This window comes from Diabrotica virgifera, chromosome 6, assembly GCF_917563875.1.
Source record: "Diabrotica virgifera virgifera chromosome 6, PGI_DIABVI_V3a".
Taxonomy (NCBI): domain Eukaryota; kingdom Metazoa; phylum Arthropoda; class Insecta; order Coleoptera; family Chrysomelidae; genus Diabrotica; species Diabrotica virgifera.
In genome coordinates, this window is record NC_065448.1 from 102702330 (window position 1) to 102774418 (window position 72089).

The 72089-nt window shown below is 33.2% G+C and overlaps 2 protein-coding genes and 1 long non-coding RNA gene across 3 annotated transcripts; all 3 read right to left on the reverse strand.

Annotated features, from left to right (window-relative positions):
* Positions 1-17651: 17651 nt before the first annotated feature.
* LOC126886139 (UNC93-like protein MFSD11) lies at positions 17652-18914 on the reverse strand. The gene has a single exon (XM_050652986.1). It carries the CDS (start codon positions 18912-18914, stop codon positions 17652-17654), a length of 1263 nt encoding a protein of 420 aa, XP_050508943.1.
* Positions 18915-42280: 23366 nt separating this feature from the next.
* Positions 42281-43543, reverse strand: LOC126886140 (UNC93-like protein MFSD11). Its single transcript, XM_050652987.1, has one exon. The coding sequence runs from the start codon at positions 43541-43543 to the stop codon at positions 42281-42283; it is 1263 nt and encodes a 420-aa protein (XP_050508944.1).
* A 20527-nt stretch (positions 43544-64070) lies between these two features.
* On the reverse strand, positions 64071-66058 carry LOC126885903 (uncharacterized). Its single transcript, XR_007698487.1, has 2 exons — positions 65495-66058; positions 64071-64251 (listed from the first exon to the last, which is right to left on the reverse strand). It is a non-coding gene; the product is annotated as an uncharacterized LOC126885903 (long non-coding RNA).
* Between the last annotated feature and the right edge of the window lie 6031 nt (positions 66059-72089).

The window sequence follows — 72089 nt, forward strand, 5'->3', positions numbered from 1 at the left end:
TATTACTTCTCTACCATGACACACACAACTACCTAATTATTTAATTATTCCGTAAAAAATTACATAGAAAGTACAATAATTAATTCACGGTCCGTCTCATTCAACATGTGCTGAAATAAATAAACAAATTGTCAGTATTCACAAACCTTCTTCTTCTTGTAGTTTCATGGCCTCCACCTCTTAGGTACTTGGCCAGTCCTCGTATTTAGACTAACTGGAAGGGAATCCTCTTTTCAAAGGGTCTGGATTTTTCCATATTCCCTTCTTTAAATTCATTGTGATATGATTTTCAAATAACTATTTTTATTTTATATTTTAATTTGAAATATTGTTAAAAATTGATTGATCTTTCTTAAGGTTTGGTCATTAATATTATGTAAGAGATTTTGTATTGAAATAGGGGTTGGACTTCCTATATTAACTAGTTCCTGATACAGGTCAAATTGATTTGTTTTGTTAATTGGGCATTCAAGTAACATATGAGTTATACTTCCTATCTGTCCACATTCACAAAAAGGAGTATCACTACAATTAATTTTAAACAAATGGTCTGGTGTGTGACAATGGCCCGTTCGCATTCTAATAATAGATGTTAAGTGCCTTCGATCCACAAATGTGAATTTGTGGAACCAAGGGTTTATAGAAAAATCACTTTGGCATTGTTGATACCATTTCCCTTTAGTTTTAAACTGCTTTGTCCATTCAACTTTAAACTCGTTTACAATTTTTTGTTTAATAAAAGGCAAAAAGTCAAATTTATCTATTTTAATGTCTGCAGGAACATTTAAAGTCTTGCCTATATTTGCCAATTTATCAGCCTCTGTATTCCCCTTTACTCCAGTATGGCCTGGAATCCAAGCTAAGATTATATTAAATCCTGCTTCCATTGACTCAATAATAAGTCTTTTAGTTAGGTTTACAATATGGTTGTTTGTCCCCCAGGTGGTGTTATGTAATTTTTGGATAGCACTTTTAGCATCTGAAAAAATTATTGCTTCTTTAATATTTTTTTCAATACAAACAGATACTGCCTTGTTAATTGCAATAATTTCTGCAGTGCATATTTGAGTGTGCTCATGTAATCTGGATGCATAGTTATAATTGATTGAAGGTATGTGTACCCCAAAACCTACTGTCCTCGACTCGGGATCTAAAGAACCATCTGTAAATACCCATGTATAATTTCCATATGAAGCTGAAAATTCATTAAGAAATTCCTGATGAGTATAGATTTCCATTTTTTTGTGGGTTGAGAAAATTGTCTGAAATGTTCCCGTAAGATAATTCAGTTCGATCTGAAAGCAGGATTTAATATTCTCTTTATATAGATTAATGAGGTATTTGTCAAAATTATTTTTGATTTCAATCAAATATGGTGGCTCTTGTGATTTCCAAAATCCTATTTTATAATTTACTTTGGTTCCCAACTCTGACAGGATTTCGTTCAGTGGATTTTTCAGATCAGCTAGGATTTTCAGATAGAACTTAGCGCACAGTATTTTCCTTCTTGCATCTAATGAAATTTCTCCACTTTCTGCTAGCAAAGCATTAGTGGGGGTAGATCTCATACAGCCCGTGATGATTCGTAAAGCTTTAAACTGAATTTTATCTAATATTAAGAGTGGGGACTTACTACAGGGTTTTAATATTGCACATGAATAATCCAAATGGGGTCTTACGATTCCTTTATAAATTAATGAGACTGTATGGGGGTTTGCTCCCCACCAGGTTCCACATATTGCCCTCATTATATTCAAACCTTTTTGAGCTTGTGTTTCGATACGTTTAATATTTTCAATCCAGTTAAGTCGATTATTGAATATTGTCCCTAAATATTTAATTGATTCTCTAATAGGAATTATCTCTCCCTCTATTTTTAACGGAATATTATTGGTGATGTTTTTCTTTTTGTTAAAGATTACTGCAGAGGATTTACCATGGGACAAGGGTAGTTTATTTTCTGTTAACCATTGAGTTATGTGGGTAAGACATATATTAGTTAATCTTATAAGATTATTTATATCTTCACCAACTGTTATGAGGGCTAGATCATCTGCATATTGAATTAGCCTGAAATTAGATGGAATAATGTCATGTAGCGCTTTGGTATATATGTTGAATAGTAGTGGGCTCAGGGGCGATCCCTGAGCCAGCCCTTTATCAGTGATGTTGGGTCCAATTATTTGGTATTCCCTATCTCGGATATAAATATTTCTGTTATTTAAGAATTCAAAAATTAGGTTATTATATGTATATGGTATTTTTAAATCCGCCATTTTTCTATATAAAAGGTAGATATCTATATTATCATAAGCAGCTTTTAGATCAAGGAAGACCGTTAAAACCGCTTTTCTCTCAGTAAAAGCATTAAGTACTATGTGGGAAAGCGCTACATGCGCATTACTACATCCACTTTCTTTGCGAAAGCCCAGCTGATAGCTGGGCAAAATACTATTATGCTCTACGAACCATTCTATTCTATTTTTAATTATGTTTTCTAGAATTTTACCTACACATGACGTTAAGGCGATTGGTCGGTAACTTTCTGGACTGTTTGGACATTTAGTAGGTTCACAAACCTATTTATTTATTCACAAACCTATTTATTTAACTATAATATCACAGTAGTTGTTTGAATATACAAACAAAAATATTTACATCACAATAATATTACATATCTTTGTTTATATTATAAATACACAATTTTGAGTCCGAACCTGAATGGTAAATTCCCATGAACTCATACCATGTAATTTCGTATTCAGATGTTTATTGGTAAATACGTATGGGTATTTATACACAATCACAATCATAATGTGATGCTGCCAGTTTAATCTCACTTTAAAAAAGATAATGGTTTGTTATAGTTCAATGGCAATGATCAACAAAACGCCTACATATATTTACTATTTTGTATTAGAAGTGTCAAATAGTTATAGGTATTTTTAATTTATTGGAAACAGAATTAAATTTTTACCTACCTATTCAAATTTTCATGTCAGATATTATTATAATACCGAAAGAAAACACATTTCGAAAATGAATGATAGGAAGAAGCAGAAAAATACATCACAGAAAGTGATGGAATAAAATAAAGCTAGGCAAAAATTAAGGTTAATATCTTAGAATTAAGAGGCTACATCAGCGCGCGGAAAACACGTTCCAAGATTGCAGATTTAATTTTGAATATTGTGTCGAGATATTTGGCCGACAAATACGTCATATAGTAAAGAATGGCGGCACAGAGCCCAATTTGAGCAATATGTGAGTATTTGGAAATTACTCTATAATGAAATAAAATATGTATTACAAAAACGAGTCTGTACCGCCATTAAGAACAAAAAAATACACTTTCTTCAAATAAACTTTTTTATCACATGCCTAGATTTTCTGTCACATTGGAATTACTAAAATCGATTATCTATCTTGACAGACGTAACAACATTGAGCGCGCCTATGGGTATATTACTATCACAATATTGTGCTTCGTTTTTGTTAGTATAGTGTCACGTACTGCCGACGCACTGTTGCCGCATTGTTGAAAGTTTGTAGAAATTTCGAAAAAAAAAATACTGATTAAGCGATGTTGTAGCCTCTTAACTAAGGAGGTTCTTGTAAATTCTGGGAAACCTAAATCGTTCGAAAGGTGAAAAACTCCATAGTTTTGTACAGAAGTGGAGAAAAAATGTGTCAAAAAAGAAAAAACTTTATCTGAAGTACATGACAAATATGATACAAACGCATGCGAAACGATAATAGGAAACGAAACAATTGCACTTATAAGAAGGCTAAAAAATAATCACTAGAAACGTTTTTCTAAAGAAATAGATCACAAAGTACCTAATAGACCCAAAACAGACATAGAAAAGGGTACATCAAATGACTATCTAAAATAGCGCTATGCGGAAGAAGAACAATTTACACTAGAAATGGAACCACGAAAAATTACCACAGATGAATAAGTTAATATAAATACAGAGGTAGTCCTGAAAAACACTTGAAAGTCTGAAGAACAGGAAAGCTGCTGATGAAGACGGAATACCAAACCATTTACTGAAATATTGTGAAGCAGCAATGACAGACCAATGAACAATATTAATTAACAAAATTATAAAACACGGTGGAAAACCGAAATAATGAAGAACTAGCGAATAAATTCTACTATTTAAAAAAGGAGATGAAACATCCAGAAAACTTCACAGGTATAAACTTATTAAATACCAGCTTAAACTTAACACAAGAACAACTAAATTTTTACACAAGAACTCATGAATCAGAGGATAAGTTTAGCAAATGAACAACAGGATGTTCGTACCGAAAGAATGCATAAAGATACAATATTCTATATAAAACACACTATTGAGAAATTACTAAAGTATATAGTTGACCTGCATTTCTATTGGTGTTGCCCAAAATCAGTCTTGGTCTTGCAGTCTTGGTCTTGTTCTTGAGTTTTCGCAAGACCAAGACCAAGACCAAGACCGACTAATTTGAGCAAGACCAAGACCAAGACTTATCGTGCAAAATTTGAGCAAGAACAAGACTAAGCCTGCAAGACTCTTGCGTCTTGCAATTAGAACTGAGGGTTCTTTTTTGAAGTATATTAGTTTGGGTATATTCTTAGGTAGGTACTCTATGAGAAGCACAAAAATTGTTAAAATTGGACTTATGCGTCTTACGAACAATACCATAAAGAAACATACATTCTTCGCTCTGAAATGAATTGTCCAGGTTTTGAGAATAGCCGATCTCCATTCATAAATTAATAGGTCTGGATCCCGCGTATGAAAAAAAGTTGATTAATAGCAAGCTGATAATTTGTTAATAGCTTAAGGGTGTCTAGTCGGACAAACTTTGATATATGGGAACACTGGAGCAGGGAAAGTTTTAATTGTGGAACAGGTTAAAAATTTGGAACGGTCAGACCACGAAAACAGCACATGTATTTTATCCGACAGGACAGACTTAAACTCTCCGAATAGAGATTAAACTCTCATGCAAAAATCAGACTGCTATTTATCACCAAATGGGCGTTTTAATGAGTAGAACATGTAGAATATGTCAAATGACAGGAATTATGACAGATGATAGATAGCAGTCTGATTTTTGCATGAGAGTTTAATCTCTGTTCGGAGAGTTTAAGTCTATTCTGTCGGACAAAATAATTGTGCCGTTTTCGTGGTCTGACCTTTCCAAATTTTTAACGTGTTCCACAATTAAAACTGCCCCTGTTCCAATGTACCCATATATCAAAGTTTATCCGACTAGACACCCTTAAGCTATTAACAAATTTTCAGCTTGCTATTAATCAACTTTTTTTTCATACGCGGGATCCAGACCTATAATGTATCGAAACTTTTTAAAAACATGTCATATGCTGATGAAAAATATACCTTCCTAATAAGTAGTTCATTTTTTTCCTTAATTAGTTTTCTAGGAATTTAAACACGACAAATCATATCGATATATAGAATAGTAAGACTATTATGTATATTTTTCTGCTGAGTGTGATTACGATAACCAGAACCAGACAGACTATAACAGATAATGCCGTGCCGGCTATACCGTGTAACCAAATACCCAAATATTTAGTCTACGAGGCATTCAACAAAGAAATATTTACAGTGAAATACATGGAAAACCAAAGGATATTTATAGCTGTTTTTTCTGTAGGTAGTTTAATTAAATTGGTCATTTGTTTTATCAATCGACTGTTCTTTTGGATCTACTGATAATAATATAGCCTTATTCTGTATAAATATCGCTGTAATAATATTGTTTCTAGACAGGTAAATTTGTCATTGTACACCGGGTGTACCAATCACACTGTATTTTTTTTCTCAAAGTTCGCATCACCCTGTGGAATATTCTAGCATTTATAAAATATTGAAATTAAAACCCAACTATTATAGCCTCATATTTTCTTATCATTTTGTTTTTTGATTCATTCGCTTATGTTGGATAATAAAAAGTTAGGTACTTTCATAACTAGCCACGTTTTTCATCAATTCAGAGGGCGTTCTTAAATAAGTCGGGCAAACTTTAAAGGGTAATTATGCACGAAAAATAATTTGACAGTTTGCTGTATAAGTGTATGTTCGCAAATGCTTCGTTTCCGAAATAGGGTGTGTTAAAATTTTTCTTACACACTGACGATTTATTTATTGCTCTAAAACCAGTTGAGATATGCAAATGAAATTTGGTGGGTCTTAAGAGGTAGTTATTACCCGTTTGTTTAGAATTACCCCTTAAAATTTGCCATACTTATTTAGAAACACCCTGTATTGATGAAAAACATGGCTAGTTGTTAAATTACCCAACTTTACTGTTATCCAACATAAGCGAATGAAAAAACAAAATGTTAAAAAAAATATCAGACTGGGGGTTTTAATTTCAGTATTTTATAAATGCTAGAATATTCCACAGGGTGATGCTAACTTTGAGAAAAAACACAGTTTGATTGGTACACTCATTAGTACCGATAAGTTATCGGGTACCTATACAACGACAATTTAACTTCTAGCAACAATATTATCACAGCGATATTGTTAACGAATAAGGCTATATAATATTAAAAAATCACTTAAATCAGACAACTGGTTTAGGAAATTCGAGATATCAAAAATGACCCATTTTTAAGGAGGTACCTTAATTTCTTAGAGAAGTGTATAATTCTCGGTTTGGTATTCGGTACCAAAATGAGAACTGGCGTTAACATATGAAGGGCCAGGGGAAAGAACGATGAATGTCTATCTGCAAGTATTTTCGGTAAAATGAAACACAAAGTTACATATTCATTGTATTTACCCCTTGCGTCCAATCTTGTGACGTGATTTTAAGACGATTATCATATTTATTTCCCCTTGTCCATTCACAGGTTGATAGTACTCTTTCTAAGCTAACAGATTGCACAACAATCTCAAAATGACCAAAAACTGACATTCATCCTTTTTCCCTCTGACTCTTCATATTGTGCACATCTGTCACTGAATTGAATTCTTTTCAAATCACACATTTTCAATGGCAAATACTCGAAAAAATACGTAAGTTCCTAATAAACTTTGGTTAGTTGGAATATAGACACGGATCGCTTAGGTCGTAGGTTCAAACCCCACCCGGTGTCAGTTGTTTAGATATTTATTAATTTGGTTGGTCTTTATTATGGCTGTGATATTAAAGCTTAAAATTGACCTACTCTGTTACGTTGTTCTAAGATATGTAATAGGCTAATGGGCAACTGCGAGATTTGCAAGACCCTTGACCAAGACCAAGACCAAGACCTGGAGCGCAATACCAAGACCAAGTGTACTGTCGCAAGACCAAGACCAAGACTCTCCAAGTCTCGTCTTGGTCTTGCATTTGGGCAACACTAATTTCTATGTATAATTGACTTGACGAAAGCATCTCACAGAGTAAGATTAAAAGATATATTCCTCTGTATAATGAAGAAGGTTCCCTAGAGGTCGTAAAAACTATCGCAAATATATATAACAAAAGACCAGTATTAGACAGACACTACAGAACTTAAGCTATGAACATAGGCAGCGAAATAAAATAGTATGACTCATTGAACCCTATGCTCTTCAATTAATCATGGGTGAAATCATCCTAAGTGTCAACAAAGGAAAGGAATACATAATGGGAAATAAAGATTAGTCGCAGGTTTAACATAAGTGTAAAATAAGGTAAATAAGGTGTAAATAAGGTTTTATAATAACTCAGAAAATAAAAACACTAGTAATCAGCTAAGAACCAATCAGATGTTAAATAGAAATCGATGGTATCAGTATTGAACAACTAATCGAAATAAAATATATGTCCAACTGGGTATATAGAGCTGGACAAAAAAGGGAGAGATCAAGTACAAAATGCAGGTAGACTTGCAGTATGTCTTATTAACACTATATTACAGCGAACCAGACACATTATCACTGAAATAAAGTATTGATATAGCCAATATAAGGCCAATGAACACGTATGCATTAGAAACAAGACCAGGCACAGCCACAACACAAATATTACTGGGGACAACAGAGATGAGAGTACTGAGTAGAATTATAAGAAAAATGCTGAGGGATCAAAATAGGAGTGAATATATCAGAAGAAAATGTAACGTACATTAATAAACGAATAAACACTAAAAAAAAAGAATGGAATAACCGCATAAGCAGAATGGAGAAGACCCTTGTGCTCAATATATATATATATATATATATATATATATATATATATATATATATATATATATATATATATATATATATATATATATATATATATATAAATAGATGAAATAGAGAATGTGGAAAAATCCCCTTACGAACAATTCACACATCCACCATTTCGGGCTGGGAAAAATTTATATATATATATATATATATTTATATATATATATATATATATATATATATATATATATATAAATTTATAAAAATATATATATATATATATATATATATATATATATATATATATATATATATATATATATATATATATATATTTATATATATATATATATATATATATATATATATATATATATATATATATATAAAGAAGTTTGGTATTATTGACTGACAATATGTAGACTTTAGTTTTTTATTGAGGTTGCGTATTATTTTATTATGTCGTCAGCGTACCTTAGGTGATTTAAATATTGGCCGTTAATAATGATTCCATATTCTTCCCATTGTAATCTCTTAAAAATGTTCTTCTAGTGCTTGGTTAAAGAGTTTCGGCGAAATCGTATCTCCCTATCTAACGCCCCTTTTGATAGATATGAGATGTGTATTCTGTTTTCAAGTTGGATCGTAGTTGTGACCTTACTATATATATTAGAGATTAGTTCTGTATACCTGTAATCTACTCTGCTATTGTGTAGTGATTGTTTCACTGCCCAGTGTTCTGTAGAGTCGAATGCCTTTTCAAAATCTATAAATGCCATATATATGGGTATTTGGTATTCATTCATTCATTTACATATTCATTTGGTATTTAATATATTTTTGGTTATTGGGTATTTGATATTCGATATATATGTGTATATACATCTATAACTTCTAAAATTTTAAAATGCACAAGCAAGTAATAATCAAAAATCTAGTTCTTAACAACTTAAAATCAAATAAACAAATACCTACGAGTGTCTTTTTGACATTATTTAAGTGTCTTTCTGGCATTAGTCAAATTTAGAACTAAATTAATAAATCATATTTTTTATCATGAATTGTAAAAATTGAAACATTGGAACTTGAAAACCATTAGGATAAAGATTTTTTTAGATATTTTATGTTTTGTAGAAACGTCAAATTAAGGAACAAGCCTCACGTTGTAAGTTTTTGTACTAATTTTTATGCAATGTTCTTTCATTTCGTTGTATTTATTTATAACTATATAATAATTTTAGCTAATCCTGACGAAGCAAATAAATTTTGCGAAAGCTTGATTATAACACAGAGTTTCTCTTACCCTGCCCCTTAGAAATAAATGACTACAACCTCAATAAAAAACTAAAGTCTATATATATATATATATATATATATATATATATATATATATATATATATATATATATATATATATATATATATATATATATATAATCGATAACCCTTCTACCCTAAGGTGTTGGACATAAAGTCTAAAATAAAGTCTGTTTTTATGCTTCGTACACAAACTTCCTCCAATCCTTCTTATTTCTTGCCATTTTCTTCGCTTGTTCTTTAGTGACTCCTCTTTTGTCTAGGATGGCAGCGATTTCATCGTCCCAGGTCTTCATGGGCCTGCCCCTCGGTCTTTTCAGGTTTCTTCTCGCTTCCCAAACTTGTTTTACTGGCCTTCCTTTATCCATCCTAACCATGTGGCCGTACCATCTTAACTGGGCTGCTTCGATTTTCTTCTCTATTGGTTGGACTTTAAGGCGTTCTCTTATTTCGTCATTCCGTATCCTGTCCATCCTGGTCACACCTAGTACTCTTCTTAAATACTTCATTTCCATGCTTTGCAGTTTCTTCTTTAGTCTGGTGGTGAGCGTCCAGCTTTCACATCCAAATGTTAGGATAGGTACGAAAACTGTGTTGTAGATTGTTATCTTGGCTTTTTGGGATACTTCTTTTTTCGATAGAAATGTGCTCTTAATTGCATGGTATATGCGGGCTTCGCTTGCTATTCTGTTGTTTATCTCAGTATCGTGTGCACCCCTACTCTCTATTTGAACTCCCAGGTATTTGAAAGTTTCAACTTGTTCTAGGGTGTCGTTATTGATTTTAATTTTTGTACGTTTATCTGTTTTCCCACATATCATGACCTTAGTTTTACTTTCGTTAATCCTCAGATTACGTTTTTCAAGTTTATCCCTCCATATTTGGAGGTTTCTCTGTAGTGCGGCCTCATCTCTTCCAAACACAACGAGATCATCTGCAAATGCACATTCTGCTATCTGTATCATTTCGAGATTTCTATGCCCAACATATATTTTCGATGTTTCTTCTCTGGTTTCCTTCATTACATCATCTAGAACAATATTGAACAAGATGGGGCCTAGTACACCTCCTTGTCTTAAGCCATCATTAACTATAAACTCGTCCGATTCCATATTATCTGTTCTTACTCTATTTCTTGTGTTTTTGTATAGGCTCATAATAGCTTTTCTGAGTTTAGTGTCTACTTCCCTGTTCATTAGGCTTTTGTCGATTTCTATCCTTGGTGTTCTGTCAAATGCTTTTTCTAGATCTATAAAAGCTTGGTGTAGTTCTGTGCTTGTATTTCGCGTATTTTGTATTAGCTGCTTGAGTGTGAAAATATGGTCATGAATGCTTCTTCCCTTCCTGAATCCGCTTTGTGACTGTTCCAGTTTGTGGTCCACTTCTTGTAATAATTTTTTCTCTAGTACTCGTTCGTAGACTTTGGAAGGAATACTCAGGAGGGTTATACCTCTATAATTACTGCAGTCTCGTCTGTCTCCTTTTTTGAAAATGGGTAAAATAATCCCCACTTCCCAGTCTTTTGGGACCTTACTCTCATTCCATGCTTTATTGCAAACTTTTCTGAGCATTTCATTTCCATTTTCTCCCATATTTTTTAGCATTTCCGCGGATATCTTACGATAGCCAGCTGCCTTTCCTCTTTTAAGCTTACATATTATTTCTTTTATTTCATCTGTTGTTATTTCGGTTTGATTTTGGTTTTCAAGTGCATTTTCTTCGGTGTTATCTGATTTATTATTGGAGTCTTCTTGGGTCAAGAGGTTTTCAAAATATTCTCTCCATCTGTTTATGATTCTTTCGTTCTCGCAGAGAATGTGGCCATTTTCATTTTTAATTTGTTTTGGTGTTTGTTGTACCTTCTCTGCTCTTAGACTTCTCAGGGTTTTGTAAAATAATTTTTGATTAGTGTGGTAGTCTTTCTCCATTTTATAGCCAAAGTCCTCCCAGCTCTTCTTTTTCGCTTCCATAACCATGTCTTTTACTTTTGCCCTCTGCTGTTTATATTTTTGATAGCTTTCTGGGCTCTGCTTCCCTAGGTATTTCTTCCACGCTAACTTTTTTAATTTGACCTCTTCTTTTATTTCATTACTCCACCAATTTGTGCACTTCTTGTTTTTATTAATTATAGTCATTCCGCAGACTTGCTTGCCTCCATCTAGGAGTGCTTCTTTAAGTTTTTGCCAAGTTTCTTCTAAGTCATAGTTCTTGTTTAAATGCTTTTAAAGACTATTGTTTACATAGTTTTTGTATTTCTGTGCTATTTTCTTATCTGTTAGCTTATATGACTTAATAGCTGCGTTTGTGAGATTTTTTGGGGTTTTGTCTCTTTTTTTCAGTTTCCTTTGAGTTAGTTTTTGTTCGTTTCCTATACTTGTTCGGGACACTACCAAGTAATGGTCGCTATATATTTCTGCTCCCCTTCGCACTCTGACATCTTTGATATATTGTCTTAGAGATCTGTTCACCAATACATAATCAATAATAGATCTTTCTCCTCTGCTTTTAACTTCTCTGGTGAATTTATGCACATCTTTATGCTGAAAAAACGAATTCATTATTAAAAGGTCATTCTCTCTGCAAAAGTCTATAATACGTTCTCCATTATTATTTCTTGTTAGTTCTCCATATTGCCCTAGTACATCCGAGGAGTCGTTGTCTTTTATGCCTACTCTACCATTAAGATCTCCCATTACTATTGTGTTCCCTTCTGCGCTGTCTATAATCTCTGTCGCCTTTTCCCAAAAAATGTCCTTGGTCTTCGCTCTTTCGGTATCATTTGGTCCGTATATGACAAATATGTTAAGTAGCTTCTTCTCATCGGTTGTCATCCTTATTTTCAGGATCCTTTCGGTGATACATTCCCAATCCTTAATGCTGCTAGTCAAGTTTTTATTAATTAAACAACCAACCCCTTCACTTGCTCTTTCTAATTGCGATACTCCGCTGAGGATTAAAAAATGGCCATTTTCCAGAAACTGTGTGCTCTTGCCTTTTATTTTTGTCTCTGTTATACCTAGTATGATTCGAGCCTTATCAAATTCTTCTGCAAGTTCTGTCTCCTTACCGTTGAGACCTCTTACGTTCCAAGTTCCTATTGTCCATCCTTCGGGTAATTTGGTCTTTTCAGTTGCAGTTGTTTCTATACTTTTGATCTTGTTGTTTGCAGCTGTTCTGTGTATTTGTAAGCATTTCTCATCATTCTTACAGTTTAAGTTTCTATCCTGATCGTTGCATATTGCTTTATTTCTACTCGTGTCCTTGTTCATTGCCTGTTCTATTATCGTTTGTCCATTGGCGCTTTTTATTAGTTTTTTGATTTTTCTATCTTATCTTCTTTATTATTCCATTTCCATTCTTCATTATTTACCCAGAGTTTATTTTTACCAATTTTTACCTCATTACCTTTATCTCTCTCTTCTCGTGCGATCATCCGGATAGTTTTTTGTATTTCTCTTTCTCTCATTGTGGTGTCATTGTTGATATATATTTTTTCTTTCTTGTAATTTTTTAGCTTGGACTTATTCTTCATGACTTTGATTTTGTCTTCCTGGTGCTCAAAATAGCAGAAGATAAATCACCACGGTAGAAGAAGTATTGGAGAATGCACAAAAGATGGAATGACAAATATCATAAAAGTAAAGACCTTTTTATTCTACTTTAAACACTGTGTTACCTACTACTGCAAAAACAAGAATAAATAGGGTAAATGCACCAGTTGTTGGCCATGTGCCTAGTTATTGGCCTACTAATATATTTTGATTAGAATTAGGAAAATATTGGTATTTTGTTAATTCTAACTGCTTTTTCTAAATTTGGCCATATGTATCCTAGAATATGACACATCTAGTTTCAAGGTAACCATTACATTTTAGTCAGTATTCGATGTTGAAAGAGACACTGTTCTGTGCCGCTAGTTTGCAACCGAAATTTTGTTATTTACCTAGAGAAACTTGTGTTGGTCGGTAAGTACTATATACTGCAATTCACTTTCTACTTTATATTTTGTGTTTTTGTGAGAATATAGTATATGTCCTGTTCCTAACTGCATAACGAATATAACTCTATTTATTCAAATAACGTAAATTTTAAGGTGGCCAACTACTAATGCATGAAATTATCAATGTATCAGTTATTGGCCTAGATGGCCAATAACTGACACATTAGTTTTTTGTAAGAATCTAGTGATTGACATATGTTAATAACTAATATTTTATGTGTGGCCAATAACTAATTATTATAAATTGTTTTAGAAAATATGCCAAAACGACCTAAAACTGAGAAGAAATAAAAAAATTATTCCGAAGACGACCTTAAAAAAGCGTTAGAGTTAATTAAAAATGGTATGAGTAAGCGGGAAGCCTCAAGAATTTGAAATATTCCCATAAGTTACCGGAAAAGTGAAAAATTTAATAACAAGATAACGCATGGACCAGATCCATTTCTTTCGAAAGACGAAGAGGAACAACTGAAACGCTTGGATTTTTCATTGTCAAAATAAAGGATTTCCTGTTCGTGTTGACGACATTAAGGACTCCGTTAAATCATTTTTAGAGAGTAACCCTAGAGTTAATCCATGTGTTGAAAAAAATAGACCGGGTAGAAGATGGCTATCAGCATTTTTAAAGCGCAATCCCAACATTTCGTTAAGGACTTCAGAGGGAGTGACATCAGCAAGTTCAAACATTAACCAAAGAGATATTACCAAATGATTCGACAACATAAAATCTTATCTAGATAAAAAAAAATTGCAGACGTTCTTCAAGACCCAACAAGAATCTTCAATGGTGATGAGACATGATTTTATTTATGTCCCAAAAATAAAAAGGTTTTGGCTATGAAGGGTTCCAGAAACGTCTACGAAATTAAACATAACCCAAAGGTTAACTTAACAGTTTTGTTCACATTTTCTGCAATAGGCAACATTTCACCTCCTATGTTATAATTTATCCCCTTAAAATATTGCCTAATGATATTTTAAATGCAGTGCCGAATTCGTGGGGTATTGGTTTAACAGAAAATGGTTGATGGACAATAAAAACTTTTTTTATTTAGATCGAAATAATATAGCACGTCCGGTGATACTTTTTGTTGATGGGCATAAAACCATTTAACTGTACAGACAAGTCAACTTTGTACAGATTTGAAAATTATTTTAGTAGCTTTATATCCTAATGTCACGAGATTAATGCAACCAGCGGATGTGGCTGCATTTAAGCCTCTGAAAACTTTTTGGAACAAAGCTGTGCTTCAGTTTAGGAGAGACAACACCCAAAAATTTTTAGCTAAAGTACAGTTTCACTGAAACAGGGGCACTGTTTTAAAATCTGCTATAGACAGGTTAAATCCAGATGTTATCAGAAGTGGGTTACAGCATGCGGTATATTTCCTTGCAATTCTTCTGCTCTTGACTATTCAAAATGTGTTGGGAAAGAATTTGAAACTGAAGATAATCTGGATGAGCACAATGATTTACCAACACTTATATTGATCCAAATAAAACAATTTCTTATAAAAAATGTTGTGAAATAGTTAGCAATGACAAAATTAAACAGCTATGTCGAAATAATTGTAATAGTAGGGGAGGAAATTATGTTAAATATGCAGTCACTCAAGCGCTTTGGAGACCTATTGGGTTGTGAAGAGTAGGTTCTAAAACCAAAAAAAGTTAAGTAAACTTTTCCATTTTAGTGGGGACTTTCCATTTTTAATTTAATTTTCCATTTCCAACAATCGTTGTTTCCGATTATAGCGCCATTTATCCATAATTCGAAAAAATGTTTCAAATAAAAGTTACTTATTTTTACGTAAGGAATTCGAAACGACGCAGATCAAGTATATGTTTGCGAATCTTGTGAGAATAAAAAATAAAAGTTTACTTTGACATGCTCTTTTTTTGTGTCCACACGCATCACAAAATCCTTGCTTACTCAAATACCTACCTATCTACCTATCTTAACTTACGAATTAATTGGTAAAATATCACTTTAAAAAATGATGGCCAATCACTAACACATATGGTGTCAATAACTGGAACAGGGTGGCCAATAACTGGTTCATTTGCATATTTACAAAAGAACACATGTAAAATATTTTCAGACATGAAAGATTAACATAATAAAATTGCAAAACATGTAGAAATAATAATAAAATTCCATGATGTTAAAAGAAGTTATACTTGGCCAGAGTCACTCCACAGTTATACTTGTCAACACCCTCCCCTTATTTTTAAATAGGGAATAAGGGTCGTGTGCCAGCTCGTTTGAAAGATAATTTAATTCTCTATTCAGTAATATAAACATTAACATAATTAATTATACAGGGCGTCCAAGAAAAAAAAATTTAAATTAAATTAATTGAGACAAAAAGAAGAATGTATGTAATTTATTTAATTCAAAATACATTCTACTGCTGTCACAAAACAGAAATTTTTTTTTATAAATAAACGTTGCTTTTCGCTTAATTTCAATATTCAAGTTGCCACCCATCTGCCTCTTGGTAGGTTGAATATTGAATTTAAGCAACAGTCAATATTTATGTACCAAATAAACAATGTTTATGTTTTTTGTGAGCCGTAGAATATATTTTGAGTTAAATAAATTACATACATTCTTCTTTATGTGTCAATTAATTTAAGTAAATAAAAATAATTTTTCTTGCACACCCTGTATAAAAAATTACGTCAATTTTTATACTACTGAATAAAGAATTGAATAATCTTATTATTTAGAAATAAAAGGTGGGGAAAGTGGAAGGGAGTGGATTGACAAATGACAGATGTATGTACCGTAAAAATGTGTCCCCCTTAGATCAAAAATATAGAGGTGGACTCTTTTCTTTGGCCCACACTGTATTGTTGAGTTCTATATTTTTAATCATCTGATATTGGAATAAACTGTTTAGCAGGCCGAAAGTAATTTAGTAATGTTTTTAGTAGAATAGAATAGAAAAAGGGGGAGATATAGGTACAATTTTTGAGGTAATAATAAAAATACTATAGGTATAAAAAAACTTTAAAAGTTGAGAGGTTTTCCATAATGCTGTGAATGATGAGAACCAATACAAATACAAATTTTGCAAAGTATAATCAAAACATATCCGGTTAACAAAAAATTTACATAATGAAACTCTCGACATAAACAAAAAAATTAATAATTGTAATTATAGTATAGATAATACTGTACAAATTATGTAAAATTCCAATTGTGGATTTAAATAAAAATATAAAAGTACAAAAATTTATACAGTGCGCTGGAATAAGTGTTCCCCCCCCCCCTTATTAGCTTATTTATTTTTAGCACATAAGCAAAACGCTCGGACAGGTCGATTTTTAAAATAAGCGTAGTATATTATGGCATCAATTTTTCGAACTTTACGCGATCCCTTACTTCAGGCGACAGGCATAACTTTGATTTTTTTAAATACATCATGTGTCAACTCATTAAAAAAGTCTTCAAATTCTGATTACAAAAATGTGTAAAACTTTAATCCTTTTTGAGAGCATAGGCACAAAATTTTGATCGACTTATTTTTTGCATTCATTTTTTTTCGAATTCTGAGAAGACTAATAAGTATTTTTGAAAAATTTAAATGCAGAATGAAAGATTACAGTAGATATTACCGAGGGTCTAAACCTATAGAACTTCTACTATAACGTTTATTTTAAAAAGTTACAGGGGTGAAAAAAAAGAGAAAGTTGAGTGTGATTTTTAATTTAAAATATCATTTAAAAGAAACTTTTTGTTTATTCTAAGGAACTTTTTGCCCTTGGTAATGTTATAATCTTTTATTCTGTGCTTAAGTTTTTCAAAAATACATATTAGTTTTCTCAGGATTCGAAAAAAATGAATGCATTTAACAAGAATTCGAACGAAGTTTTGCGCCTACGCTCTCAAAAAGGATTAAAGTATTACCTACACATTTTTGTAATCAGTATTTCAAGAGCTATTGAATGAGGTGTCACATGATGTACTTTACCATATAAAAAAATCAAAGTTATGCCTGTCACCTGAAGAGGCATCGCAAACGTTTTGATTATGTGCTAAAAATAAAGAAGTTAATAGGGAGCACTTATTCCAGCGCACTGTATGTAGTTGCTATTGGTATGAAAAAAACTAGCAAATAAATAGATTAAAAGTATTGTATAAAAGTATACATGAATGAATATTAAGAATATTCTTTACAGTCCCTCATCTTTTTGGAAGTATCTATTTCAAAATTAGCTTTTGTGTAGGATAAATTTACACGAATGTAACATGTAGTACTAGTTAGACCCAAAACAAAAAGTATAGCTAACTGATAATAAAGACCCAACACTGGAGCTGTAACAAAGTTAATAACGATCCCAATTGCTTGAAAAAATTGAAAAATGGCAAATGCGCAGGCACTATTTTCGCTGTACACTGTACCTAATAAAGAGTATATTACATTTATAATAACTGAATCTCCAAGGCCTAATAAAAAAGCACAGAACATAGCAATAAAAACACTACTTTCTATAACAGCTTCTTCGTCCGTATCAGAAAAGGTTGAGGTATTAGGAAGATTAATAAATATTAAAGCAAAGCAAAGAGTGTGTATACAACACCCTACTATGGCTAAATTACTTCTGCCAAATTTTAACAACTTTTGTCCAAATAAACTAAGAACTCCACCTCCGAACACTTCACCAACACCTATAAGGATTCCGGATATTCCTACCAATCGTTTACGATCGTCGAATTTCTTTGTAAATCCAACGCAAGAACTATACACTCCACTAAAAAATCCCATTTCCAGTCCGGCGTAGAGGAAAATGAAACTAAGCAAAAACATCTTTCTAGTTATAAATAACTTAGTGGCACTTACAAAAGCCTCGACAGGCCCTTCTACTTTAACAACTTCTGCATGAGGATCTTTTTGTCGGGCAGGTTGTGAAAGTAAACAAAAAATTATAAGACCTGCACTACAAACACCTGCAAGAGATAGTATCACATAGGTCCTTGTTGCTTCATTGATTACTTCCTTGCCGCTGAACGCAAACATAACTAAAATATTTCCAAAAATCATACTAAAATTTGAGAGAAAGGTAAATATTCCTGAATTCCTGGAGATTGTCTCTTCAGTTGAATTTAGGGTGATGTAGTTCCCTTCACCTATCCACAGTAACGAAGTTCCCAATCCTATTAAGGCTGATATTGTATACAACAGCCATACCTTCGGAATCAGGAACTGTAGTATAAACATAATATTAAAGATGACTCCCAAACACATGGAATATTTAGAACCAATGAGATGTATCACTGAAGGTGTTATCCAATTAAATAAAGCATAAAATGCATTATTTAAAGCAAGGCTATAATATCCATTTTCAGTAAAAGATGAATCCTCTTTTTGTATACTGTCAACTATCGTTTTTTGAATATTAAATAAGGTAAACGTGCCAGTCATTAGTAACAAAAAGCCGAATCCCAATAGGAAAACGTTCCGTAAATTAGTGTCCATTTTGTATGCACTTCAACTTAACACCAATATTCAATGTTGTTAGGTTCACACATAACGCATAACCTTATTTTTGGCAAACTATAACGTTTTGCAACACACGAACATTTCACGAGACTAAACAAAACACAAAACAGCAACATTTAATAATTATCTACCAGCGTCAGCGGTCAGCGGGAATATTCTGTGAAATGTGAAAGAGAGAGTCATCTACAGATGCCAGAGACGGACTACCTACACTGTTTATTGATAAAATATTATTATGATACATCCACTTGAAACAAATCTAGTCAAATGCGCTTCAAATACAAATATATATTATATAAGCAATCATGACTAAATTAAATAAAAATATAGAAGAACGTGGTCATAATAATAGCAAAAAACTACTATAAATTAAAGTCTAGATATAGCCCACTGGCACGTTCAGATGACAAGCGCTTAACGCATGTTTTGATAACGCGCGATTACAACTACATACATATGCATACATATACTAAAGCGCGTTAACATGTGAACGACTTAAAAAAAGTTCCTAAGTAAAATGTATGTACAGTATTTTTACTTCAAAAGCGATATTACGTAGGTCAAAATTTTTGACGTAAGAGAACTGTCAAAACATTAGAATGTGACTTTTCATTATTGCCATGTTTATTATAAACATGTAAGAGAACTGTCAAAACATTAGAATGTGACTTTTCATTATTGCCATGTTTATTAAACATGGCAATAATGAAATGTTTATTAAACATGGCAATAATGAAAAGTCACATTCTAATGTTTTGACAGTTCTCTTATGTCAAAAATTTTGACCTACGTAATATCGCTTTTGTAGTAAAAATACTATACATAGTTGTAATCGCGCGTTAAGCGCTTGTCATGTGAACGTGCCTTAATGAATTGATGTAGTTGTGCCCACTGCCTATCATAAATAATATATGTATATAAAAAAAAATATCAAAACTGGTAAATCTAAGCAAAAAAAATATATTTAAACATGGGAAATAATATACATACAGTGATGAGTGCACTAATAACCGGCAAAATAACGTAAAATATGGAAAACATAATAGGCCATTTCAAGAATTTGACGTTTGAGAGGCAAAACTGTCAAACATTGTGTTTGTCTATATTATTTGCACCACAGTTTTTAAGTTTTTTACCATTAACAGTTTTTTAGTTATATTTTCCGAACATTCTGTTGTACGCCAGTCAATGGGAGCAAGCATAGAATATTACCTCCGAATTCTATCCTACTGCATGGATTTTAATGAAATTTTGGGCTTACTCTCTACTTATCTCCTAATTCAAAGTGCCTATGCCGATGTGTGCTTTTATCTTGGGGGTGGTTCCCACCCGTTCATAGGGGTGGAAAATTTTTTGGTTAAAGTTACCACGGATTTCGCTAGAGAACCTAATTCTAAGCAAAAACTGTTCTATAATTCTTTTTGAAAACTCAATATTTTTTGAGATATTCGTGGTTGAAAATTGGCCATTTTCATTGAAACATAATACCTTTTCGAACGGTTTTTCGCGAATACCTTAAAAACCATGCATCTAACTAAAAAAACTATGTATATTAAACATTTTTGTAGGTTATAAAAAACAAAGAGACACTTGCCTTCATAAATCTTCTAGTTATAATAAAAAAAGAGATAATATGGTAGGTAAAAATAGTTTGTTTTTTGGTACATTCTCAAATTGGTGTATTCAACTTGAAATAACAGAGAAACGGTCATTTTTAGGTGTATAATGCTACTTATACCTTTTGTAGTGCTTGAAAATACCCTTAAAATGAGCTATATCAAAGGTCCATTACATTAAAACTAAGCGAGATATGCTGCAAATAAAATTGATAACTAATGTATTTTAAGAAAAAATGAGAAGTAATTTTAACCCCCATCCATCAAAATGTAAATGCATGGTTTTCCCTCTACAATACCTTTTATTCTTCTTCTTAACATGCCCTATCAAGTCCCCTTGACGTTGGCGATTAACATGGCGAAACTGTCTGTGTCTCGAACTATTCTAAATAGGTGTTCTGCTTTCTTTATTCCTGTCCACTCCCGGATATTCTTCAACCAAGAGGCCTGCTTTCTACCAGTTCCTCTGCGTAGTTCGATTTTACCCATCATAATAAGTTGAAGAATATTATACCGGTCTCCCCTTACTACGTGCCCAAAATAGGCCATCTTTCTATATTTGATGTTATCAAGCAGCTCGCGGGTAGCATTTGCTCTCTTAAGGACTGCCACATTTGTCAGCATAGCCGTCCATGGTATTTTCAGTATACGTCTGTGCAGCCACATTTCAAAGGCCTCCAAACGGTTATTGGTGGATATTTTTAATGTCCATGCTTCGACACCATACAAGAGGACTGACCAAATGTAGCATTTATTCATACGCTTTCGAAGTTGAAGTTGCAAGGTGTCATTACAGAAGAATGACCTCATTTTTAAAAATGTCGTGCGGGCTATCTCGATTCTACATTTTATCTCTTTATCTGGATCTAGTTGATCAGTAATATGGCAACCAAGATATTTAAAACTGGGTACTCTTTGAATTATATGACCATCAACATATAACCGCGAATACCTTTTATTATAGTGTTTTTTCTATGTTCAAAAAGTTGGACGGGATTAAAATGAATGATTTTTAAAAATGCGCTCTATAATTTGATTTTATTTTTTTTTTAAAAACCATTATTTTAATCCAGCCCAACTTTTTGAAAATAGAAATAACACTATAAAAAAAATATTGTAGAAGGAAAACGATGTATTTAAATTCTGATGGATGAGGGGTTAAATATACTTCTCATTTCTTCTTAAAATACATTAGTCGTCAAATATTTTGCAGAATATATCGCTTAGTTTGCATGTAATCGAGAATTAGTATTCACTACACTTCAAAAGTTATTAGTATCATTATACATCTAAAATCGACAGTTTCTCTGTTATTTCAAGTTAAATACACCGATTTGAGCATGCAGCAAAAAAAAAACAAACTAATTTTACCTACCATATCCCTCTTTGTATTTTAACTAGAAGATTTATGAAAGAACGAATCTCTTTGTTTTCGAATAACCTACAGAAATATTTTATACAGTTTTTATGTTAGATGCATAGTTTTTCAGGTATTCGCAAAAATACGTCCGAAAAGGTGTCATTTTTCAATGAAAATGGCCAATTTTCAACCACGAATAACTCAAAAAGTATTGAGTTATCAAAAAATAATCATAGAACAGTTTTTGCTTAAAATCAGGTTCTCTAGCCTTTTCCGTGGCTATTTTAACCAAAACATTTTTCACCCCCGAGAAAGGGTGGCAACCACCTCCAAGATGAAAGGGCACATCGGCATAGGGTAGACTTTGTTTCTTGAGCTCTTCCCTACTTACTGTGAAAATATCAAGTAAATCGATGTAGCAGGATGGAATTCGGAGCCAAATACCCTCATTGACTGCCCTATTGTAGATTTTGTGTAGTTTTTAGTTGTAGAAGTACTTGAACGACTTTCTTTAGTTTTAAGCAGTGAACAAATAAATATCCCTAATAACACAAAACATTCCAGGAATGTTCCTAGAGGGTACACACAGGACATTGAAAACATTCCTGGAATGTCCTCAAAAGCACACGAACGTCCCTGGAAAGTCCCAAGAAAGTGCTGTGTCAGCATTTTAAACATTCCTTGAATGTCTTGTTGGAACATTCCATGAATGTTCTTAGGACATTCAAAGTATATTTTTTAGACATTCTCTGAAATATATCGTCAGTGATGTGACAATACCTCCTATATGTTTTTTCATGAGTTTTGCAGGAGACGAAAAACATTTTTTACGGTCACCTCCTGTTTTCATACGTAAGTTTTGACTTGTTTTGTACTAAATAGATAGTTGAATTTACTACAAAACAAATCAAAAAATATATAAAAACACGAGGTGGCCCAAACAAGTTTTTCATCTCCTACAAAATTCATGAAAAAGCAGATAGGAGGTATTGTCACATCACCGACGATATACCAGAAGTACAGTAGGAAAAATGAAAGAATACCCATGAACGAACATATAAAACACGCTGTATTTTCCTGTCACCGTGTCTCACAAAAAACTGGTCAGAACAAATACATGTAATAATTATTGTTACTTGCACTGGACAATTCTCTTTGTGACACGGTGACAGGAAAATACAGCGTGTTTTATATGTTCATGCATGGGTATTCTTTCATTTTTCCGACTATATATGTAGCCATACCAAATAATACATCCTTGATAAATATAAACATTTTTATTGCACAAAATCTTGTCATATATTTTTTCCATAATCATCACTACGATAACGATTCATTGTATTGAATTGTTCATTAGAATTACAATCTGGTCATGACTCTGACCAATGAGCAATTTTAATTTAACCTAAATTACTACTGTTCCTTAAAATGAAGAGCTTACCCATAGCGTCTCTTATCTAATCTAACAGGCACACAAGCACTATGCTCTGCTTTTCTAACCGCACTATTCTAACATACACATACACACAAGCATTATGCTCTGCTTTTCACGATCACTCAAACTAGTTCAAAAGGCTTTGTTCTCTTCAATCTTCTAGTTTGCCCAGTAGTATCCAGGAGCTGGATTTCCTCAATATTCTTGTAGGTACTTACGAAGTTGTTGCTTGTGACTTCCAACTTTACTCCAACTTTAAAAACAAATCCAGCTGTAAAATATTTATGTGCCTGAAGGCTTTTGTATGCTTTCATCTATAATATCTATAATAGTAATTTGGTGGAATGCACTTTATGGTAAAATCCAATTCTGACTGAATTGTATATGGATCTAAATCCCCAATTATTTTCAGCTTCAATAAATATCTAAAACAATAAAAGAAATAATGTTATTGCTTGCAAAATTCATCAATATTGATAAATATCAGAGAAAAATGAACATTGATAAAAATTGTTTGCCCTCTTTCTCCAAACATCTGGTGTCTCCAATAATAATTTCCTTAAAGAATCACTTTGCAGTGTGGTAAAGTTTATAAAGTTCACAAAATACAGCAAACGAAATCCAAATGAATCCAAAATATGACGATAAACAGTGAAATGATGAAATGAAATGATATTACAAACATAACCTCTGTAACCTGTATGCCATGCCAACCAGAACCAGAAGTCACGTGGTTTGGATTGCCTAAATACATATACACGCGCAGCAAATTTGAAAATGAATGCAAATTGAATAGTAAATGGCCTCTCTTAAAATATAGGACATTGGTAGTATGTTCATAGAATGTCTTGTGGTAACATTCCACGAATAACTTAATCAGATATTCACCGAATGTTCCTTGAATGTCCAGTACATTCAAACATTAATAGAACTTTGATAGTACATTCCTGGAATGTTTTGTGTTGTTAGGGATGAGTGCATATAAAGCTGTTGGTAGACAACACAAATGTTGCTAGTAGGTACCTAGACGCACAGTAGTAGGTACAAGCAAAATATTGGCAAAATAAATATTATAGGTCCACTTTCTCTCAAGGAGTCCGAGTTAACCTACGTTTTAAACGTTTTTCAAGCGTAAGTAACATGGGTAAAGATAGTTATTTTGCGTGTTCTTTAGAACGTTTTATAGCATTTAACCATTGCTTTTGTCTCTCAGATAACAACTTATTTAGTTGTTATAGATTCTTGTCTCTCAGATGAAAACTTATTTAGTTGTTTTACGTTTAAAATGTAGTACCTACCGATGGTCACCAAAAAAACTGAACTTTATCATGAATATCTCGCATTCCACACTTTAAGATACAACAGAAATGAGGCAAATTTTCTGTTTAGACTAATTCTTCTAGTGAAAATATTAGGAGTAATGTAAGGAGTGATTCCTTGTACGAAACAAAATTACAAAGAAATGCAACTAAAACTATATGTAACCAACGAACTCTCAATACTGACGGAATGGCCCTGTCCCATTCAAACAGTGAAGCTAGATTGCGGCCAACATACAAGAGAGAGGTCCTAGAGAGAAACAAAGATGTCAGGGGAAATTTGCTATAACTACCACTGCCACTATTAATTTTTTTGTTTACGAAAGTTGCCGATTATCTTCTATCTTTCCCTGACTATGCTCTCTCATCCTGGCCGCATTAAATTCGCTTCATGCACATTCCATCAGGGCTTTTCATTCACAGTCATTTGTTTCAAGCTTCTGTCATAATATGTCGTATAATACTTGTGTATATTAATATTATACACAGATTATACAATATATTATAATATAACAGAAGCTCGAAACAAATGACAATCGATGAAAAGCCTTATTGACAGTTCGTTGTATAAAACATATTAAGAACTGATAGAATAACAGATTGACTTAACCTGGACAGCATGTTGGAATGGCCTATGGCGTATACGTTATGAATAAAAAGATATATGTAACTATAGTAAAATCACGATAAAGATGCACTAGAAATAAACAAACCAAGACAAGTTGAATGTTACGAGGAGCACTCCCGAATCATGATTTGCAATGTACAGCTGGTTCCTAAAAAAACTGATATACTGAATTCGCTCTACCAAGATTCACTTTGACACATCCGGAATAGGAAACATACAACACAAAAATTCCTACCTCACACTATTAACTGCTAAAATCAACTTAATCTTTCATTAAAAAAAGAAGAATTATTAGAAATAGTGGAAGTGTCTACTAATCTCACAAAATTTTGTGGAGTTTATTTCTACAAAATATTTTTATTTTGCACAATAAATAATTTTGTCATTTGTTATCAATACAATATAATGGTGTAAAAAAATAATTATTGATTGGCGTAAGGTTTATGTTATTTTATGTCTGTTTACTATTAATAATATTGGCTATGAGCAGGTGCGTTGGTTGCCTAGTAATTTTCAGTCACTTCTGACAACTGAACTTCCCAAAAAAGAAATTACTAACGTCAGTATCAAAGTGAATCTCGATAGACCGAATTCAGTATACGACTCTTAGTAAGATTTGATCATTTTGAGCAGTGTATTTGATTGGGTTAACATTATATTATATTTATTATGAATATGACAGACAAATAACAAAATAAACAAACAAACAACAAACAAGTGATTACATAATATGTTAATTCATAAATTGTCATAATTATTAAGGTCTAAATTTTGATATTATTTTGAATTCTTGCAGTTTTCGCATCTTCAAAGGATTCTCTTCTAACCTCTCCAAAAGCGTACTATCTTCATGAGCTGTAGATATCTTTAGTTTTCCAGAACCTTGCTCTCTTTCGAGAGTTTGTTGCTCTCTCCATATTTTATTAATATTAAAAACCGTTGTTCTGCTTACGTTAATATGGTTCTTTACGGCAGATAGTGACCAACCATCTTCTAATTTTGTTACAATTCTTGATTTTAGTTCTTTGCTAGCATGTGGAGCCATTTTTCGAGGTTGAACAGAATAAGTTATCTGAAAAGTTTTAAGATTTGGCAGTGACAGTGACAGTGACATTATGTAAATAATAAGTATTTATCCTTCAAAATACACTATTCAATTTTCTAGAAATACGCTTTAAGAGTCGTATCAGTTTGTTTAGGAACCAGCTGTACAGTTACGGTCATTGAATAGTTTACAGGCTTACGTATCTAGGAGCCGATTTTTTAAATTATTATGGAGTTTTTGTGCACACAAATACGTAAACGTAACGCATCTTTTTGACATGTACGCTTGCGCATTAATGGTTGAACTCCCGTATCTCGATACGTATTACCTAAAGTAACGCTCTGATACGTACGTGAGAACGCATCCCTATCGAGACAAAAGTCACCGAATGCACACGAGGATCTTGCCCGATTACCTACCAAATCAACATTTCATCAGCGTACTACCCGTTTATAAACATTTTAAGGTTATATTGGTTTTTGGTTTAGTCTATTTGAGTAAAATTATTCTGTGTTTGTAATTGGAAATTGGAACTTCATAATAGATTTAAAATTTTATTGTTTTTAAGTTGTCTGTTAATAAAGCAAAACAAACAAATCTTGTATTAATCTAATTTAATTTAAGACATACGGTGATCATCACAATTGATAACTAGTTAAACAAATGACCTAGTCTCACCCATATTAAGCTGCACCCCCCACCATCGCGAATAAAGTTCGGACTAGGCAAAAAATGTAGTGCTATTTATGTGCTAATTAGTTGCTCTAATCCGAATTTTGTTGATCAAACCGTTGACCAAGGAATCGCGTTGAAAGTGGGGGGGGGGGTGCAGGTTAATGGCAAGCTGCACCCACCCACACCGAAAAAAGCTCAAACTTCTTGATCTTTTTGGTGATTAATTTAGTGCTATTTATGTGCTAATTAGTTGCTCTATTCCGAATTTTGTTGCTCAAACCGTTTACCAGGAAATCGCGTTGAAAGTGGGGGGGTGCAGGTTAATGGCAAGCTGCACCCACCCACACCGAAAAAAGCTCAAACTTCTTAATTTTTTTTGGTGATAAATTTAGTGCTATTTATGTGCTAATTAGTTGCTCTATTCCGAATTTTGTTGCTCAAACCGTTTACCAGGAAATCGCGTTGAAAATGGGGGGGGGGGGGTGCAGGTTAATGGCAAGCTGCACCCACCCACACCGAAAAGAGCTCAAACTTCTTGATTATTTTGGTGAAAAATTTAGTGCTATTTATGTGCTAATTAGTTGCTCTATTCAGAATTTTGTTGCTCAAACCGTTTACCAGGAAATCGCGTTGAAAGTGGGGGGTGCAGGTTAATGGCAAGCTGCACCCACCCACACCGAAACTTCTTGATTTTTTTGGTGATAAATTTAGTGCTATTTATGTGCTAATTAGTTGCTCTAATCCGAATTTTGTTGCTCAAACCGTTGACCAAGAAATCGCGTTGAAATGGGAGGGGGGTGCAGGTTAATGGCAAGTTGCACCCACCCCCACCGAAAAAAGCTCAAACATCTTAATTTTTTGGTGCAAAAATTTAGTGCTATTTATGTGCTAATTAGTTGCTCTATTCCGAATTTTGTTGCTCAAACCGTTGACCAGGAAATCGCGTTCAAAGTGGGGGGTCCAGCTTAATGGCAAGCTGCACCCACTCACACCGAAAAAAGTTCAAACATATTGATTTTTTTTTGTGATAAATTTAGTGCTATTTCTTGAGACGAGAGTCTGTACCATTTAGTCTAACCAATTGTTTCCTATCATCCAAGTAAAATTGGAACCAATTCAAATAAATACCTCGAATTCCGTAGAAATTTAGTTTTTTTTATCAAAATGTCGTGATTTACACAATCAAAAGCTTTGGCGTAGTCACAAAAAACGGTGGCAGTGTGAAGATTATTATTGAGTGCTTGGTAAAAGTCATGTAGTACAGAAAACACGGCATCAGTGGTACATTTATTATTTAAAAAACCAAACTGATTTTGTGATAAAATGTTGTTTTCAACTAGAAAGGACATAAGTCGAGCTTTTATGAGTCTCTCAATAATTTTGGAGAGTACCGGTAGCAGTGCAATAGGTCTATAATTTCAAATATTAGATTTTTCACCACCCTTATGAAGAGGAATAATGATGGCTGTCTTTAGGCACTCTGGAAATTTGCCTTTCTCAAAAGAATCATTAATAAGTGAGATGAGGACTTGTAAGACATTTTCTGGGAGATTTGAAAAAATTTTTATCGATAAACCATCAGTACTACAGGAAGATTTGCTTTTGATACTACTGATTGTTTGGATCAGTTCAGCTATATCAACTGGTTTTATAAAGAATGAATTCGAGACCTTTCTTGAACAAGGGAGATAGGAAATGGGATCTTGTTGTGGCAAAATAGTTGATGTAATGTTTTTACTCACATTAACAAAGTATTCATTTAGATTTTCCGGGTCTGGAAGAGAAAATGTTTGAGAAGTGTGGGTTTTATTTCGAAGATCGTTTATTATGGACCAAGTTTCTTTTGCAATATTTTTAGAGCTATCCAGGCGGTTTTGATAGTACACTTTTTTAGCTGATTTTAGAAGTTTAAGATAGGTTGCCCTGTAATTGGTGATATAATCAGTGACAGAGACGTTGGTTGTAAATTTCTTGATGTAGAGTAGTGACCTCATATTTTTGGCTGACATTCGTATACCTTTGGTAGTCCAGGGTTTATGATGTTTAGGCTTAATTTTAATTAGAGGAAATGCTTTATTGAAGATACATACAAGCTTATCAAAAAAATCGCGGAAATTATAATCCACGTCCAAAGAAGGAAATTGCCACTCAGAGGTTAAGCATAAATTTTGGAATTTACGAAAGTTCCGGGTGGAAAAAATCCTGCCTAAACGTCGGGTTTTTAAGGAGGGTGTGCTGAAGATATTAAACTTCGGAGTACGAAGACTGGGTCAAGCGTGACCCGAAATTCACTTATTTCTTAATAAAAAATGAATAACCATTTTCAATGGAACTTTACCGCGCTGAGCAGATGGGACGTGAATTGTAAATTGTAGAATTCCCTCATCTTCCTTAGTCTCAGCATCCGTATGGCTTGCAAATTGTAGAAGCCTCGGAGGTGTAACCAGAGAAGGTTCCCATTGTTTTCATTCTGGTGGGATGTAGAATAGCATTATGTTGTTTTATATGCCATTAGAGTGAAAACTTAGTCTTTTTATTTCTTAATATTTTATGAAATAATTTTTTTACAAATCCGATTGATCGTAAGTTCTCCTTATTTGCTTCAGTCTATTTTTTCGTATATAATTCGTGAACATGCAAATTACAGTTTTTCCTCTACGTAACATCTATGATGCCGGGTCAGTCCTGACCCGGTCTTCGGATTTCGAAAAATATTTTTAATATGTTTGGCGGTACACGTAAATCGCAGCCGTCTCTGTTTACGGGTATACGTATTCAAATATATGGCCGGAGCGAATTTACCTATGCCCGTTTTCTGTAAGGTATTAAAATCTGGCCGCCGCAGCGAACTAGTGTATACCCATGGGAAACCATCTTAAAAAATTTAAATACAATAATTTAGGATTATAATGGTTATGTTTGTTTGTTTTTTGTTGAATTAAAGATACTGTTTATTAGTACTGACTATTTAAAACATCCTTATAAATAAAATGAGAATGGGTCACGCTTGACCCATCTTCGTAATCTAAGTAAGTCAAATAATCTCCGTACTCCGAAGGTTAAACTTCGAATAAACTGCTTCGTGATCAGTTAGACCAGCATTAATAATTGTAGAGCGGACATCAAGGGGTGAGAAATCTGAGACAATATAATCGATTATGGTAGATGAAGTTTTAGTAATCCTTGTAGGAGAATCAACGTGCATTGTTAGACCATACGATTCAAATATATTGACAAATGATATTTGAGCAGCACAAGCAGCAGCATAATCAATATTGAAGTCTCCGCATAAAATTTTTCTGCTTTTATGTGGCAGGTCATCTAACAAATTTAACAGGTTCTGAAAAAATAGTTCCACGGAAGAGCCAGGTGATCTATAAATGCAAATATTATAAAGATTAAGATTCTTATTGTAAACTAAGGAAAACTCAAAGTGGGCTTCATTTAACAGAAAGTCGTAATTTGTTACCAAAGAAAAATCATTATTTCTTGATAAAATCAGGGTGCCCCCGTGCGCTGAGCTTGGACGGTCATACCTAGCAATTGTGATGTATTTTTCTACAAAAAAAGGCTCGTTGACTTGAAGCCAGTGCTCTGTAACCACCACTATCGGGGGAAATCCTAATTCCTCCAGAAACAAAAACAATTCATCCGTTTTGTATCTTATAGAACGAAAATTAATCGGAACCATGCTAAAGTTGTTATTACTAATATTATAATTTGAGGATTCTAGTCCTTCAGAACACGTCGTGATGTTTAAAAATTTCGTTTTGGAGAGAGAGCTGAATAGTAATTTCGTGATTTTTGTAAATGGATAATTTTTCCAGAAGTTAGGAAGGACCTAAAAGTAGCAAGATCAGCTTCCACCTCATCTGGACCAATTCCATAGACTTCGTTAAATTCTAGAAGAATTTTTCGCAGATCTTCGGTCTTGGTGGGAAGCCCTTCGGAAGCCAAAAACAGTTTAACGCTTGTGTTGGTAAATCCTTCATAAAACACTGACGAAGGTTGGTCGTGTAGAAATGCAAGATGAAGTTTAATGGCTTTTAAGATATATGGTTCCCTTAATCTGGCTAGAAGATATCGACTATTAGAGTTATTGGTTAATCTAACTCTTGGTGGAGTCAAAGGATCCAGATTTATAGATGGCTCTAAAGTATCTTTTTTAATAAAATTAATCTGCGAATGGAAAAGATTCGTAGTTTTGCAAATTTCCATTGCCTGCTTGTCTGAACATATGTTTGTGATCTGTACTTTATCTTTGCTGTTGCATAAACTGGTAGTTGGATTTTCCAGGCTAACAGAACTTCTGATATTCTTCTGATTCTTATGTGACTCAGTCGAAAGCGATGGTTCGGAATATGCAGATTCAATGGACCATTTAATATTTACACCAGGTGGCCAAATATCCTTATTTAATAATAAGTTGATAGATGATCTAGATTTTATACCAATTTTAAATGAAGAACCAGCTGCTGTGTCGGCATCTTTAACGAGGGCGTAACATTTTATATATTCTTTGATATCTAGCTCCTCTTTAATATGGTGTACCACTTGTATAGGGGTGTATATTGGGGTTAAGTTACTAATAACCGCAAAGTGACATTTATCTACTGTGTTTTTTGACTTTCGCTCTAGACTTACTTCGCAACGTTGAGGCTCTTCAGTTTGGGTACTTGTGGTGGCATAAAATGTTTTTTTGTTCAATACCTTTTGAACCTTTATAGTCTCATCTGAACCGCCATAAAAAATTGACGATAAATTGAAAATATCATGTTCCATCTGCCTTATAGATTTTAAAACCTTTTCAGAGTTCACCAGGTTATTTATTCTATCTTCTTCTTCTTTAAGTACCGTGCCCAAATTTTTAGGGGTGGATAGCTTCCATAACAATTTGCTGATATCGTTCTCGATCTTGTGCGGCATGTAACAATTGATCTGCTGATAAGCCAGTCCATTGACGAAGGTTTCGGAGCCATGAATATTTCTTTCGACCAATTCCCCTTTTTCCGTCGATCTTTCCATTGAGTATTAACTGCAGCACCCTGTATCTGCTACCTCTCATTATATGCCCCAGATATTCAAGTTTTCTCTTTTTTATCATCTTCATTAAGTCACCTTCGCCTTGACCTACTCTGTTTAAGACTTCTATGGATTTATTCTATGGATCTCGTCAATTTTTTTAATAAGATAGTCCAGTTTGTCGTCATTTTTAGTTAACAAATCGTAAGTCTCAATAAAAACAGAGAGATTATCAGAAAGTTTTTTAGTGACTTGTGTTAAGGCTTCAAAGTTTTCTAGAGGTATTTGATTTTTAGATAGATTAGTTATTTTTTCATTTAAATATTTTAAGCTAGGTGAGTCACATAGTGAACAAAAAAATTTTAGATGAGAAAATTTTTGTTCTAATAAGGCTTTTGTGGTGGATTTATTTAAACCAGTACATCGCATGCAGAAAGAACGATGGCAATCTCCATTACATTTCAGATTATTTAATTTATCCGAATCCGAAAAATGTGAAAGACATTCCTCACAGCTGTAGGTCATGGTCAAACTTATATTGCAACAATAAACAAGGTCGACGTAAGTAAGCAAAAATAACTCTGGGGAATATAGCCTTGGTACGATATGGGCGCACTGCCTTATATATATATAACAGCGCTAACAGGCCTTATAGGCCTACGGCTTCTAAATTCTGGATAATATTTCTCCATTCTGTTCGGTCCTCTGCACTCTTTCTCCAGTCCTTCACCCCGATTTCTTCCAAATCCCTCTCTGCAGCCCCTAACCATCTCTTCCTTGGTCGACCTCGTCTCCTTTTTCCCAATGCTCTGTCATTCAATATTCGTTTGACGTTTCTAGTTTCTGGCATTCGAGTAATATGTCCCAGCCATCTAACTCTTTGGGCTCGTATTTTTGTCGTTATTTTTGGTCTCCCATACATCCTCATTACTTCTTCATTTGTTCGTCTCCTCCAGGTTTTCTCCGCTATCTGTATACCTCCAAAAATTTTTCTCAGGATCTTCCTTTCCCATATCTGTATCTTCTTCTCCTCTTGTTGATTCATTACCCACGTTTCGCTCGCATACAACACTGTGGGCCGTATTATCGTTTCATACATTCTGATTTTCGCGTTTATTGATACATTTTTTGCTTTTAATATCGTGTTTAAGGCACCCACAACTCGACTTCCCTTCAATAATCTTTTATCTATTTCTTTTTCTTCCCTTCCAGTACTGGTTACAGTCACTCCCAGGTATTCGAATTCTGCTACTTCCTTAAATTTATATTCATCTCCTTCTCCTTTCATTTTTATATAGTTATCCTCTTTATTTATATCTCCTTTCATTACCATGTATTGTGTTTTTCCTTGGTTGATTCTTAATCCATACCTTTTTGCTTCCGCTTCGAACTTTTGGAATATTTTTTGGAGATGTTCCTTTGTTCTTGTTAGGATGACTAGATCATCAGCGTAAGCTATAAACTGCTGTCTGTTGTTAAATATGGTACCGCTTGTATTAATTTTTATCCTTCTTACTATGTGTTCTAGTACCAAGTTAAATAAGTCTGTAGATAGAGGGTCACCCTGTTTCAGTCCTTTATTCACTGTGAATTGTTTTGAAAAATTTCCTTCCAGTGTTATCCTGTTTTTTGTATTGTTGAGCGTCATTCTCACTAATTTAACCAGCTTTCCTGAAATACCCAAGGATCTCATTGCTTCATATAGCATATCTCGGTCTACTGAGTCGTAAGCCTGTTTAAAGTCAATGAACAACATGTGTAGTCCCAAATTTTGTTCGTAGCTGTTGTTCTGTATTAGTTTTAATAAACATATTTGATCTGTTGTTGATCTTCCTGGTCTAAAACCTCCTTGGTATTCTCCAATGATCTTATTTACCTCCTTTTGCAATCTATTTCGGATGATTTTTGCAAGTATTTTATAGGCCACTTCTAATAGCGATATTCCTCTATAATTTTCGCAACTTGTTTCATCACCTTTTTTGTAGATTGGACAGATGAGTGCATTGTTCCATTGTTGCGGCATTTCCTCTTTTTGCCAGACTGTTAATATTAGTCGGAAAATTTTTTCTTGCAGCTTTTCTCCTCCTACTTTAAAAATCTCTGCCGGAATTCCGCTTTCTCCTGCGCTTTTGTTATTTTTTTGCTTCAATATTGCTTCTTTTACTTCTTGTAGTGTAGGTTCTTCTTCACGTTGTTGTTCTGTGTTATCCTGTTCATGTTGTTTTATTTCCTGGGGTTCTGCTTGTTTATTTTCATTTAATAGTTCTTCAAAATACTCCGCCCATCTGTTCAATTTTTCTGTTGTTTCTCCTAAAAGCACACCGTCTTTACCTCTACAATAACTTGTTTTACTCTTTGCAGTTCCTCGAGATTTTTTTACTTCTTGGTAGAAATTTCTTATTTCCTTGTTTATGTATGATTCTTCTATTGTTTTCAACTGTTTGTCAAGATGTTCTCTTTTCTTTTTTCTGCAGATTTGTTTTACTTCTCTTCTTGCCATTTTATATTTTTCTGTAGTATCCTGTGTATTATTTTTGTCTTTTTCTATTTTTGCTTTATTTCTACGTATCAATGCTATTTTACAATCCTCGTCAAACCAGTCTCTTCGTTTCTCTGCTTGTACTTTTCCTAGACATAGTTCCGTTGCTTCTGTCATCGCTATCTGTATATTCCTCCATTCTTCATCAATATCTTCTGCGGTGGGGTAACGAAGTCTTTTATTTATCTCTGCCACAAATTTGTTTGCCGTTTTTTCTTCTTTAAGTAATTCTATCTTGTATGTTAATCTTTCTTTTGCTGTTCTTGGGTTTCTTGGCAGCTCTTGTTTAAGTTTGGCTATCGTTAGAATATGATCGCTATTGGTATCTGCCCCTCTGTAGCTTCTGGAATCGGTAATTGCTCTGATATGTTTACTTTCTATTAATACGTGGTCTATCTGGTTTTTTGTCCTTCCATCTGGAGATATCCAAGTTATCTTATGAATATCCTTATGGTCAAATCTTGTGCTTACAATTTTCATTTTATTTTCTGTTGCAAATTCAATTAATTTTTTCCCATTTTCATTTGATTCCTTATGCAAACTTTTTCCACCCGTTATACTTCTGTAAATCTCTTCTCTTCCTATTTTGGCATTCATATCTCCTACGATTATCTTTATGTCATATTTCTGAATTTTATCCATCAAATTACTTAGCTTCTCATAGAACTCTGTCTTGGTTTCTAGGTCTTTTTCTTCAGTGGGGGCATGTGCATTAATGATGCTAATTTTTCTGTACTTTCCTCTTATTCTTAAATAACATATTCTATCTGATATTGCTTGGAAGTCTATAACTAATTTACTTATTTTTTCTGTCACCATAAATCCAACTCCAAAATATCTGTTTGTCCCGCCACTCTTAAAAAAGGTTCTTTTTCCTATTTTGACTATTTCAGTTCCCAACTGTTTTGTTTCTTGTAAGGCCAGGATGTCTACTTTGTAATTCTCCATAATATTATCTAAATTTTTTAAGGCACCCTCTTCGTACGTACTTCGTACATTCCAGGTTCCAATTTTTATTATTTCCTCATGTTTTTCTTTATTTGTATCGTTTTTTCCCTCATTTTCCAAAGTCGTTATTCCTTTTTTTGCCATGTCAATACCATATTTCAGCCGCTGTTCTTCGTTTATTAGTTTTTTGAATTTTCTATCAGCTGTTCTCTCTCCTCGTCCCATATCCAGATTTTGCCATTTACTATTAATTTCTTGTAGCCGATTTTCGTTTGCTTACCTTTGCTTCTTTCTTCCTTTGCTATTTTAGTTATTTCCTTTTGTATTTCTTTTTCTTTCGATGTCAAATCGTTGTTTATATAGATACGGTCTTTATGCTGTTTTAGTTTACTTTTCTTGTTTAGGATTTCCATTTTATCCGTGAAAGTTTCTGTCTCTATTGCGCATACTGTTTCTCCTATTTTTGTTGCACTTCTTAGTTTTATTTGTGTTTGCAACTCTTGGGCTATGAAATTTTCCATTTCTTCTTTTAATTTCTTATCATCATTTGTTTGTACTTTCAACCCAGTTACGATCAAGCTTTTCTTTTTGCTAAATTTCTCCAGTTGCTCCATTCTTTCATGTAGCAATTTTACTTCTTTTTTTAGTTTTTGATTCTCTACTTTTACATCCATTAACTCTTTATTGGTTTGTTGTTGTTCTTTTCTTATTTGTTTTATTTCCTGAAGCATTTCATCATTTTTATTCATGAGCTCTCTCATCATCGTAATCATAACATTTTCCATGTCTTCATTTTTTTCGTTGCCTGCTTTGCTTGGTGACCGTTTTGTAATTTTACTTCTATTAAAACAATCATCCAAGTTTTCTCTTTTGCGTTTCGTTTCGTTATCGGTTTCACTTCCTGTGTCATTATCCTTTCTTTCCATTTTCTAAAAGTGCCCCGCTAAATGTTACAATTAGAAAAATCTGTATAGAATACAATATAAAATATAAGGTTAGTTTAAAAAATAAACCTATATTAGACACAATCTATAAACTTAATTTAGAAATTAACTTTAAGCCAGTTCGTAATCACCGTAAAAATTAAAATTATTGATTTTTAATTCTCGCACTATTTTAGATTTATTTTATAAGTCCGACTCTGCACTGCGAAAATAAATCAAGTCTGTTTGACCCATCAAAACTTGAATTTCTTATCAGTGGTTTTATTTTATTTATATTGTTCGAATAATTATTGGCATCTAAAATACCTGTTTACAGTAAATAATGGAGAGATCTTACTTTTTCGATGCTTTGGACGATTTATTTTCACTCACTAGTGCACTTGTACTTTTATTTACACACTGTGTTAACTTGGCGATTTATCTATTCGTAATTCCAATGGAAATTGGATTATTCACGGAACAGACGTTAATCAACCTCACAATTTGCCTACCAGGACCGTTCTGGGCGCACTGCCTTACTCGACATTTATTTCGACCCTATTCATGGGACCAACCGTGGAACCAACAAGAGACGTAAAACAAGCGGAGAGGGACTCAGAAATAGGCGACCTCGCCAAAGAAACAAGGATGAAAGCTACGAGAGCAGCAGACCATATAGAAGAAGCGGCCATGAGAGCTGTGGAAACACCAGACCATGTCGATGGACAGACATGGAAGCTGCCCAAGTAGAGGAATGCCTCGAGAAAATAAGCCTTGAGACAAAAAGTCTATCTGGGGCTAAAAGAGGAAGACTTAAAAAAGCCGAAAAAATGGCTACTGGGACGAGGGTTAAAGAAAACCAACATAAGAAGACCAAAGGCCAAGAGGTGAAAAGTGGCCAGACCAAGGGAGTCAAAAGGACCCGGACTGACGGCCCGATCCCAACAAAATCCCTAATACCAAAAGACCAACTGGAAATACTATAGACGCAGATATCAACGTGACCACGAGCGGTAATATGCAGACTGGCACAGTCGATAGCGGTCAATAGAGAAAGAGCGGTAAAATGCAGACTGGCATTTATGGCGAAATGGCAGATAAATTAAGGATGACGGTAATTCACAGATCCTGAGGTAAAACTGAACCAGGAACAAGCAGACCTGGTTCGGATAAAGTGGGAAGAGGCAGTGGATGAGGCACTCGGTGGAAGTCAGAATCCACTGCAATTTCTTAGAACTACATTCAGCGCGAGGATTCTGTGGATCCACTTCGCGAATGAGCCTACCAAATCTTGACTGAAGGGGCAGTACGAGAGCTTGAGATCTCTGGAAGTCGGCGGATTTGACGTTGGTCGAATCCAAAGGCTTGAGAAAACCCTGTTCTTGTGCACCAGCAGACCGACATAATCGAAAAAGTGTTCAGCGAGTCGCTTGGGCAAGCAGACTGCAGGGCTCAATACGACAGACTCGACACTGAAAAGCCAGAAGGTAGAGGGGCAGGGAGAAATCCTTACGCACTCGATCAACAGGGTCTCCCTTGGAGCCTAGAAACAGATCCAACTCACGGCTTTTTATAGGATGGGATGGGTAACGTTCAGGATCGTGAGGGAGACAGATGGCAAAGGTGAGAATGATCCAATCCAAACCAACCTTCCGCACAGTAGGGTAGCTTTGGCAGAACTTGCTGTGGTGATGAAAAGGTTTTATGTTACTCTCATCCAACAACCATAGGTAAACCAGGATGGAATCAACCAGAAAGGTATCTCAAGAATAAGCGGCGAACTGCTTTACAGTAAACCCGCTAAAGTATCGAGAACCTGCATAATAGCTAAAAGCAACATCAAAATACCGCTGTAACTAATTTCTGTTCCAGGGATCAAACGGCAGTAAAACTAATAGTTACAGAGGGAGACAGAATGAAGGAGAAAATACTCCGATCAGCCTACCGACACTATGATCCTAACCCACCACCACCAAGAAAATTGAAGGAGCTGATGAGAAACTGCAGAGGCAAAGGATCGCAGATAATCATCGGTTGTGACTCCATTTCACATCACATCAGCTGGAAAGCATCGGAGACAACGAAAGAGGTGAGTACTTACTACGGTTTATTATGAAATCTAATTTATACATACTATACTAAATGTAGACAACAAACCTACCGTTTTGACTTCAAATAGGAAGAACGTTATCGATAGAAGGTTGGCGACTGCATTTGCAAGCAGCATCGTTACGAACTGTCATGTGCTTGATGAGGCGGGTTTTCAGACCACCGATACATAAACTTTGAAATATGACACGTGCTATGAGCACGAAACAGACAGCGAAATTCTGAAATTCGGCAGTAAAACTAATAGTTACAGAGGGAGACAGAATGAAGGAGAAAATACTCCGATCAGCCTACCGACACTATGATCCTAACTCATCACCACCAAGAAAATTGAAGGAGCTGATGAGAAACTGCAGAGTCAAAGGATCGCAGATAATCATCGGTTGTGACTCCATTTTACATCACATCAGCTGGAAATCATCGGAGACAACGAAAGAGGTGAGTACTTACTACGGTTTATTATGAAATCTAATTTATACATACTTAGTGTGACCAACTCCAATCCAGTCGAATCCGGGCAAAGCTGAAGAAAATACCTGAAATCCAGGACTTTTCAATGAAAATCGGGTCATTTTTTTCTGAAGACGATAATTAAAATACAGAAACGAAAAAAGTCCACGGTTTTAGTTTTCGTAAAACTATAATACCACGATATAAAATGCATGCGTTTTGAATGTGGTATTAGTATTACACTGTACAAATTGTCCACTTTTTTTGGTCCCACCAATTCAATTTGATGTGAATTCTTAGAAGAATAACGTATTCAAAATAGAATTTTACCAATACGTTGAAAATTCGGATGGACCGGAAGCCTTGTTCGGGACGCCGGGACACGACTTCGTAATTCGGGCCATGTCCCGGATTTTTCGGGCTAGTTGGTCACACTATATATACTAAATGTAGACAACAAACCTACCGTTTTGACTTCAAATAGGAAGAACGTTATCGATAGAAGGTTGGCGACTGCATTTGCAAGCAGCATCGTTACGAACTGGCATGTGCTTGATGAGGCGGGTTTTCAGACCACCGATACATAAACTTTGAAATATGACACGTGCTATGAGCACGAAACAGACAGCGAAATTCCAGGAAAACTCATTGAGAAGCGTATAAAGCAGGCCTGACTTACAGTTTTCGTGAGGCTATAACGAAGATAAGGAACACAATAGAGCTAAATATGACTAATGAAAAATTTCAGGATATAGTCATAGAAGCATATAAAGATCCCGAAACAGCTACGATCTCCAACAAGAAAGTGCCCTGGTGGAACAATGAACTTACTAAAAGAAGGAGAAGTACAAGAAAGGAATTCAATTCTGCAAAAAGATCAGGCGAGTGGAGCGAATATTGCAAGGCTCTGACTAAATACAACAAAGCTCTTAGAAAAGCCAAAAGACAATCATGGGGGACGCAATGCGAGGAGATAGAACATACTGCTGAAGTGGCTAGACCCTAAAGGATTCTCTCGAAGGGACCTAAGGCTGAGTGTATAGTAAAGCAATTCAGAAAAGGATGTACATAAATGGAAGAAAGGGGAGGTTTTGCATATGCTATGGCTGACGAAAAAGCGTTAAGGTACGTGTCCACTATTTTCGCGAACATCTTGCGCTCCGCGTTCCTGCAGCTGCTGCAATGGATACGGAATGTGCTCCGCTACAAATAAAAGGCCACAGATTGGAGCGCTGAAGTGGAGCGTGCACCGTTGCACGCTCCAAGAGCGCGAACGTATGAGCAGTTGCAGGAGCGCCAACATATAGTCCAAGTGGTGAGACCGCTCCTGTCCGAAAAAATTTCTGATTCGATTTCTTTGTGGATTCCTATTAACCCGGCACATGCCACGTGGCTTTGCAAGGCGTCAACTGCCACGTGGGGTGCTCACAGCACCCCTTAAAAATTTTCTGTGATCTACTTGTTTAAAAAACAAAATAATGTGTTGAGTAACACAAGAATATAAAAAAACATGTTTTATTCACTTATTAGCCACTAATGTGTTATAAAAGTTAAAAAATAAAATGAAAAAGTATTATAAGCAAATTAGCAAGTACCAAGCCGTAATAAATGTAGTGAAGTAAAATATCTAAAAAAATTAAGATTTAGTGAGTATAGAGTCTATGTTAATAATTTAAATCATTTATTTCAATAAATAATGTAAATTTGACTTGTTTATCAAAAATACAAAAAAAAATTAAAACTCAAAGTGCCAGATGATGACACCCCAATTCGACTTTAGAGCTGAAAAATGCCAAAAAGCGCATTTTTGGATTTTAAATCTCTTATAACTTTAAAACTATTAACTTTTGAGAAAAATGTCAAGAAATTTATTTTATTTAGAATATCCCAAAGAATCTACAAAAAATATTTCTCGAAGGAAAATAGGAGATTTTTTAAATAGAGCTCGCCGCACCGGCAAAAAATCGGATACACACGCATATTTAACAATTAAAAAACAACGGTATAAATTAAGGTTAGACACGATCACTCTTTAGAATCTTGAAGCTGAATGTTTAATCTTCAATTTAAGTATCTGGAGACCTCAAAAATACTAACTTAAATGTGAGTTTTTAAGCATCGAAAATGCGTATTTTCGCATTTTTCAGATTTTAAATCGCTTATAAATCGAAAACTGTCAATTTTTGAGAAAATTTACAAGATACCTTTCTTGTTTAAAATGACCCACAAAACTTAAAAATATATGCTACGGAACAAAAAAACGTGATCATTTGCATTTGTAAAAATTGTTCAAAACATTTCTGCCTAAAAATTCCGCCCGGCACCCTTCAGATTTGTTTAAAGGGGACATTTTTGAATAGGAATCCACAAAGAAACCAAATCAGAAATTTTTCCAGACGGGAGCGGTCTCACCACATGGACTAATAGAAGATACATGTCTTTAAATATAAAGGTATAAAAATATATTCTATTAACGAATGTTATCAAACGTATAATTAAATAAATAGTGTTAACAAGATATACCTAGACAATGAAACTTTCGACATAAGCAAGAAAATTAATTGTTTAATCATAGAAAATATGCAAAAACCAATTATATACAAAAAAAGTATAAAAATACAAATATATATAGTTTTTCTATGAATGATATGCAATACAATGTACAACTTCTATTACTGCTTACATACATTCAAAACGAAAAATTGCAGTAAGAAAAACTTTCTCACGGGTGCTCCGCCGGATTTCCATACAGATGATCGCGGTTTTCATGGTAACATGCACAATACAAACACAATTATTTTGTCAAACACAATGTGTTGATTCAAAACTTACCAGGAATTGCCTTTCAAAACTACTCAAATATAACTGTTAATTATAATTTTAAATAAATAAAGTATATCAATATTAAGAATATTAAATACCTACATATATTATGTATTTTATTTCAATTTAGGTATCTAAATTAAAGCACCTAAATTAATAAATTTTGAAGTTTCAATTCTTGACAACAACGCATCCATAGAAAAAATGCAGTGTACAATACGTGAGAAAATGACATATTTCTCCCTCACTTGATTTGCGGCAACAAACTTCTGCCCTCGTGAGCAATATGTCTTTTTTCTCACTTGTTTTACAATATACTATTCTATTGGTTTGAAAAATTAGCACATACATAGATTAAAAATATCGTCTAGTATAAAAGTATAAATAAACACAATATTAAGAATATTCCTTAAAATTGCTCATCTTTTTCGAAGTATTTATTTCAAAATTTGCTTTGGTGTATGATAAATTTACGTGAATGTAACACGTAGTACTAGTTAGTCCCAAAACAAAAAGAATAGCTAACTGATAATAAAGACCCAACACTGGAGCTGTAACAAAGTTAATAACGATTCCAATTGCTTGAAAAAATTGAAAAATGGCAAATGCGCAGGCACTATTTTCGCTGTAGACTGTACCTAATAAAGAGTATATTACATTTATAAAAACTGAATCTCCAAGGCCTAATAAAAAAGCACAGAACATAGCAATAAAGACACTACTCTCTATAACAGCCTCTTCATCCGTATCAGAAAAAGTTGAGCTATTCGGAAGATTAATAAATATTAAAGCAAAGCAAAGAGTGTGTATACTACAAGCTACTATGGCTAAATAACTTCTACCTAATTTTAACAACTTTTGTCCAAATAAACTAAGAACTCCACCGCCGAACACTCCACCAACACCTATAAGAATTCCGGATATTCCTACCAATTGTTTGCGATCGTCAAATTTCTTTGTAAATCCAACGCAAGAACTATACACTCCACTAAAAAATCCCAATTCCAGCCCGGAGTAGAGAAAACTGAAACTAAGTAGCAACATCTTCCTTGTGATAAATAACTTGGTAGCACTTACAAAAGCCTCGACAGGCCCTTCTACTTTAACATCTTCTTCATTAGTATCTTTTTTTCCGACAGGTTGTGAAAGCAAACAAAAAATTATAAGACCTGCACTACAGACGCCTGTAAGCGATAATATAACATAGGTCCTTGTTGCTTCATTGATTACTTCCTTGCCGCTGAAGGCAAACATAACTAATACATTCCCAAAGATCATACTAAAATTTGACAGGAAGCTAAATATTCCTAAATTCCTGGAGATTGTGTCTTCAGTTGAATTTAGGGTTATGTAGTTCCCTTCACCCACCCACAGTAACGAAAATCCCAAGCCTATTAAGGCTGAGATTGTATACAAAAGCCATACCTTCGGAATCAGGAACTGTAGTATAAACATAATATTAAAAATTACTCCCAAACACATGGAATATTTGGAACCGATGAGATGTATCACTGAAGGTGTTATCCAATTAAATAAAGCATAAAATGCGTTATTTAAAGCAAGGCTGTAATATCCATTTTCAGTAAAAGATGAATCTTCTTTCTGTATACTGTCGACTATAGTTTTTTGAATATTAGATAAAGTAAACGTGCCAGTCATTAGTAATAAAAAGCCGAATCCCAATAGGAAAACGTTCCGTAAATTATTGTCCATCTTGTGTGCACTTCAATTTAAAACCACTTTTAAAATAAATGTGTTACAATCTTAAATATAATCCCATTTTTTACTAACTTTATAACGTTTTACAACAGAATACTTCGAGCAACTAAACAAAACAACTAAGAACTGAATAATTAGTTACCACCGACCGGTCAGTGAAAATATTCTGTGAAAGAGAGTCAGCTACATATTTTATAAATGCCAGGGACGGACTCTATGGATTATCTGTAAAATGTTACAACCAATTGCATCAAGTCATAGTCAAACGCGTATCGAGATTATAAAATAGAGTGTGTGTACTAGTCCATTCATTAACGGTAAAATATTGCAAAACCTCTAAATTTTAAAGAACCGCTTGGATTGACATGAAATTTGGCATACACACAGCTAACAAGTCAAAGAAAAAAGTGATATTGTGCCGATATGTGCTTTTGCCCTGGGGGTGGTTTTCACCCCCTCTTGGGGGTTAAAAAATATTCGTCCAAACAAAGTCAGGAAATGCGTAAACTGGCTAATTTTATGTAACTTTTGTTCTATAGAGTTTTTTCACTAAGTCAATACTTTTCGAGTTATTTGGCAGTGAATAATATGTTCATTTTTTCAACAAAATAACCACGCTTTTAGACGGTTTTTCGCAAATAACTCAAATAGTAAGTAATTTGTCGAAAAAGTATTCTTAGCAAAAATATAGCCTATCAAAAATTTAAAAAAATAGTGTGTATATCACGTCTTTTTGTTTAGTAGAAGCAGAGTTATAGCTAATGAAAAATAGGTTCATATTCGTCAAATTCCAAATGGAATACTTTAACGTGAAATAACCAAAAATGAAGCACATTTCGGGGAAAACTCATTACAACTTATTTAAAGTGTTTAAAAAAAGCTTCATTTTTGTTTTATAAAAAAAATTTCTAGCATCAAAATTAAACAAGTTACGCTCAAAATAAAGTTAGTCCCTTTTGGTTTTGTTAAAAAAATCGAGAAAATCACCCCCTAATTAGTATCTTAAATGAACTTAATCGTAACGAATTCACAAGTTTCTTGACTCTTGTATATACTGTTTATATGATCTGTAAGTTTCATCGGTTCAAAGTCCTTATTATTGAAAGTGCTGTAGTTAAAAAAGGTTGAACGAATCACTGATCACGAATGTATGCAAATTTAGAAACACCAAATCTTGATCAATTTTTGTCTAACAGAAAAACAAAAAAATGCATGATATTCAGAAAAGCAAATCTGACTTTTTTTGTTTTTCGAGATTTTTGGTATCTCTAACAATTTTTAAGTTATTTTAAAAAAAGCATATATTTCAAAATTTAAATTTTTAAAAATTTTACTTTGAAACCAAATTTTTTCAAAAATAAGCCCTTTGAATCGATTAAACTTACGGATCATATAAACACAATATAAGTAAAATAATTTGTGGAGCGGCAACGATTAATTTCATTTAAGTTGCTAATTAGGGGGTGGTCTTCCAGATTTTTTTTTGCAAAAACAAAAGGGACCAACTTTTCTTGAGCGTAACTTGCTTAAATTTAATGCTAGAAGCTTTTCGTAAAAACAGAAATAAATCTTTTTTTAAATACTTTAAAAAAAGTTATATTGGGTTTTCCCCAAAAAATGCTTAATTTTTTTTGATATTTCACGTCGAATTATTCTATTTGAAATTTGGTGAATATGAATATATTTTTCATTGGCTATAACTCTGGTTCTACGAGATCCAGAGACCTAACGCGTACACCATTTTTTAAATTTTTTATAGGCTATATTTTTGCTAAGAACGTTTTTTCGAGAAAATACTTACTTTTTGAGTTATTTGCGAAAAACCTTCTATAAATGTGGTTATTTTGTTGAAAAATGAACATATTCACTCGCAAATAACTCGAAAAGTGTTGACTTGGCGAAAAAGCTCTATAGAACAAAAGTTACTTAAAATTAGGCAGTTTACCCATTTCCGGACTTGTTTTGGACATATATTTTTTCACCCCAAGAGGGGGTGAAAGTCACCCCCAGGGCAAAAGCACACATCGGCACAATATCACTTTTTTCTTTGACATGTAAGCTATGCTTATACCAAATTTCATGTTAATCCAAGCAGTTCTTTAAAATTTAGAGCAAAAACCGTGAAAGAATGGACTATACTCTGTACGCACGTAAGAAGTTAAAGTTCTTTGTCACTATATTTAAATAGGTTTTAAATTTTTTTTTCAAAATTACCTAGGTAATCTTAAATACCAGTGTACCTACTCATGTACAGATAGGTTGTCTTTTTAGTTTTGCATATAGCCATAAAAACAAAAAATATATAGATTTAAAGTACTTTAAAAGCAATGGGAAAAACCCATGGGGAAAACCCATGTCATGTCACTCTTGTCATTTCCATTTCCTAATTTCTCAGTTGGTCTGTGCCCATTGTACTGGCAAGTACCTAGCATTTTCGAGCAGTGAACCATGTTGCCCTTTGAGCATGTGTTCTATTATATCTAATAACATCGACTTGTGGTCAACATGTTTTGTAAAAATAACATATTTAAACCATATATTATGGGGTTACCACTTTAAATGGTGTGCTAGTTTCAAACTACTCTGCAGAATGTAAGTATTCCCACAAGTTTTTTCATTCTAACAGTCAAAATTTTAACCTTTTTCTTTAGTCTAATGTGGAAATACTTCATTCTAGGCACTGAAGACGTTCTGAATTAGAACGAAAACGTTTTGCAATCCATTTGGATGACTTTTTAGACAGTTTTTTAAATAAACGATTTTATTCCAGAATAAAAATTGAAGTTTTTTACTTCTGTATGAGTTTTTTAAAGTACTTTATTGCTTTTCATAATATGCCCCACCAAGATCGACACACTTTTGCCTACGTTCAAACCAATTGGTAAAACAGTTATTCCAGTCTTCAGTTGACACCTGCAAAATCGCTGTTTTAAAGGCATCGACGGATTTTTATGGCGACTGGAATGGCTGTCCACACATTTAGTTCTTGATTTTTGGGAACGTGAAGAAGTCGTTGGGATTAGGGTCAGAGTTATACGGTGTATGGCAATTCTATGTTTTGAAGCTCCAAAAACTCTATTGAGCACTTGCATTGTCATGGTGTAGGATGATTCGCCGTTTTGTGTTGCTTTGTCGGAGTTTCGCGATAACGTCTGGTAAACGGTTGTATACCAATCAGAAGTAACCGTTCTTCGATCTTCTAAAACAATTTTTGCCACATGACCAGATTTTGACACAAAAGTTGCGACAATTTTCTTTGATACACTTCGAGAATGGATCACTTTTGTTGGGTTTTCCTCATCTTGAAACACCCACACAGCAGATTGGCGTTTATTTTCTGGTTGGTAAGAGTTAATCTAAAATCCATCCCCAGTAACAATACCATAAACCTTTCTTGAGCTTCCTTTGTTGAACCCTTCCAATGCTTTTCGACACATGAGGGATCCAACGGAAATCAACTTCGCAATACCCAGTTCTTTAAGTAGGATCATTTGGATCAAGGTCTTTGAAATGCCCAAAGATGCCTATATCTCTCGGTGTGTTTGTTACACGGCGGTCAACCTTATCAATATTATCAAATACCGTGAAATATTATCAAATACTACCTGTGACAACCAATTAGACAGAGGTCCCAGTATACTGAAGTCAGAAGTCATAAAAGCAATACAACAAGCCAAAAACAATAAAGCACCTGGACCAGATCAAATCCCTGTTGAGCTACTTAAACTTTTAGATAAAGAAAACATTACCTACTTGACTACTTTCTTTAACAAAATTTACAACGAAGGAAAATACCAGATGATTGGTTGGAGTCACTGTTTATAACATTACCAAAGAAAAGCAGGCCCACCAAATGCAGCGATTTTAGATTAATCAGTTTGATGGGTCACACACTTAAGATACTTTTACATATTATACAAAACCAAGTATTCCTTCTGTGCGAAACTAGAATGGGTAATAAGCAATTTGGATTTAGAAATGGTCTAGGAACAAGAGAAGCACTATTTTGTATGCGCGTTCTATTACAAAAAAGTTGTTAATTCCGAAAGAACGTTTATGTTTGTTTTATCGACTTCGAGAAGGCATTCGACCGACTACAACATGATACACTTTTCGATTGCCTGCAGGCAGCAGGACTTGACCACTACGATATAAGACTGCTGAAATACTTATAGTACAATCAAGTAGCCTCTATCCAAATTGGAGACAGTCGTACTGAAAAACTGCCGATAAAACGTGGAGTACGACGAGGTTGTGTTTTATTACCCACCCTTTTTAATCTGTACTCTAAAGAAATCTTTAGGGAGGCTTTGGATGACAGACAAGAGGGAGTAAGGCTAGGCGGAGAAGTAATCAACAATATTAGATACGCTGACTATACATCCATTCTTGCTGAAAATTTACAAGATCTTCAGACACTACTAAATCTAGTCAGTGAAGCAAGTTATCGGAGAGGTCTTAAAATCAACATTTCAAAAACAAAGTGGATGGCAGTTGGAAAGATTAATATAGATCAAGGTCAGCTTTCTCTTTATGGAGAGGAGTTAGAACGGGTAAATCATTTCAAGTACCTTGGCAGCTGGATGAATGTAAATTGTGACTCTGATGAAGAGATAATAACTAGGATCGAAATATCACGAAAGGCTTTTATGACCTGGAAACCAGTTTTATGCAACAGAAACCTGTCAATGGATATTCGAAAGAAGGTGCTGAAATATTATGTGCGGTCTATCCTATTGTATGGTTGTGAGACATGGACGTTAAAAACCACAATGCTAAACAAAATAGAAGCATTTGAATTATGGTGCTATCGACGAATCCTAAAGATATCGTGGGTTTCGCACACTTCCAATGAAGATGTTCTTCAAATGCTGAATTCAGAACGTCTGCTCATAAGTATCATAAAGAGGAGAAAAACAGAATACTTCGGCCATATAATTAGAGGACCTAAATACCATCTGCTTCGCCTTATAATACAAGGAAAAGTGGAGGGAAAGATATGGATTGGTCGAAAGAAACTTTCATGGCTGCGTAATATTAGACAATGGTGTGGCTGCACAGTAGAAGAATTATTTCGCGCAGCAGCCGATAGAGAGAGATTTCAGGAAATTGTAAACATGATGATGGCCAACGTCTGAATATAGACACGTCACCTAAAGAAGAAGAAGGTCAACCTTAATTAGTTGACGAACCGCATTAATCTTTTGCTGTGTGACTGATGTTTTGGGTGGATCTGGCCTGAATTCATCGCCGGACTGGAGCGACCACGTTAAAATTCGCAATACCAGCATAGTTGACTGGTGTAATGCGTCATTCCCCAACACAGAAACCATTTCAGCGTGCATTGCTGTTGGGATAATCCTCTCCAAAAATTGTAAAAAATTATTGTAAGAAAATGTATATTTTAAGAAAATATTCTCGGCTAAGATCCATTTTTCTATCGACGTGCTAAATTCAAAAATTCACTGTATCTACGTAAGTTGTTGTATCGCAATGAAACTCTCGATTTATGTCAAAAAATCATTGAGATTACGTTTGTGTTCGGAAGATTTTATTGGTGGCTCCCTTTAAGTGGCTATATACAAAACTAAAAAGAGAAGCCACGTACATAATCCCTTTAACATTTTACTATTCTTTACAGTGAGTCCAGTCTCAAACTGCAACTAAATGGAAACACTTGTTAATTAATAATAGACAAAATATATGACATATTAAGCAGGTGAATGATCAAAGGTTATGTAAGAGACAAACTCCCGGTCGGTGGCAGAGAGATGCTAGCAATATATGATTATTAATAACAGCTGAGTTAATATGTAGAAGATTTTCCACAATGCTGAATTCGTTCGGTCTCGTTAAATGCCAGAAATATTACCGAAACAGAACGAATACGAAGGTTCGAACGCCGGGGCATATTGCACCGAACTTACAGTTAAAATGAAACGAGCGGTTCGTATTTATATACGACTTTATTTATTTATACAAGTTTGCTTTACCAATTCTAACTTATAACTAAACTCTATTTAAAAAATCGTCTGTTATATATACCAGCCGTTATTTCTAGAATATTCTGTCCATCTCTAGTTACAGCGCGACATTAGGTCAATCGCACCTCTCTCCCCCGCTGCATCGCGTTTTATCCAGGCTTATCGATGTCGATCTGTCTGTGTGGAGATCGGACCGGTTATACAAGGGTCGGTCAAAAGTAGTCTACTGTTACACTGCTCCCCTCTTGAGATCTAAGAGTCCCGATCAGCAACTTTAGATGAAGGCCCAGGATGGCGGAATCTACAGGACTTTGCAGCTCTGCATACACCCATCAAGAAGAAATAACAATCTGCTGTCTTTAAAGGGCATGACATCTTCGGGTTAATGCAACACACAGTAATTCGTACGCCGGTTTCTCGAAGGATTACTTCAAGCATGGTTCTGACAATCTTCCAATCTAGATGTTCTACTGCATGGCCTATTTTTGGTTAAAACAAATTTTGGATGTCAAAATTACACACGATTTTCTTCAAATTAGTTAGCGCACGCCAGATTTGATGTTCTCCTAGGTTGGCGTGTCTGTTAAAGACTTCCTGGTCACCATATACAGCAAAGATTACAGCTAGTTTCTTAACTCGTCCAGCTGGCCGAACTTTCTATTGAATAAGAACGAGATTCCTTTAGTCATCTCAATTGGGAAACACAGTGGACTAGAGAGACGTTTTCCGGAACACTAAACAGATCTTGCTCAACTTCTGTGATTTGTGATCAACTATTCTAAATGGGAAATAAACCGTATTGACAACGACATACGATTTGGGCGTCGAAATGTTAATAAAATTATTTTTTTAGTTAAATAATTGTAGCTTATTTCCCATTTAGAATAGTTGATTATTAAAATACCAAAAGGAAATAGCTTCAGAACAACATCAACTTCTGTGGTCACGCCGAATCTAGCACTCTTTCTCTCTGTGTAATTTGACATAAATTTCTTAAAACTTGGCTGTCGGGCATCTTTTATCTTATGTTGGAGGACTCGCGCTTCTTTTGTTTCGTTTGAGCCAGCATATTATGGTGCAAGACGATTTATGTGAATAACTTTCGGTTTAGCGTTTGGAATCTTTTTAATTTTGTATATTATGTCTTTGTGACAGGAGTAAAATGTATTTTGCATTAAATAAATTACATGTATTCTTCTTTTTGTCTCAATTAATTTAATTCAAAAATTTTTTTAGATACCCTGCATAAATAATTATATTAATGTTTTTATTAGTAATTAGTAAATAGATAATTGAATAACCGTACGAATGAGACTCGACCCCTATTCTCATTTAAAAAAAAACATCGATTACGTCATTCACGCCCAGACGTATGACGTCACTAGTATGTTCAATATAATATAGTTGGCAAATAACAAACATTTCCGGAGAGCCAAATTTTGGTGGAGAGCTAGAGTTTACCATACCAAATAAAGTTTTAAAACTTCCCATAGATCCCATGTGTGCAACAAAAGTTATTCGGGGTCAAAAGTCAAAATTTGAGATTTTTTGGATTTTTCTCGAAAACGGTAAGTTTTATCAAAAAAAAATCAAACCAAAGTTGTAGATCTTAACATTCTCTACAAAAATAGACCATACCATTTTTTTCCTAACAGTTCTCATTCCTGAGATATCGCGATTTTAAAAGTTACTTTATACATTATATGCACAACATAAGTCAAGTATATACATAATGTGGCACTTAAGACAAGTATAAATGCCTATTTGTGTTTCTTTTATATTATAATATATTATACTATTCTGAAAATATTTCTTCAAAAGATAATCAGTCCCAAACTGAATTTCCTCTATCCACGTGGCATTGAAAACCATTTGGCTATACGATTGTTTAAAAAAGAACAGATTGTCTATTGTAAACAATGGCTACAGTATTGTCCGTAGGTCTTGTTCATATTATCTGTTTCTTTTAGTGCTAAAGGTTCAGTTCAAGTGAATATAAGTACCTACTTATTACAAGCGTCTACCATTTAGCAGACATTACGGGCTTACAATGACAGTGGTATTTGACGGCTACAGTCACTCGTCAAAGAATATTAAAGCTGCAGAACAACGTCGTCGAACTACAAAAACATCATCGGGTTCCGAGATTATCTTTGATGAAAATATAACAGTTCCAGCGAATCAACAACAATTTTTCGCTAACATTAATAATAAATCTCATCTCGTTTCATTTCCATGTTAACTGACAAATTAACAGCTGCGACTATTGAAGTGAAACAAGCTAAAAATGACGCAGATGTCCTTATAATTGAGACAGCAATTGAAAAATTTAAGGCAACAAACACAATAATTGTAGTTGGTGAAGATGTTGATTTATCAGTACTGCTTACTGCAAGGATTCCAGTAGATAAAGTTATTTATTTTCTGAAACCTGGAAGGGCTTAACAGCGAACAGAGATATATTATCCTAAAAGTTTATCGGCTTATCCCAAATGCCAAAAGTACATTTTATTTTTACATGCGATAACCGGCTGTTACACTACGTCAGCAATATACAGAAGGGGTAAAACATCAGTACTTAAATTATTCGAAAAAAAAGATTTGACTGACTGCTGTAAAGTTTTTAGAGAACTTGATTCCACACCGCAAACAATAATTACGAAAAGAATTCGCTTTCTTCTTGCGGTTTATGGAGATCCAAAAAAATTAGTGGTCTTGATAAATACCGATACTTAACTTTTGTAAAAAATACGCGAAACAAGAAACAAGTACAACTATCATGTCTTCCTCCAACATCAGCATCTGCTTTTCAACATTTTTATCGAGTATATTATCAAGTTCAAACATGGCTAGGCAATGAACTAAATCCAGAAGACTGAGGTTGTAAATTAACCCCTAGTAAATTGGACCCCTTAAAACTACCCTCATCCCCAGTTCTGGTTTCCGGCTCTGGGGATTTTACTTAGCTAAGTCATGGTCTACCTATTCCCAAATTTTGGGGCACTATCTCAATCTAGCACGTCGCAAAAAACCCCTTATATTTTTTATATTCACACCTACCCCCCACCCCTTTATCGGCCACGCAGCGTTCCACCCCTGGAGATTGTACTTAGTTACCTCATGACCTACTTATTCCCAAATTTTGGTGCACTATATCGATCATGAGCGTCACAAAAAAAATAATAAAAACGGCGACTTTGACCCTTATAACTACCCTTGTCCCCCACTCTGGTTTCCGGCTCTGGGGATTTTACTTAGTAATGTCATGGTCTACTTATTCCCAAATATTGGTCCACTATCTCAATCACGAACGTCGCAAAAAACCCTTTACATTTTTTAAATTCACCCCTTTGTCGGCCACGCAGCGTTCCGCTCCTAGTAATTTTACTTGGATACGTCATGACCTACTTATTCCCAAATTTGGGTGCACTATCTCGATCATGAGCCTCACAAAAAAATAATAAAAACCGCGACTTTGACCCCTTATAACTATCCTTGGCCCCCACTCTGGTTTCCGGCCGTTGGTGAAAGTCATGTACACAACTAATTCAATATATCCCCGTATAGTTTTTCCATATTACTTATCACGCACAAAATCCGCTTCTATCTCTCCGACTAACAGGGGAGACCACGGTAAAAAACGCGCCGAGTACACTACCTCACAGGTGGTGTGGAAACGTGTGCAGTGTGCATATCATGTATAATGTGACTCTTTGAATCGCAATATCTCAGGAATGGCAACTCTTAGGAAAAAAATAGTAAGAGAATTTTAAGATCTACAACTTTGGTTAAATGTTCTTTTTTGATAAAACTTACCGTTTTCGAAAAAAATCCAAAAAATCTCAAATTTTGACTTTTGACCCCGAATAACTTTTGTTGCACACATGGATCGATGGGGACTTTTAAAACTTTATTTTTTCTGGTATACCCTAGCTCTCCACCAAAATTTGGCTCTCCGGCAATTTTTGTTATTTTAAATATGTTTATATAGACCGGGTTATTAAACGGCTTGTATTTTTCCCTTAACTATAATTTTTCTTAATGCGATTTTACCCTTGACTGTCTGTATTTTACACAATATTTTGTAGGTATACCCGTTAACATTTTACCTTTCTTTACAGTGAGTCCAGTATCAAACTGCAACTAAATGGAAACACGTGTTAATTATTAATAGACAAAATATATGACATATTAAGCAGGTGAATGATCAAAGGTTATATAAGAGAAGGGCTCCCGTTCGGTGGCAGAGAGATGCGAACATTATATGATTATTAATAACACCTGAGTTAATATGTAGAGGATTTTCCACAATGCTGAATTTGTTCGGTCTCGTTAGATGCCAGAAATATTTCCGAAACAGAACGAATACGAAGGTTCGAACGTCGGGGCATATATTAAAGCTCCAATGAACACGTTGAAATATACATACCTATGAGAGAGGAAAACAAAATAAAAATTTTCTGGAACTTTAACTTTCCTTTATAATTGAAATTAAATTTATTCATAAATTACTTTGTGTTTATAAACTCTGTTTTAAAAGGATATATCTAGATAAAAGGCAAATAAATGTTTGTGTGTGTGTATAATATATTTTATTGTTGCAATGCAATATTTTTCAATTTATTTATTGCAAATAAATATTTCAATGGTGTAAAAAAATTTGTGGTATTTAATGCTATACAAAAATGAAAATATCATATCATGAGAATTATAAGTCATTAGCTAGCATAATTTAGGTACTTAATGTTTTGGCAATAGTTTATAATATGTGCCTAATTTTTCAGTATAGACAAGGCGAAAACGGCGGGTTTGTTGGAAAAAATATTCCCATGAGATTTTTTTGCATAATCATATTCGTGAGACATCCCAGAATAAGGTTCAAGAAGTCGCCCACGTAAAAAGTGGTCCAAATTTTTTTTTCATTTTTTTTAAATCAAATTGCAAAAATCAATATTTTTGCACCGAACACATTTTTTTTAGGTTTTTTTGACCATTCTGGACGAAAAAGGTCTCTTATAATTTTTCTCTTAAGTTGCTCGTTTTCGAGTTATAAGCAATTTAAAATTGAAAAAAACGAAAAATGGCGATTTTTAAGGCTTAATAACTCGGTTAAAAATTATTATTATGAAATTCAGAAAATGACCAAATCAAAGATTAAAGCCTCCACTACACGAGTCTAGAGAAATTTGTGTCATTAATTTATTACTAAGCTGTTATTTTTAATTATTAATAATGAGCCGTAAGATCTTATTGACGCGGCTGTATTGACATCTATTGACAACTCGAATAAATGTTATAAATGTCACCAACGAAATGTAATCACCGACGTGAGTTTTTTCTGTCACATACAATTTAATGCGTTAGAAAGAAATCGAAAAACTATGACGCACTGAAAGATCCTCATGAGAAAAAGCATATATAATTTTCTTATGTGTTGTACACTGTACGCACAGGCGTAGCCAGGTTTTAGTTTCAGGGGGGTTAAAAAAAATAAAACTACATAAAATAACCCTAATATCCATAAGAAAAATTTGAAAGATGATGTAAAAAATATATCAATAAAAAAGCTCCTGGGCGAGATTAGGGAGAATAAAGTACTGTTACATTTTAGGTGAGCAGTACAGAAATAATTTTCTGTTTTTCTTTTTAAATACATCCACTACTTCATTCGGATCAATTTCTATGTCATAGTGAATATTCACGAGAGCCATGCCGTTCAGTCTGTTTTAACCTGTTGTGTTCCGCAAGTAATCTTTAAGTTTTCTTAAGCTTGGAAAGGCCCTTTCTGGGGTAGCAGTAGAAACAGGTATGGTAGCAAATATTTGCAACAATATAATAAACATTTAGATATAGTTTTTGATCTCACTTATCTAAGCATTCTAAAGCTGATTTGGGAGTAGTGGAGGTGGAAGTCATAGCTGCGTCCCACACTTCAAGTTCTGATTTGCAGACAGATACACTTTTTTCGGGTAGCATTGTTTTCAATTTCACAACCAGCCGCAAAAATTGACGGTAACACACCAGATAGTGCCGATACTACTTTACGGTGTTTTGTAACCCTCTCAATTAAATGTTGAATTTTATGGTCAAGAAATGGGATGAATAAATTCATTTTGTAATGTTGTTCTGAAGCTATTTTCTTGTGGTATTTTTGCAATTAACTAGTTTTGATGGGAAATAAGCCACAATTTTACTAAAAAAAAGTGATTTTATTAACGTTTCGACGCCCAAATCGGGTGTCGTTGTCAAAATAAAAAAATATTAATGAATTAAACAAAAATGTTGTTGCTTAGTAATAAAAATTTTCTAATAATTTATTTAATTTTACTCATTTATATCGACAATTCAGACATATATTATAATACATTTTAAAGTAGAAGACTTTAAAATGATATTGCCAATATTTATGAGTTGCGTTCCTGGGACGACTTTATTGAAAGATAGTTCATTCCATTACATGAAATAAACCCCAACTCAAGAATATCCGTCACAAAAAAATCATAACATGTGATCTGTCTTTAAAAAGACAACCACATGCAAATCCTCGCACTAGAAATTCCATAGTAAATCACGTGGGAAAACCAGGAAAAAACCTGGTTTTATTTTGTAATATGTAGATGTATCCGACGCAGGAGTGCTACAACCATTCAACTGCCTTCCGACGATAAGTACGTGGCATAAGTAATATATCACCATTTTCTTCGAACAATACATTTGCTCCCTCATAGAAATGAAAGTACTTTTCGTCAGTTTTTTGTCTCAAAAGTTGCAAAACGTTAATAACATTATCCACGTAGCTGAATGATCTTATGAGGTCTCTATTAATTGCCTGCAGTTGCTTTGATAACGACTATGTATAGCTCATGACTTTTTGAAGAATCACTAAACACATAACAAAATTCGAAGATCGAAGTGTGTTAAGCATTTGGACGGCTTGTTGGGATATTTCTGTATTGTGTCTACATTGGACTTCTTCGAGAACCTGCACAATCGCTGGATAAATTTCCTTGAATCTTATAACGGCTTCATGCTTGTGAACCCACTGTGTTTCACACATCGCCAGTAGATTTTTTGATGATCAGCCGACAACAGATCCCTAATTTTTTTTTTGCAGAACGGCAGTGCGTTGTTCCGAACGTCTAACGTAGGAACCAACAGACTTCACGATCCCAAAGCAATTTCGCATATCTGCTTGTGAACATGAGTCGGCAATAGCAAGGTTGAGGGAGTGTGCACTCCAATGTACATAAAAAGCAAGAGGACATTTTTGACGAATATCCGCTTCGGCATCGTGGAAATACCCACTCTAGCTGCAGCCCCATCGTAACCTTGACCAAACACATGAGAACATTCAACACATACACACAGAGTCCACACTTTTCTGAGCTGTAATAATTATGAGATCCTTGCCTCATCGACTGACAAATAATGATAGACATTGCAAAATGGGTAACTTATAAGTTGGCCGACCCGTTGACGGCCCCTTTACCTTTATCAAGCGAACGTCTCATTACGACACAAATTCTACAGTATGATACACTTTTATATTTAGAGTATGACAACCAGAAAAATATTTCCATCCATTTCCTTTGGAAGCAAAAATTTCGTTTTGTAGAAATGTGAAACTTATTATCTATAGGTGGAGTTCAATGCTCTTGTAAAATTTGGCTTCTCTGATGCCACTCCTCACGATTTATCTTGAGATCTCAATAAATAAAGACAAATCTCACGATTAATGTCTTATATCTTATGATTCTTTAAATTTTGTAGGATGTTGCTAAATCGCTCCAAAATTCAAGGAAGTTAAATTGAAATGATTAGAACTTTATATTGAAAGTTTTGAACAAATCATAAAAAGACTTTCCTGGCGCTCGTCCTTATTTTAATTTTACAAATGCTAAGATCTTAACTTTTCGGGGGGGGGGGGCTTTGAACCCCCAAACCCCCCCTGGCTACGCCCGTGACTGTACGTTTTCTATGAATGCGCTATTGACAAGAGTTCAAACTTCAAAATTAAATAATTTAAGTGCGTTTAGGTATTCAACTAAGAGCTAAAGCCGAAAAATCATCGTCATAAGTAATATTGGAGTTTGTCTTGTGAAATTCGTCCATTGTATATGATAATTATGAACCCTTGTAGGCTGAAACCTCAGTGGATACAGAAAGTAGCAATAAGAGGTGAAACGGAAAAATTAGTACCTACAGTCACTAAAGGTTTTCACCCACCGTTTAGTTGAACCTCCATCGAGTTTCATGAAAATTTGTGAGTAGTTAGAGGATACCTAATTAAAAAAGTGACATGGTACCAACTTCCGCTTTTACACTGGGGGTGGATGCCACCCATTCTCGGGGGTGAAAGTCATATTATTAAAAATATCCCCTCAAATCAATAGAGGAACAAAATTTGATATATCAAGTTATTAAAATAAATCAGTACTTTTTGAGTTATTAAATATCAAATATTTGAATTTTTCGTGAAAAAAATGAATGGTGTAAAGCGGTTTTTCATAAATAATGCAAAAACTATAAGTTTCACCAAAAAAGAATTATGATTATCAAAATTGAACATATGTAATAAAAAATCGAATAGATTCCTTACTTTTTTTTTTTTTTTTTTTTTTTTAAAAAAAGTAAGGAATCTATTCGATTTTTTATTACATATGTTCAATTTTGATAATCATAATTCTTTTTTGGTGAAACTTATAGTTTTTGCATTATTTATGAAAAACCGCTTTACACCATTCATTTTTTTTTTTCACGAAAAAATTCAAATCTTTGATATTTAATAACTCAAAAAGTACTGATTTATTTTAATAACTTGATATATCAAATTATTGATAAATATATCAGATTGCTTAGTTGAAAAACCTTTTAGAATTAATTAAAAGTGAGTTATACATACGTGATTAAATGTACTTACTTTTTTTTCGGCTAGTACCTAGGTACTCAAATCTAAGTATTCAAGCTTAAATAAAGGGGAAATAGTCGGTTCTCTGAACTCAGACACAATTGGCTAGTGATTTTAGTAAGTAATTTTGCCAATTTGGGAAAATTGCCAAAAAATAATTACTAAATAGTTAATAATTACTAAATAAATAGTTATTAATTTTGCCAATATTGACAAAATTGGCAAAAAACAAAAAAATTACCTACTAAAATCACTAGCCAGTTGTGTCTGAGTTTAGCGAACCGACTATACGAAGCATTTTATAAAATATACCTACTTACTAAATACTTGCCAAATTACTCAAGAATACCTATAAGTGAGCTCGAGATGAAGTTGATAGCATCAAAGCTAAGCAAGTTATGATGAAAATAAGAGAACCCTTTCGAATGTTTTAGAAAAAAGTGAAAAATAAAACACAGGTACCCTATTTCCACAAAAATTAAAATTTGTAGGATTCTCTACTATAAGACTTTCTTTATTTTAGCATAAGTAATAACATCAAAAGTTTTGACCGGTTTAGAAAGCATGTTTTGGAAAAAAATTATTTAAAAAATGCATACTTAAACTAGTACTTTGTCCTCCCTAAAGGTTGTCTCAAACTTAACATAAGAAAATCCTTTTTTTTTACCCTGTATTAGTACACAAAAAGTTTGAGTAAACCTTTGCCCAACTGTGTAAATTCTAAAGAAAAATATATACTAATAAAAAAAATTAGCGGAATCCGTTAATTTGTTCATGAAAACATCAAGTATGAGAATAAGCATAATTTTATGTGATGCATAACTTTTGAAACTATGTATATAAATAAATATATACAAAACCAGCCTTCTTTTCAGGACACCGATATTCAAGTTAGAAATAGAAAGACAAGTGAAAAGGACCAGATGGACCGAATCCCTTTCAATAAATAAGTCCCTGAAATGCTGAAATGGTAATCCACCTGAAACCTTTCCCATCAACGAAACATTTCCTAAATGAGTCGAGCGGATAGACTTCCGGTTTTTACTAGCAGTTACTTTTAGGGTGATTGGGAAACCCGAAAATTGTATGTATGTAGTTACACGTGTTATTGGCAAATTGTCGTAAACCTTTAACATAGGTTGAACTAAAAATAAGAGAGCTAGATCAGATTTTATATATTAAAGTATTTTTCTATTACATCTCTAGTAGCTGTGCTTTTTTTGGTTTTTGTTCATATATTATTAGTTTTGTCCATATTTGCTAAATAAATAATTTATTGTCTTACCTGCACTTTTAACTTTGATTTAATAAGAAATATCCCTTTAAAACTTTATCATAAAATAGACCGTGTGTGACCACGGCGTTTGAAAGTTTGTGGCCGTTTTGTAATGTTGCTGCTGTGTTGTCAGATTTCTTGTTTTTATAAAGATATAATGAATTTTATTATTTTAAAAAGTTCAACATGCACATTTTGTTTGTGAAATCGTTAAAAAATACTAAATATTTTGGATGTAATTATCCCTACATCTAAATTTCATAATAAATTTGTAATTGTAGTCGCCCAAGGTAAAATAATACATTAAAAGGGTTATGACTGCGTCAAGAACAATATTGATAGTTTAATAAACTATTATTGTTGATATTTACTGAAAGTCACGACGGATCTTTTAGGTGAAAAACAGCAAATTAACTTCTTATTATTTATAGTTAAGTGCGTAGAAATCAACAAGAAACGTATAATAATGTTGTTCTAAAGCTATTTCCTTGTGGCATTTTTATAATTAAGTATTTTCTATGGGAAATAAGCCACAATTTTACTAAAAAATGAATTTATTAACGTTTCGAAGCCCAAATCGGGTTTCGTTGTCAAAATACAAAATACTATTAAAATAAACAAAAATGTTGTTGCTAAGTAAAAAAATTCTTCTAATAATTTATTTAATCTGACTCATTTATATTGGCAATTCAGACGTATATTATACATTTTAAAGTAGAAGACTTTAAAATGATATCGCCAATATTTATGAGTTGCGTTCCTGGGACGACTTTACTAAAAGATAGTTCATTCGATTACATGAAATCAATCCCAACTCAAGAATATCCGTCACAAAAAAAATCATAGCATGTGATCTGTCTTTAAAAAGGCAACCAAATGCAACGATGACAGTGAAATTCTCGCGTTAGAGATTCCATAGTAAATCACGAGGGAAAACCAGGAAAAAAACCTCGTGATACTATCCCGACATCGTAAGTATTTGGTCTTACATTTAATTTACCTTCAAAAAACTAATACCAAATTCTGACTTTAATATGTTTAAATTATACATAATATTAATAATACATAGATATACAATAAGTAATACTAAAATATAAAATTTGTACTAACTTGATATGTTATTGACCTACTAATCGTGGTATTTTCTTTCTATTGACTTCCTCTTTCAGTATGGGTAACCACATCCTACTGCATTCTACCGAGGAATTTGCGACACAATTGGTTTTATTTAGCATAATTAGAGCCGCTTCTTTGATTTTTCTCTTTTTACTATCTGATTCTTTCAGGACTATACTTGAATCTCTCCACTGAACTCTATGTTCATTATCCCATGCGTGTTGACATATTTGAGATCTATCAAATTTTCTATTTTTAATATAAGACTGATGTTCACTTATTCTAACGTTTAATGGTCTTGATGTTTCACCTAAATAAAATTGTTCGCATTCACAAGGTATTTTATAAATGCAATTCTTTGTTCTTTCTTGTTCATTGTTGGGTTTAGTTTTAGATAGAATAGATCTCAATGTGTTTGTTGTTTTGAATGTTGTTGAAATGTTGACTTTATTTCTTATTGTTTTAAGTTTCTCGGATAGTCCTGTTATATATGGTATTGTTATTTTGCTCGTATTATTTCTTGTGAATGTTGTAGGATCCCGTTCTAAGTTGTTCTGTTCCATTCGATCCAATCTTGTCAATTCCTTATTTATAAACGATAAAGGATAATCATTTTTTAATAAAACAGATGTTAACAATTGTTTTTCTTCTAAAAATGAATTTTCGTTAGAACAAGTAATTTTGGCTCTATTATATAAGGATTTAATGATTCCCTTTTTAACGTTGATGTGATTTGATTTGTAATTGAGATATCTGTTGGTGTGTGTTGGTTTTCCATACACTTGAGTCTCATATCCAGTATCCTTCTTTGAGACTTAAACATCGTGTATTCCTTTTCCATTGTAAATTTTATTGTCTTTTCTTGATCGTTTATAATATTCAGGAATGTATCCAACAATTCTGATCTATGAGGCCATATTAAAAACACATCATCTACATATCTCCACCATACTGTGGGTTTTGAATTTTGTTTAGAAGTGATATTAGTTTCTAAATCCTCCATAAATATATTAGCCAATAATAGAGATAAAGGAGAGCCCATTGCTAGACCAAAATTTTGTTTATAGAATTCATTATTTAGTTGAAAATAGGTATTATTAGTACATAATGTCAATAACTCCATTACTGCTGATACATTTAGTTTTGTCCTAGTTGTTAATAAATTCATTTTTTAGTAAAATTTTGGCTTATTTCCCATAGAAAATACTTAACGTATAATAAATAATATCTTTAATAATTTTGTTTATACCCTAAGCGAAATCCCAAAGCCAGCAGCTAAATTTCCGCTCCCAAAATCCCAAAATTACTCACGACTCTTTGCCTATGTAATATAATCTATCTATCTCATTAGCCTTCTTCGATCCATCTTTGTACATAGGCCTCCCAATCGTTTTCCATTCTTCTCTTTCTGTCGCTACAGTTATCCACCTAGAGCTCATGTGCTTCTTAATACCATTTGCCCATCTCATTTGGGGCCTCCATCTGCTTCGTTTATATTCCCACGGTCTCCAATTTATAAGAATTTTGTTCCATCGGTCTACTTTTTGTCTTATATTGTGTCCGGAAAAGTCTTATAATAATATTATCGCCGAAAAATAATGAAGATAAGGAAGAGCTCACAGCTAATCCAAAACTTTGTTTATATAAGTCATTTTTTTCTAAAAATGTTATCAAAATCTTTCCAGAATTTTTACAACAATTTTCTTTTTTCTTTTTGAAATAAAACGTAGGAGTAGAAGTCGGAACGTCAAAAGATTAGTTCATTAAAAATTTAATTTTAGTTATAGCCCGATCAAAGTACAATCTGACCCCAAAAAAAATAAAGGAAGGATGAAAATTTGGGAATAGGTAGTTGAAATTGTCTATTATTATATAAGAAAAATTTTACAATTCTACATCCCCTCCATTTTACAAAATGGAAGGGAATACCCAACCACGAGGGTGAAAAAATATACATTCAAAATAATCCGGAATTGGATAAAATGACTAATTTTAAGCAACTTTTGTTCTCTTTGAGTTTTTTCATTAAGTAAATACTTTTCGAGTTATTTGCGAGTGAATATGTTAATTTTTAACAAAAAAAACATGTTTTTGGACGATTTTTTGCAAATAAAACAAAAAGTGTTTTATCGAAAAAGTATCCTTAGTGAAAATATCGCTTATAAAAAAAGTGAAAAAAATGGTGTATGTATGAAGTCTGTATACCCAGTAGAAGCGGAGTTGCAGCTAATAAAATGTAGGTTCTTATTCGTCCAATTCCAAATTGTAACATTCCTGTTTTCTTTGAGAAAAATTTCTCACGTGTGTTCAAAATTTTTCTGATGGGTGAGAGGAGTGTGTAACGTTACAAACGTCACATCTTTGATATTTTATTTTTAAATAATTATTTTACCTTATTTTCTTTAATATTTCATTAATCATTATCTTCTTCTATTTGGTTTACCCATTTTCCCCTTTAAAAATCGGTTGGCGCTCTCTTTTATTACCCTCTTTTATTATCTTCTATTTAATATATCTCTTTCATTTAAATCATCATACTGAACCCTAATAACACAAAAAATTCCGTGAATGTTCCTAGAATGTACACACAGGACATTGAAAACATTCCTGGAATGTCCCCAAATGCACACGAATGTCCCTGGAAAGTCCCAGGAAAGTGCTGTGTCAGCATTTTAAATATTCTTAGAATGTTCTGTTGGAACATTCCATGAATGTCTACGAATGTTCTTTGGACATTCACAGTCTATTTTTTAGACTGAATGTCTTGTTGGAACATTCCATGAATGTTCTTTGGACATTCACAGTATATTTTTAGACTGAATGTCTTGTTGGAACATTCCATGAATGTCTACGAACGTTCTTTGAACATTCACAGTATATTTTTTAGACATTCACTGAAATATATCGTCAGTAATGTGACAATACCTCCTATATGTTTTTTCATGAGGTTTGCAGGAGACGAAAAACATTTTTTAAGGTCACTTTCTGTTTTCGTACGTATTCTGACTTTTTTGTAGTAAATAGATAGTTGAATTTACTGCAAAACAAGTCAAAAAATATATGAAAACAGGAGGTGGCCGAAATAAGTTTTTAGTCTATCTTACAAATCTCTTGAAAAAAACAGATAGGAGGTATTGTCACATCACTGACGATATGTGGCCATACCAAATAATACATCCTTGATAAATATAAACATTTTTATTGCAAAAAATCTTTACATACATTTTTTAATGTAATTTACTGACATTCCTAAATATTATAAAAAAATGTGTCACATTTGCTTTGTAAACCTTTCTTTTGCTTTTCGTAGCCACATATTCCGTTTCCTTTCTGGTTTTTTGTAGACCACTTCTCTCAGCTGATTCTAAAAGAAAATAAAATAAAAGGTAATTTTTCTATCCTTTACAATTAACAATCAGAAGAAATATTATTTACAGGTAATAATACGCATAAATAATAATAATAAAAAAATAAATATTAAATAATATTTAAATAAATAATAAATAATATTTAATAAATAAAATAATAATAATGAACATTTTGTATTTTGACAACGACATCCGACGTGGAAGTAGAAACCTTAATAAAATTATTTTTTCAAGTAAATTGTGGCTTATTTCCTCATTAGAATAGTTAATTACAAAAAAGCCACAAAGAAATAGATTTTTCACAAACAAATAAGTATTTAGTATTCATTATATTTATTGTTTTTATTATTTACTTTAATGTCCTACTGGTACATTATTTGACAAATAATGACATTTCGAAGTCTGTTAAGTACGATATAACGCCCTTGGGCATTAAATTTAAATAACGACTTAGATACTGTCAAGTTGACAAATATCAACCTAAGTAAAACTATGGTTACCACAATTATGTTACTGCTGTTACTGGTAAATGTACTTATTTAAAAACTAATCAATTCAAAATTCATTCACATTTTTCGCATATAAAGAATAATTTAGTCAGACATTAAACGTTGAAGGCACCACAGGTATTATAATAATAACGCTTTCGGTCAACGTATATCCCTCAGGCCCTTGTTAAAAACACCATTGACCTCAAGCGTTATTATCCTTATAATACCCTTGGTACCTTAATAACTGTAACATAAGATTATACCTTAATTCTTGTTTTCTATTTCTGATGTTTTTATTTATTTACATTGAATATTAATCTGTTTTGTTGTATAATCTACTTCGCAATAATTATGTGATATATTTGACTTAAAACGAATTCAAAAATTTTTTGCAGTTGGGCAACAATGTCAACTTAGATCTCCGATGTAGATAATGAATTACAACAGTATCTATATTGTACAGACTGTATTATTAATTAGGTTATTTATTTATTTATTTATTGAAATATACATCCACCAGGTATAAACCCATAAAGGTGTACATAAGAAAACTACATACATTGACTGAACACTTGATGACAAAATATAAAATAAAATAAAGAATAACCAAAAATGTTTCTGTTGTTAATACACATACACAATAATAAACAAAGACCTTAATAAAGAAAAATAACATGGCATCAATTCGATAAGCTATTGCGTATTTCGCGTTTAAAGATGTTAAAACCAAGAAAAAAAATCCATATACCTGTGTGACATAAGCTATTGGAACAGCACAGTCTCTTAAACGAACAGATGAAAGTGAAGTTCTGTCAATATCTTTTTCTAAAAAGTGTTTTGAACATACTCCTCTATTAACAAATCTGATCTATACTTCATGTCTTCTTCGCAGGATGTTCTGGAAAGCTAAAAATACAAAATATATGCATTACTAAGCATTATTAACAAATTTTAGTTTTAAATAAAAAATATGATTAATGGACTCACAAAATATTATAAAACAGCTTAGAAATTGTTTATTAGTATAGTCGGTTCCTCAAACTCTGACACAACTGGCTAGTGATTTTAGTAGGTAATTTTTTTTGTTTTTGGCCAATTTTGCCAAAATTACAGTAATTATTAACTATTTAGTTATTATTTTTTTTGCCAATTTTACCAAATTGGCAAAATTATTTACTAAAATCACTAGCCAGTTGTGTCTGAGACTCAGTAGTACTGAGACTGAGTTTAGCAAATCGACTATAATATTCTGTGTATTCATTAGTTGGTACTGCATATTATAGTGTGTGGTCTACCATCCTATTTATAAAGGCATAGGTACATTAGCAAAAACGCAAAAAGAATTACTTTAGTTTTACAAATCCTTTTGTATGGATATTACCAATTATTATAATAAATAACATATAATAAATGGATATGACCAATTATTAACTTATAAAATAAAATAATAATTCTTCTGATTTATGCCTTTTATTCACTTTGTTATATCTAGGTTACTTAAAAGATTTTTTATGAATAGTATTATTAGGGTATTAATAGTATTAATTTATTTTCTGAAATACAGGGCATGCCTTCGTTTACATATTTGCATACTAACCTTTTAATAGGGCTTTTCATTCACAGTCATTTGTTTGGAGCTTCTGTCATAATTGAAACGTTATTCCTGCAGATTTTTTTATCTACATTTGTTTCTGCTACTCCAACTGCGTTAAAAACAGGACACCATTTTATTCACTATGTTAATAATACTATTAAAGCTATTATAAAAGTATCCGAATTAAAAAAATATTCTTAAAAAGCAAAAATAATACAAACAACGATCCACCCACGGCAAAGCAAGGTGGCCAAGATGAAGATGCCAAGATGGCCGAAGCGAGGTCGTTGGTTGGTCGTTTTTAGTCACGTGATGCCCTCTCCAGCGCCATGCACAAAAATATTGCACGGCGAATTTGAAAATGAACGCAAAAGAAATAAATAAATGCCTCTCTTTGGTTTTGCATAAGTTATAAGCATTTTTTTTATTAACAAAATCGCATTCCAAATTGAATATTCGCGAACAATAATTTTTATTACATTTGTATGTTTATAATATTGTATTAATTGAACTTGGGAAACTCTTTAAATTTGACATATTATTGCACTGTAGGCCTAAAAGTGTCACTTAGTTTGTCTGGTATGTTATAAGTAATGTTGTATCTGTTACACGTATGTATTATTTCGCAACTTAAAATATAGGAACATTGGTAGTATGTTCACAGAATGTCTTATGGTAACATTCCAGGAATAATTTAAACAGATGTTCACCGAATGTTCCCTAAATGTCCAGGACATTCAAATATTGATAGAACTTTGGTAGTACATTCCTGGAATGTTGTGTGTTGTTAGGGAACATACCTCGTATATTCATACTCTCCAAATATCTGTATTTTCAATACGGAACGGGGCCTTCATAGTACTTGGTTGTCATTTTAAATGTCGTTTTCAATGACAGTGTCACTTCATCGACTTGACCCCCTACTCCCTGACATACACTGGAAGGGAAAAATTAATCCTTAAAAAGGCATGTAATTCGAAAAATAAATCATTTCTATTTCAACAAATCATCTTCCTCTTGGGGTGAGCTACAAATAGTTTTTTTAATAATTTCTTACAGTAATTATATTTCTCCATCTAACAGTTTTTATATTGTTTTTTATCTAACCTAACTTCCAATGTCAGACCATGTGTTCTGATATTTTAGTTTCAAATATAATTATCTTTTAATTTACATGTATGCACGTTTAGTAATCAGAATTTTAACTATTCTCATCTAAATTTCATTTGATTTATTCTTGTCATCTGCTACTCTTTCTGACGATTAGAACGGCAGATGGCACACGTTGGTTTTTCTTCTTGATGATTGATATGTGTCTCTATTTTATAGTTTTTTGGAAAGAAACCACTTTTCTCCCTCCGGGAGTTTCAACAACCCTCAAATCGCCGGCGATACAACAACGAGGACCATGTCATCAGGGCTGCAACCACATAACCAAGACTGCAACGACCAACATCCGTAGGCCTGGTGGAATACAACACCTACAACCCCAGAGCCCGTTGCAGAACCAGCAGCAGTACCATACGACATCAAGAAGATACCATCAGCTACCAAAAGCCATAAGTATAATCCAGAATTGTTAGTTTTTGGCAAGAATTTAAATACATTTGTTAATGCAATTTACTAAGTCATTTTATTTATTATATCTTTATGAACAATAAACCTGATTAGTTAAAAACTATGTTTTGTTTGCTTCCATTCCAATTTTCATAGTTCATATCTGAGGTTAGGACAAGACGAACACACACCTGAGTGACTGAGCTAAGCTAAGGGTGTAACGATGGCTATCTTGGTTAGTTGAGGTAATATTTTCGAATATTATTTCAATTAGCTGGGGTAGTCCATCGCTTACTCGTTACACTGGCGCACCAACGCACTTGTCTTATCCGAAGAATCGAGCTGTGAGTGTGTGGTTTGGTAGCAGACAACAAGCATTAATAAATACTATTTTCTTATATTTCATTTTTATATTCAATTTTTGCAGTAAATCTATATATATTATCTATTTTGGTACTTTTTGACTACCTTTTTGACTAATTTTTATATATTTTCACATGTTATGGGTCAAAAAGTATTACCAGTTTCAATAATTTAATTATATATTTCAGCATAATTGATTTAAAATACATTTACAGTTGCAAATATTGGTATTTTTAACATTTTGATACTTTTTCCCTACTTTTTTTTGGCTAATTTTTATGCTAGGACCTTGATAGTAATGTCCACATGGTGTTTTTTCTGTTTTTTCAATTTAGCCAGTTTTTTTGGTAGTTCTTCTTTAATTACTTTCTTATTTTATTGTAACTTTCCAAAACCCAAGAGAATTTTTCCATTTATTGTCATATTTTCTGTACTTTTTATACGTACTATTTCTTCTACGTTCTTTTTATAGGTACTTCTGTGTACTCTAAAGTGCATTTAAATCTTGTTTAATTACTTATTTTCAATTAGTTTTTACTTATTATTATATTTCCTAGTTGTTTTCATATATTTATTACCAATTTTGTACAACTACCAAAAATTTTGTTGTTTCCGTCGAACTTTCTGTTGGGATGGTATATACTACTTTACTTGTATAGTAAAGACTAGGACAATTTTCAAGTTCTTTTCTTTCATTGAGGTATTTTATTCTTATTCTTCTTCTTTACGTATTCAGAATATTAATTTAAATCATTCTTCTTCTTCTTGTGTTGAATCTCAAAAAATTTTTTGTTCGTAAAGCATGATATTTTACATTTTTCAATTTTTTGCATTATTGCACTTATATTAATTATGATAAACATTATATTTAACATCTTTTTTATTTAACAATGCCCTATTTATCTATATATTATTGTTTTATTATTTTATTTTGGGTGTTGTACTGATTTTTGATACAGATTAGCACGAAAGCCTCATCCGGCACTTATAAGTTGTGTATGGCTTAAATATAGTTGCATAGACACCTAGTGTTTTTTTTTCTAGGGTACATATAAGTTATCCATAGGGTTGGGCCAGATCTATTGAGTCTGAGTTCCGTTTTTTTGGTCTTAATGACTGTTGATATACAGTTTAATGCTGTATATTATTTTTAGGATGATGTCTTTTATAAATTTTTTCTTTTGGAGTTCAAACAATTCTATGCATATCTACTTTTAGAAATCTGGTGTAGAATTGTGGCGCTTTGAAGCATGATTGTAGTTTAGCTACTAGCATTTGTTATTTTCCATCTTTGCAAATCATATTTATGCATTTTTATACATATATTTTGTTCTTTAGTGTAGATCCCTGGTATGCATTTGATGGAAGTAGCATTTGCATTATGTATCATTATCTCTCTCTCTTTATTAACTTATTGGTTAAGTCTTTTAGGACTGGTTTTATGCAGTTTTTTCAAACCCTTTGGTGTAGAACTTTGTCTTATTTGGCTTTCCATATAGTTGGTACTTATTTTTTTTAATGGTTTATCTATAGTTCCACTTGCATTTCTTTTTATCATATTATACTTATATTATCTTTATCTACTTATATGCTTTTACTCACCTTATCATATTGATTATTATATTATTACCTTACTTTAGGTACTTGTTATCTGAGTACTTGTTATTTTGTTCGAGATTCAGTTGTTGTTAGTAGCTCCAATAGCTATTTATTTATTTTATATAGGATGTGATATCCATTATATTTACTTAAATTTGGTTATATGCCTTTTATTTTATATAAATACCAGAATATTTGCAATGCAATTCATTTTTAATATGTCTACATTATTTGACTGTGGATACTTACTTACTTTTGGATTATTAGTTAAATTTGATTATTTCTTAGACTTTATACTACATGTCTTTATAATTTTGAATTAATTTCATACTTTTTAACCCTGCTGTCCCGTTCGAGTCAACTACACAAATGTACTGTTCGGGTCAATATGACCCAACTGTGGTTTATGCTCCTTAATCGAAATAAAATAAGCTAATGGTGATAAATAAAACTTTATTAACAAGAAATTATGGTTAATTAAACAAAAATTATGTCGTTAATATAAATTAAACCTTATTAACCAAAATAAAAGGTATTTTTTTCTTTCAAAAAAGCCTAGTAACAAATATCTACAAAAATTTGTCAGTTTACAATTGGGACAGTAATAAAAATAATGGATTTTACAAATATGTTTATGATATATACAACATAATAATTAGTCTTGTTATCGTTTTTAGGGCAAGTGTACAGCGTGCTCGTTTAGCAGGCGGAGTTAGATTGTACATAGACGGTTCACTAGCATTTCCATCTTATCTACTTGTTTCTGCTCGTGTCCTTTTTACCAATTCGTGAAAGCCTTTAGTTATTGGTATATTTTTTTCTGTAAATGATGACTGGTTTCGTTAGTTTTTTCCCAATTCCTCAAGAAAAATTCGTAGTTTTGCCAGTTTATTGGCATTCCATTGGATACTTACTGATGCCCATAACACGAACGCGTTGTAGGCAGAAATGTTCAGCAGATTATAAAAAACAATCATTGGCCAGCGATTAATCTCTTCTCACATGTATACGTGCCAACAAGCTAATCTAGACATCTAGAGTATCCAAAGCTCCCTTATTGGAATTGTATTCCAATAATTTGGGGCTTTTTCATTTGATGAAAAGTACTCATCAGAACAACATTTTTATTATTTTTAGGAATAGATATCGTCAACAACAGTGGTATCTTGCGTGAAGCAAAAAAGACGAGATATGAATTTCTTTATTCGCGATTTTTTCTGAAAGTTGCGGTTTATTTTACTTATAGTCCCCGGCATTGTATCTACTTTGTGTTAGAAGAAATTGTTCTAAATTTTCCGATGAAAAAAGGTATTACACGTAATATTGTGGCCTTCCAAATCACTACTTTCAAATCACACATCACACGCATTTCTGTATAGATCTGCCATTTTAGAGCATAAGAAGTTTTACTGTGCATAATTACACAAAACCCAAACTATTGTGCCATATTTCGCTGGCTTGCTTGAAATATACCATTTGAAGGGGGAGCGGCCTCTAGAGGCAACTAGTTGCTTATCGACGGTAAAATTTTCATCAGGTTAAAAAATTTTGTTACATTTTCTACCTATATTTCCTAAATTTCACATACTGCAGCAAGTTTATCAAAACATCTCATATCCTGTCTAGTAGTTTTGTTATCACAACGTATTACTTGCAAACTTTTTGTAAATATATCAAGTGACATTGTTGATTGAAATAAACTACGACCTGTTTCTTCATTCCACAAACTTTTAGTTGATTCACCATGGGACTTATAAACTCGAGCTAAAAATAAAGGACCAATGTATTCTTGGAAACCAACTTTATTCATGTTTTTCCAGTTGGTTTCAAAGGCAAGTTCCGTCCAAGTTCTAGCTTGCAGAAACCTGTTTTTAGTTACAGACGGATCCTGCTGACAAACATACAGGTACTGCCAATATAGAATATTGCCAACTAAACACACATACACAGGTAATTTTTAACGGTTTAAATACGTGGGTCATATTGACCCGAACGTACCCTAGGTAACAATTTCATTTTTATCAAAAAAATCAGGAAGTTGATTGTTTATTTCATATGCAATTGAAATACCTCATATTAGGTAATAAAGTCACGAAACACCAAACCGTTTCGCCGCGTAATAATTTGTAAAATAAGAAATAAATTATTTTTTGGGTCAAATAGACCCTAACAGGACAGCAGGGTTAAAGTACATTTATTTTTTTATCCAGAGATAGATATTCTCTGATGT

What these genes read in the sequence shown, in the direction of transcription:
- LOC126886139 (XM_050652986.1), bottom strand. Translation starts at nt 18,914, where the DNA reads ATGACTGGCACGTTTACCTTATTTAATATTCAAAAAACGATAGTTGAC.
- LOC126886140 (XM_050652987.1), bottom strand. Translation starts at nt 43,543, where the DNA reads ATGACTGGCACGTTTACTTTATCTAATATTCAAAAAACTATAGTCGAC.